The sequence below is a fragment of the Lactuca saligna genome, chromosome 9 (assembly GCF_052625555.1).
Source record: "Lactuca saligna cultivar CGN05327 chromosome 9, ASM5262555v1, whole genome shotgun sequence".
Taxonomy (NCBI): domain Eukaryota; kingdom Viridiplantae; phylum Streptophyta; class Magnoliopsida; order Asterales; family Asteraceae; genus Lactuca; species Lactuca saligna.
In genome coordinates, this window is record NC_136425.1 from 17616407 (window position 1) to 17687556 (window position 71150).

General features: G+C 33.4%; 5 protein-coding genes and 4 long non-coding RNA genes across 15 annotated transcripts in view; all 9 read left to right on the plus strand.

Moving 5' to 3' along the window:
• Positions 1–267: 267 nt before the first annotated feature.
• On the plus strand, positions 268–6505 carry LOC145013871 (uncharacterized). Of its 4 annotated transcripts, XM_078972215.1 has the most exons (12): positions 268–678; positions 765–853; positions 971–1063; positions 1161–1232; positions 2890–3116; positions 3368–3444; positions 3532–4640; positions 4773–4866; positions 4971–5041; positions 5160–5228; positions 5328–5437; positions 5523–6505. In XM_078972215.1, the coding sequence occupies exons 1-4, from the start codon at positions 358–360 to the stop codon at positions 1198–1200; spliced, it is 543 nt and encodes a 180-aa protein (XP_078828341.1). In that variant the 5' UTR covers positions 268–357; the 3' UTR covers positions 1201–1232; positions 2890–3116; positions 3368–3444; positions 3532–4640; positions 4773–4866; positions 4971–5041; positions 5160–5228; positions 5328–5437; positions 5523–6505. The 4 variants fall into 4 exon arrangements, with proteins under 4 accessions (XP_078828341.1, XP_078828342.1, XP_078828340.1 ...); XM_078972216.1 differs by having other exon boundaries at positions 1173–1232; positions 3532–4866; XM_078972214.1 differs by lacking the exons at positions 1161–1232; positions 2890–3116; positions 3368–3444; ... (4 more) ...; positions 5328–5437; positions 5523–6505 and having other exon boundaries at positions 971–1157.
• Positions 6506–10096: 3591 nt separating this feature from the next.
• On the plus strand, positions 10097–11217 carry LOC145015930 (SMR domain-containing protein At5g58720-like). Its single transcript, XM_078974399.1, has 5 exons — positions 10097–10176; positions 10259–10383; positions 10489–10595; positions 10669–10739; positions 10808–11217. The coding sequence occupies exons 1-5, from the start codon at positions 10114–10116 to the stop codon at positions 10946–10948; spliced, it is 507 nt and encodes a 168-aa protein (XP_078830525.1). The 5' UTR covers positions 10097–10113; the 3' UTR covers positions 10949–11217.
• Positions 11218–11237: 20 nt separating this feature from the next.
• Positions 11238–13276, plus strand: LOC145015932 (uncharacterized). Its single transcript, XR_013666092.1, has 4 exons — positions 11238–11432; positions 11549–11614; positions 11701–11759; positions 13082–13276. It is a non-coding gene; the product is annotated as an uncharacterized LOC145015932 (long non-coding RNA).
• A 25204-nt stretch (positions 13277–38480) lies between these two features.
• On the plus strand, positions 38481–41742 carry LOC145016036 (uncharacterized). Its single transcript, XM_078974472.1, has 7 exons — positions 38481–38801; positions 38888–38976; positions 39094–39186; positions 39284–39355; positions 41012–41238; positions 41490–41566; positions 41654–41742. The coding sequence occupies exons 1-4, from the start codon at positions 38481–38483 to the stop codon at positions 39321–39323; spliced, it is 543 nt and encodes a 180-aa protein (XP_078830598.1). The 3' UTR covers positions 39324–39355; positions 41012–41238; positions 41490–41566; positions 41654–41742.
• A 1350-nt stretch (positions 41743–43092) lies between these two features.
• LOC145018178 (uncharacterized) lies at positions 43093–44625 on the plus strand. Its single transcript, XR_013666863.1, has 3 exons — positions 43093–43163; positions 43282–43350; positions 43450–44625. It is a non-coding gene; the product is annotated as an uncharacterized LOC145018178 (long non-coding RNA).
• A 3589-nt stretch (positions 44626–48214) lies between these two features.
• LOC145017213 (SMR domain-containing protein At5g58720-like) lies at positions 48215–49099 on the plus strand. Its single transcript, XM_078975278.1, has 5 exons — positions 48215–48294; positions 48377–48501; positions 48607–48713; positions 48787–48857; positions 48926–49099. The coding sequence occupies exons 1-5, from the start codon at positions 48232–48234 to the stop codon at positions 49064–49066; spliced, it is 507 nt and encodes a 168-aa protein (XP_078831404.1). The 5' UTR covers positions 48215–48231; the 3' UTR covers positions 49067–49099.
• Positions 49100–49114: 15 nt separating this feature from the next.
• LOC145017214 (uncharacterized) lies at positions 49115–51791 on the plus strand. Its single transcript, XR_013666420.1, has 4 exons — positions 49115–49550; positions 49667–49732; positions 49823–49881; positions 51197–51791. It is a non-coding gene; the product is annotated as an uncharacterized LOC145017214 (long non-coding RNA).
• A 14558-nt stretch (positions 51792–66349) lies between these two features.
• LOC145016239 (uncharacterized) lies at positions 66350–70866 on the plus strand. Of its 4 annotated transcripts, none has more exons than XM_078974619.1 (8): positions 66350–66760; positions 66847–66935; positions 67053–67145; positions 67243–67314; positions 68970–69196; positions 69448–69524; positions 69612–69685; positions 70648–70866. In XM_078974619.1, the coding sequence occupies exons 1-4, from the start codon at positions 66440–66442 to the stop codon at positions 67280–67282; spliced, it is 543 nt and encodes a 180-aa protein (XP_078830745.1). In that variant the 5' UTR covers positions 66350–66439; the 3' UTR covers positions 67283–67314; positions 68970–69196; positions 69448–69524; positions 69612–69685; positions 70648–70866. The 4 variants fall into 4 exon arrangements, with proteins under 4 accessions (XP_078830745.1, XP_078830746.1, XP_078830744.1 ...); XM_078974620.1 differs by having other exon boundaries at positions 67255–67314; XM_078974618.1 differs by lacking the exons at positions 67243–67314; positions 68970–69196; positions 69448–69524; positions 69612–69685; positions 70648–70866 and having other exon boundaries at positions 67053–67239.
• A 184-nt stretch (positions 70867–71050) lies between these two features.
• The window catches only part of LOC145018385 (uncharacterized), a 1167-nt gene continuing 1067 nt past the window's right edge, over positions 71051–71150 (plus strand). Inside the window, exon 1 of the long non-coding RNA XR_013666981.1 lies at positions 71051–71121. This is a non-coding gene — a long non-coding RNA (uncharacterized LOC145018385). The remainder of the gene's footprint in view (positions 71122–71150) is intronic.

The following is a 71150-nucleotide window of genomic DNA, read 5'->3' on the forward strand; positions in this document are numbered from 1 at the left end:
ATATATATATATATATATATATATATATATATATATATATATATATATATATATATAATGGATTGTTTGTATTTAAAAATATAAAAAATTAAAAACCAAAAAAACATATTACATGAGGGGCCATAGCCCAAGTCAAATTTGTTTACATTGTGGTACGATTGTTTTAACTGTTTTACGTGCAATCATTGTAAAATAGGGTACGGTTAAAATCCCCTCCAACCGTCTTCGCCGCCTTATCAGCCAATAGGATTGGTGTTATCTCTTCTTCAAAAAAAAACTCATCGGTTATCTCTCCTTCTACTACGCCCCTCAATCTATCTACTCCGATTTCCAAAGAAACCTCTTCGGCAAAAGCAGATGACGTCTTCTTCCGATCAGAATCTACCACCTCCTCTATCGATTGCCGAGGTTCCACTGTTGTCGAAAGAAGACTGGCGGTTGGAAGTTTGGGGTTGGGCGGGATCGGAGATAGAAGGAAAGCAAATAGGACTGACAGCGGCGGTGGCTGTATGTCATTTTTTTCTATGCCGTCTGGTTTTAACTCAAAGAAACAGGAGAATGAGAACTCCGATGCCGAGAAAGTCAACGTTTCAATTGAGTGGGGGCGGCGATGGGTTGATCGGTTTGCCTGGTTTAGGATTAGGTAGTAAACAGAAGAGGCTTGCTGAAAATTTACTGGTAATTATTTATTTATTAATTTTTTTTACATCAATTTTTTAAGTTATAAGAGCTTTCCTATTGGCCATGGGAGATCAGAGTAATAGATCTTGTGTGCAGAAGTTCCATCTGAACCTACCCAAAGCTCTTACAAGATACCTGTCGATACCCATTCAGGGGCTCGGCTTCCAGAAAGGTCTGTAATTTTCATTCGCTTTTTATTTTGTTGTTTTAAATTAGCTTTTATACCATTTTTTAAGAAGAAATTTTATCAGAGAATCTAAACATACTTTCTTAATTATTTAAAAAACAGAGTAAAGTTAATGATTGAGGAGATGAAAGCGAAGAAACAGGTTTACGTGAAGATCTATTTTCTGCTGGCAGAAAGTTTGCAGAATTTTAGAATGTATGTAATAACTATTTCATTTGTAAATTGTAATCTTTCTATTTATTGGCTTCCTTGAATTCACGTTTGTTTCATTGAATTCACGTTTGTTTCATAGGTGTTGGAGCAGATACTTGGTGTGCTTATTAAGCTTGTGAAAGATTTGAAGTTACAACATCAACATAAATACGTGAGGAACCTCTTTCATGTTTTCTTAATAAGACATGATGATTTTTTTTTTATTCTTAATTTCTAATTTAGGCTAATTGCATAATAAACAAAATCTTGGTTTAAAAAAGCGCAATGCGCACTCATGCGATTAAGGTCCGGGAGGCTGATGCGCGAGGCTGATGCGCTGGCAACACGTAGGTGTGGCGCACAAGTAGTAACTACCAATATATGTTTACGGTATACTAAAAAGCAATAAAAATATAAAACGAAAACCAAATATAAAAGTCATGTAACCAAATGTAATGATAATTGGTTAAACATAATGCAAAAACCAAAATGCAAAATGCATGTTTACCATAGTCAATGCAAGATGAAACCAAAATCTAATGGTCATGAAAAATGAAAACAAATCTAATAGTTATGCAAACAGCAAAATGAAACCAAAAAATAAAGACCCTAAGTCATCCTTCATCAATCATCATCAAAGTCAAACCCAAGCTCCATATCCATATCTCCCTCCTCATCACCAGACATGCCAATATCTTCTTCTATCTCTTCATCAACCAACCCAAGTCCACTAGATCCAACTATTCCTTTTCCTCTATCATCTCATGATGCTTTGGTTGCATAAAAAGGCTCATTTACCCCTGAGGCTTTTTCCACAGCATCCCAAGTCAAATCTTCACCCTCAAACACTAAATTATCATCTTTATCCTCCTCTAATCTCCCTAACAACCACTCATTGCTCTCATCTATTTCATTCAGAAGGATAGGATCAACATTGTCCTTTCTGTTGGTTCTACGATTCAAGGAACGATTGAACTTCACATAAACCATATCATTTAGTCTACTCTGTGCCAATCTATTCTGTTTTTTTGTGTGAAGCTACAATGAAAGAGATAAAACACATTAGACATTTCATAGTGCATGTGTAATTAAAAAAAATAAACTAAATGTCACATAACATACATGTTGAAAGACTCCCCAGTTTCTTTCACAACTTGTTGCACTACATGTGAGGCTAAGCACACGTAAAGCAAAGTTTTGCAAGTTAGGGGTTGAAGATCCATATGATATCCACCACTCAGCTGTAGGAAACAATGTTTGAAAAAAATGTTAATCTAGCTTCATAATTATAAATCTATAATATTAATATAATATAATTAACATTTAATCTAACCTGGTGCTTTTGTCTTCCTTTGCCTGATTGCCATTTTATTACTAAATAAAGCTTCTGCATTTGATATGTAGCTAATTCGGTGGTTATCTTGTATTGGATACTAGAATCTGGAACCAATCTCTCAATGCAAGCATATAATCCAGTCATAACTTCTTCACAAGAAGCATTAATTTTGTTATCATAGGATTTAAGTAATGTCCAGCTGCATGCAAGGGTCGGTGAATATATTGTATTAAATAATGTTTTAAAAAATTTGGCAAAAAAATATAAGAATATATTATGATTTTTTTTTCATATTTATATAAACAACTTCAACGACTATTATTGTAATAAATTTTGATTTATAAATTTATCAAAAATATCATGTTTGTATCATCGAATGTTTTTTTTTTTAAGTTTTGTAATTTTTTTTCAAATTGTTTATCATTAATAAAGTTGCAAAAAATATAAATTAAAAAAAAACTTGAAAAAAATAAAGATGTATATGTTTTTTTAGGCTAGAAGATGTCAGAAGATGTTAAAAGACTCTGGTCCACATCTGCGCCAAGAAGAGGGCGCGCATACATTTTTAGGTCTGCAGTCTTTAAAAAAACAAACAGTCTGCGAAGGTTAATGTCTGCGCGTGGTCTGCACGGTGCAGACAGAAGAGGTCACGCAGATCTGCAGACAAAAAACATACACTACCTTATACACAAGAATCATCCCAGCACTGCATAAGATAAGGTAAGATTGTGTTTTCTTAAAAAAAAATTCTCTTTGTGATTTTAAAAGGGTATTTTTGTAATTTTATGGTAAATATCTTGTGGAAGCCACAGAAGAAGCTTCACTTGCATACAGCAAGGTTGTATGTTGTTTTTTTCCATCATTTTCATATGATCACTAGTGTAGGACAAACAGTGACTCATTCTTGAACTCTTGTATGTGCAAAAGACGATAATGCCCTCATGAATTGACACAATTATACGGATTTGTAGGTGACACGACTTCAAGAATATCAAGGTGTTGACCCCCATTTTGACACAATCGCAAGGCATATCAAGAAATAGTGAAGGTAAATTAACAATTCATTAATGAGAGTAGGACACGTCAATTTAATTAATAAAATGTTAAATTTGAGTTAAAACCTGTAATTTTTCAGAAGCTAAAGAATATGCAATGGATAATTCACCAAGTGGACATGGATCTCAACCGATTACCCTTGAAATAAATTGGGTGATTTGCTCAACCTCATCTTTTAGCTTCTTATCATTTTACAGAATTCTTCATAGCTGATTTTGCTATCCTGTCAGGGTCATAATAGCATCTCATACAACACTCTATTCAAACAGTATGATTCATTTATAATAACTTGCATAGTATAACTTACAACATTCGCATGAATTTCTGATATTATATCTTCAATGGTGGCCTCATCGCCCATTTTATTATCTTCCAACATTGATTTTAGATCATCTTTTGAAATACATCTGCCATAAATCCCCATCATGATCCAAAAGGACCAAAACTTAGAAACGATAAATATTTTCAATAAAAAATGTGGTTGTGATTAGGCACCAGGTGTCCTTAGGCTCGGTCCATTAAATATTACACCCTTCATTGTTTTTTGGTGTGTGTGTTTTGTTTTTATGTGGTATATGTGTGTTGTGTTTGAAAGGTCTCACTTGACTAAACATAACCACTTTCAGTCAACTTCACAAGCATCAATCTTTAGAGTTGATTGGACATGATTACATACATGATTACTTAAGAAAGTGTACAACACAAATGAATAAAACCATAAATAGCAATGCACTTTGGGTTTTTCTCAAAAAGTAAGAAAAAATGCATCAAACATATAAACAAATTAGGTAAATTACAAAATTGATTAAGTTTAATTTCGTAAATTGTTGAAAATCAGTGATTTTGTTTGTATACATTTAAAAAAACCGAATTTATTGCAAAAATCCTACTTAAAATATTTCGGTAGGAAAATTAGGTCGGGGGACTTATTTTTGTGTTATATAATAGGTCATAAAAGCTCCAATCAATCACTAAAAGAATTTTTGTGGAAAGAAATATGGCCTCTATATAACACCAAACACCTTTTAAATAGTATTATTTTAACTGTTTTTAGTTTTTTATTGTTATTCTTTATAATTTATAATATTAAATTATGTTTTAGTGTAATTTTTTAGTGTGGTTGGAGTTGAAAAGAGTTTTGGTGTTAGTTTTACACAAAAATAGTGTAAATGCTGGAAACCATGACAGGTATGTACTACCCTCAAGCCCTAAAAATAAAATCAATTATTTTAAATCCCCTTTTCCCTCTTTCTATTCAAAATATTCTCCAAAAACCCTAATTTTTCAACCGTCTATACCACCGCCCTCTTGTCCCATTAGTGAACCACCGCCAGCCTCCCTACACACGCGACAACCGGCGACCTCACCACAGTACGGAACCGCAACACTCACGCATATCTACAACTTGATTATTGTAAGAACACCTCTGTAATCTCTATGCTAGTTGTTGAGATTTTTTCATCTATCTGTCGTTGACATTCAATCAATGTAATCTTTGGTTCATCACTTGTGAATTAGGTGGGTCATCTCGAAACCCCTCACGTTGGAGCATTCACGTGGTACCACACTTGAAGTATTCACTATCCTAGGTGAGTTTTACTTTTCTTTCGAAAAAACCCTAGTTCTCAAGTTACTTTTATTGAATTTTGATCCATATGCATGCTTAAATGATTAGTTTTTCTTTTCTTGGATATCACTTGTACCCAGGAGCACCATTCACACACATAGATACACTAAGTGTGCCATTTGGTCATCAAGTGTAACCTTTACTTCTAGGTAAGCTTGGTTGTTCCTTATATAACCCTAATTAGTTGATGTTTTCATTGGTCTTTACATACGTGATCATTCTTATGTGGTTCTCTCTACATTGGATAGTTGTTGGGGTTCTCTCTTTACAATGGCTCTTAATGCCATAAGATATTGGGTGGATTTAAAAAATGCGTTAAAGTCCTCTGGAAAACTACATGGAGATGTAGATCCGTCAAGTAAGGGGTTCAAGGCTCTTCAAGTCATACTTTGAAGGGGAATTTTTAGAAAACCTAAAAGTATTTTTGTATTTTGATCTTGTAGGTGTTACAAAAAATGACACGTTTGACCGTATCAGGGAAGATTCAACGAGTATCCAGCAACGTCTCTTCAACCTTTCAGCTGAGGTAAACTGTTCTTCAATAACTATAACTATAAGCTTAAAAAAGGTTAGAATTAGGAAATGTTTAAGTTATGTACAATGTCCGATTATAATAAGTTAAGTTATGAAGTTAAAAGGATTCAAAAACAGTTGGTGTCAATTCCATCAAAACTTGCAATATAAAATCAATCAAGTTAGGTAATACTGCCTCAGACCTTCTACTGGATTAATTGCTTGAATCAACATGATTCATTTAGGATTAATTGCAAAAACAGAAAGTACATTGCTATTTCATGTAATCAAGTTTACTTTTTTGCAATTAACCCAAAAACATCAAAGAAAGTACGTTGCCCTCTGTTTATGTTTTTCCAATCTTGATCATTTTAAAATATTTAACAATAATTAAATTTTGTAAAATTGACAACACATGACCACATGGTTCAATAATAGATAGTACCACAAGGACCAAAAGTGCAAGTAATTTTCTTTTTACACCAAAAGAAAATGGTACTATTCTTTTCACAAATTTAAAGACTGGTATGTTGACTTTTGATGGCCCCGGGAGCAAAAAAACTTTAAAATAGTATTATATAAAAGAAAAAAAGAAAAAAAAATAATAAAATAAAAAAGACCAAACCGAGAGAGCTCTCTATAGCTTAGGGACTAAAAATGAAATTTACTGAAAATTAAAAAACGAATGTGTTTGAACTAAAACCTGCACAATGTGATGATCAATCCTTTTCAAGTGATATGTATTTTCTTGGTTGGAGTTAATTCACATGTACTTGCCTTGATTTGGTTAACTCAACTGGTTTGTTGTGATCAGGTTCTAACTCACTTGGTTTGAAACCATACTCGTCCATTGTACTCACATAGTCAAGTAACATATGAATCAAAAAAATAGTGGAAAAGATGTTTATGGAAAGCCAGGTGGTAATTTCAAGATTTGGAATAATGTAATATATATATATATATATATATATATATATATATATATATATATATATATATATATATATATATCCCATGTGCATAAAGGGACAAACTTATACTATGATCATAGAACAAATAAACATAGCTCACTAAAAAGGGAATCAAACAAAAAGGTATATTTCATCAACAAAAGTAGCTATCTACACAATTCTGGAATATGATTAATTGCCAATATTAACTTTAATAATAGATAAAGGAAATTTATTTATATATGCATTTTATATTTTGAGTGTAAATAATAAAGTAAATGCTAAAAGTGGGTAGAACTAAGAACTAAAAGAAGTGCAATCTTATTGCTTCCGTTTTTTGCCTTAAAGATGAGTTTATGTTTCAAAAAAAATTTATTTCTTTACCGTAAGTTCCTATCACACTTGCACAAATATTAACAAAATCACACATTATGATAGTCAAATAAGAATTCTAAAGCAAAAAAATTGTGTATACATACACTCCATCCTTTGTTTGTCTCCTACACTCCTTGGAAATTGATAAACCCCCACATTTCGGTTATCTTTTTGGCCAGGGGTAGAATGGTCTTTTATGGTATTATGGTTGCTATTGGCTGTTTTGTTAGTGGGAAGAGCACCTGAGTATGTTGGCTGTGATTCCCTTTTGTCTTGTCTCTTGTAATAGTATATATAGTCCTTTGTTTTAGAGTCAGTAGCTGAGAATTGATTTGTAAAGAACTTTGTTCTTTTGGAGAGCCCCTTTCCTCTCGAATGACTGGGAATTATCTTAATATTATCAAGTAATTTTGTTAGTATGTCGGGAGTATACGATAGATTCAACAGGGGTCTATCAGAAATGTATATGATTGTGTCAGATTATCATTAGTACTTATTAAGTGCCAATTTAATGTTCCATTCTCTCCACCCTTGAAAATATATGGTTGTTCACAAAACAATAAATATCAATATTTTAACTTCATAAAATAATTAAATGATGCAGATATGGGCACTACTTGTTCATGTCCTAAAATTGTAAAAGGCCAAGAAGTGCAATAATTTTGTTAAGTGCAAGTAGTTTGCTAAAGGAACTTGATCACTCCCTATGCCTCTATCCCTTTACATCCCACCACCAATGAAGGTTGATTCTTTCAAACCAAATTCCTTGACTTTTTACAAAAAAACTTTCCTCAATTATTTTTCCTTCTTTTTCCCTAATCGTGTTCTCATTTTCTTAAATATAAGCCCTGGCTTGACTTAACAGAGAGATTTACCTGTTTATCCGGTGTCGCAAAGATAATTCCATTTTTGAGGTGTATAGGAATGGATCAATGGAATCATCATTAACATTGAAAACACCATAATTGATAAATCAGATTCTAAGATCTAATTTCCATATTATTATTTAATATCAATTTGAAGAGGAATTTTATATAATAAAAAGATAGAGTAAAAGTTCACCTTTCATTTTGTACCCCGTCTTGTCTTGTCTTTCTAACAATGGGGATTGCACCATATATCTAAAGGCTTCATCTAGAACAAAATAAAATAATAGCTAAATAATTGTTAGTTTTCAATTTCCATCTATAAACATAAGAAATAAAATATCATAATGAACAAATAATATCTGCTTCCCATGGAAGTTGAAGGATTTTCCATTTTTATGTGGCTCATTTCTCTCATTTCCGTTAATACAATCATTAGTTATCATATGGGGTCGATCAATTTGGTTTATAGAGGTATTTTCTGTCATGAATAAATGCTAATATGAATTTCTTTTTAGTGTCTAGGACCTCCACTACCTGATCAATGTCCATAAATCCCTAACCTGCCTAAGAAGAATATGCAAGACAATCTAAAGAGCCATAAATTGAAAAGATTTACCTCATTGTATGGTGAACATAATCACCATTACAGAAAATAGCTCAAAACCCACTGTAACACCAAAAGTAAAAGGTGTAAGCATTATTGTTGACTCTAAAGTACAGGGAATGCACTAACATTAACGTTATAAATGGTGCTGTTTTGTTGTTTTTTTACAAATAAAAGCTATTAAAATGCAGTTTTTTATTAATATTGTTATTTTTATTTAAACATGTAGTTTTTTTTTTTTTTTTTTTTTTTTTTTTTTTTTTTTTTTTTTTTTTTTATGAAAAGTAAAGTTCTTTTGTTAAAAATTGCATTTTTTTTTTAACAAAAAGTGGATAGTTTTAACTTTTAAATGACGTTTGTTTGTAGGAAGAGATATTGAGACCAGCTCTAGAAAGGGATCTAGCAAGGAACAAAAAACTGGAGAGTTTTAAATTGATTGAATTAAGGTTAGTTTTAAGTTTATTTTTAATCTACTCTAAAAAAGGATGTTTTTTTTCGTCACATGTCACATTCTCATTCAATTTGCCAAATGTTATTTTGTGGTTATTTTAAATTAATTTTTTTTTCCACATGTCATTTTATGAGCTTTTCTATTTTATTAAATTTCACATAATATTTTAATGTAATAATTGCAATAATTATAGTAATAAATTGATATCAATTTTATTAATAAACTTACCTTTAAATTTTAAAATTCTCAAATTAAAGCTCTGTAGTTTTTTATGTTTATTTATTTAAATTATTTGTTTAAATTTAAAAAATAAAAAACATTTCAGTTATAATAATTCATTTTTTTTCTTATTTTCTTATAAATTCAAAGTTCTCAAATATTGACTTTTTATATTTAATTTTTTTCTTTTAAATTAACCAATGTAATGCATGGGTCTCCCAATTAGTTATACAAAAAAATAAAGTTATTAACAACTATGATGTTTATATTTCAGGCATAGAGATCGTCAGAACCCAATCAAAATCAATTTGAGTGACCAGTCAACACATAATGCAATTTGTCTTATAGATATTCATCTATGGATTGCATTTAACATGAGAAGTAATACATTAGTTTATTATTAGATACCTTGTTATATCTTTACTAATATGTAAGTTTTTATTTTTATAAACAGCCTTGCGTAGAATAACTATAATTTCGGGGACTACAAACCATAAAGGGGTACAATTTTGTTTTGTTTATTTTACAGTATTATTATATATTAATTAACTATCTATGTTTTTTTTTTGCAGATCGGTGATTACTTATTTGCAAAAGATGTCAAAATCGAAGAAAAACCGGGCGTTTTTGAAATCACATTTTTCTTGAAATATAAAGACTACAACTTTGATAATGAGATGGACTGGGTTGATGATCAGACAAATAGTTGGGAATCGGTTTTAGAGGTATTACTGCTATGTGGCCAACTTTACGTGGGTGTCAACCCACTAGGTTAGTATCCTTGACATTATTTTTGTTGTTTATTGTAAAATAGAAAGTAGGGATGTAAAATCCAATAAGCTCTTATTTGGGTTGGGGTATTTAGAACCAAATAAGGTGTTATTTGGATAACGTGGACCGAATAAACATAATATAGATACCCACAAACCAAATCGAATTGCTTATTCGGGCCTAATTCGGTTCGGTTTAGGATTTCGGGTCAAATTCTCATCCCTAATAGAAAGAATCAATAAAACTATTATTTTTATTGTAGATATCAGAAGAAATTTAGAAATGAGAGATCTTATTCAAGATTTAGAACAAATTGAACGTCGTGCCAATTCTTTGGTCGAAGAGGTAATAATTTTGATCTTAGCGATATTCAGTTTTTTCTGTCTCCTTTTTATGTACACCTTTTTTCTATCTTCTCTTAATGCAGGCCTCTAAATATTACAACGAAGGAAGTTTATTTCTTGGAAATCAAAAGATGGATGAAGCAGAGAACTTAAGAAAGGAGATCGAGGTCGAAGATGAGAAAAATTACTTCAAGCTACTACTATACAGGTTTTTATAAATTATGTTTCTGGTTTTTTATTTTTATTTTTATTTTTTATTTTTTAAATCTATGTTTCTAATTTAATGACCTCTTTAATGAATCCTTCAATTCAGGAATATGGAAATTACCAACAAAATCACGATTGATCTTCATGGACAATTTAGATATGAGGCAATGTGGTTTTTGAAGCTTCACTTGTGGCTGTTCAACAATTTACGTAGTATGATCATTAATATTAGTTTATTTAATATCTTTTCATGTCTTTTTGTTTAATTTTTTATTCTTTACAACAGCTGGAAAGGAAATTGTTGTGATAACGGGACATGCTGAAGATCGAGAAACGAAACCGGTTTTGAAACCAATGGTACAAGTATTTTTTATTCAATTTTATTTTTCAATACTTAGAATAAAAGATTTGCTTTTGTTTTGTAGGTCATTGGTTTACTAAAACGATATGGAATTGAGCCTAAAGAATTAAATAAAGGCACCTTTGTTATCACACTTCCTTCTGAAGCGAGAGATTTCAATTTTGCATTGGACATTTCCGACTGTACAGATGTGATTGAATTTTGATAACAAATATGCTACTGAATTTCTTTTCTCTGTTTTTCCTAGATTGATAGTAATTCACCAAAACCCTAAATCAATCGTCGTCACTGAAAAAAGACCATTTCTTGAATTGATGCTCACTCCTCCTTCTTCCAAACTACCATCACACCAGCAACATCTCTTCTATCCGTTACCACAACCCTCTTGAGGCCTCTGTTACTACCACCCTCCCGACGTTGCCGTTACCACCACCGGTGGCCGCAACCCCCTCTGCCGCCCTGCTTCTACCTTAAGCCGAGACAAAAAACACTACCCTTATATCTCTGCCACCATCAACGCCACCGATAGACATCATTCACTTGAATTTCAACTCTTTCTCTCACCACCCTTACGATCCCGCGTTCACTCCACCACCACCGACACTCAATCCTGCCATCATCACGCATGTCGAACCTTGGTAACTTCCATTGCCTCTGTTGGTTGGTTCATATCCAGACCGCGATTTCAAGTAAGCATCATTTATATCTCTTATTTTCGACATTTTGCTAAAAAGTTTAGATTTGTTATGTAGTGTAATGATTTTCACCATGGATTGTGTTGAATTTTTGTTTTGCTTTGTATAAGTTGCCACGATTCTAGAAGCAGTACCGATTTCAGGCCCTGATTTTCACTCTCGATTCCGATTCGAAGGTAAGAAACATTCATATAATTCTTTTAGACCTTTTGTTCGAGTTTCGTTGGTGATCATTTTAACTTTTTATTGATTTTTTTTATAGGATCAATAAACTCTTGCTCCAAAGTGAACCCCTTTGTAGAGGAGCAATCTGATGACAAGGTAACACCTGAATGCTTCGTTCCCTCTCTTCTGCACTCCTTCTTTTCAGTTTATTTTTTTGATTTTCAAGCCTTCATATCTCTTTTCACATAAATCAAATTCAAAATTCAAATCCTCTCTGTTTAATAGTCATTATTGAAATTGCTATTAGGTTTCTCTCCATCACCAAGCTTGACACAACAAATCTGAACTTTTTTATACTCATTGATGTTTCTAAGTAACTACTTGACAACCACTCACCATCACCCTTTGTAAATGCTTTGGTATGTCTTTTTTTAGGGTTTAAAAGATGTTTTCATCTTAATCTTTTGTGTGAGGAAAGTGTTGTAGTCGTGTATTTTGTCTAATCTTTTTTTTTTTTTTTTTTTTGTTATTTATAGAACCTTCAGTTATTTTCCTATGCTTTAAAATTTACTGTCTTTGCTCGCTTAAGCAATGGGTGATTGTGAAAGAAGTGGACCTGAGTATCTAACTCGGGTTTGTTAGTGGTTTAGGGTTCATAAAAATATAATATTGAATTCAGCCTCTGCCCTAATATCTCTTTTTAATTTAATATGAATAAAGATAGGTTTTCTTCTGCAACTATTGTACATTCCTTTTCACTTCATATTAGAAAGTTTCTTTTCGTCTTTTCTGCAAGGTCATTTTCATTATATTCGCAAGTTTCAATTTCTGAGTTTTTAAACTTGTTATCCTACATGGATTGCTGATTATGTTTGTTGTTGTTGGTTAGGATGAATTGTTTATGTTCTTATAGATTGTAGATGAGGGAGGGGGTGAAAGGGAATGGCTGCAAGGTGGGCGGGTGAGTTGTGGAGTAGAGTAGAGCCTACATGTTAATAATAATATAATTATTTTAATACTAATAAAAGTTAATAAGAATGTAGGACGTAATGGTAAAATGACTCAGGTACATTTTTGTTTTAACCATAGAAATAAAATAATGCTTTAAATTTGTTTTTATAAAAAACAAAGAAATAAATAAAAAGTAGGACACTGAAACCAAATATAAGTTATGTTTTGTGACCATTACATTGGTCTTTATTCTTATTATCATTTTCTTATGTTGTTTGTAGTTGTAATCTGATATAACTAACATTGTTGTTTGCTCTGTTACAACTTCCTGATTGAATGAGTGGGAGTCCATTTGGTAAACCTGTGACCACAAAGTCTAAATGTCTAATGTTGGAACAAACATGAATCAAGACTTATTGTTGTTTATAATTCTTATTGGGCAGTTTAAATTAGTAAATCATACATCATTATGATTTTTTTAGATCCCGCTTTTGGACTCATGGTTTCACATGTCATGCTTTTTATAGGTAGGTTAGACAACATCATCAAAAGTGGCTCTGGTACGAGGGAAAACTATCTTTTGATCTCCCGTTCTCTTTTTGAAGATGGTTACAATTTGTCAAGGTAGTAGACAAATTTGTTAGATATAAAAATTTGGTGCCCGAAATAACTACCCAAAGGAGTTGCTACTGCTCACCGTGGGGTACAACATTCACACAACCAAATGTCGTCACTGTCTCCAAAGAAGGGTTAGTATTTGACGATAATGCAATCCATGATAGCTTAAGTCTGTCGCTAAACATACATGATGCAGAGTCCGAGCTTCCTATTAGACATGAGAAGATGCATAGTGTGGCTGCACTTTTGTTGTGGACAGATGTTAAAAATGAAACAAGGGCTAGCTTTGAAGAGTAAAAACAATAGTCTATCTTTTTCATGTATTCTTAAAAAGGCATGAGAATGCTTATTAAAAATACAATTTTAGTTTTCGTCCACTTTACAAAAAAGCAATAACGTAACTTGTAGTTTTATCTATTAATTGTGATTTCTGCATTTTGAACTTCTACATTATATAATAATTTGATGATAATAATTTAATAGCAATGCGCTTTCATTTCAATATGAATCATATCATTCAGACTTTCACTTTAGCTAAATGCAAGAAAATAACTTTGTTTCAACTTATATCAAAAACTAAACTGTGTTCGCATCTGTAATGAAAATTTTGTGGTTTGCATTTGATTAATTAGGTTAAAATGCGAAGGTGATTAATGCGAAGGGATGCGAAGGGTGTAAGAATGAAGATGCGAAGTATTTCACAGTAGAATGCGAATTGGGGAAGAAAACAGAAATTTTCAAATATTGTCCCTGGAGTTTCGCATTTTCGGAAATAAATACTCAACTTCGCAAATGGGGGTCATAAAATGATGAAATTGCAGAATTTTTAAAGAGATACACACACACATAGACAACCACACATATATTTAGAAAATTAAACTAAAAGATGATAAATTACAGATTATAGCATTGTCCTTGATTGAGTCAATTTCCTTTATAGGAGTAATATGTTCCATTGTACCTTGCAAGTTAAAAAAAAAAAAAAAAAAATTACATTAGATTAGACAATTATAATCAGCACACAGAAAAAAACAATCAAACAGTGAAGAAGAAAGTACATTGGTAGGCTGTTACGATTAAATTAGACAATTATAATATGCGTTTTTCCAGGTGAGTATTCATATAAAATATTTATTTCCTTAATTAAAACAACAAAAGATATATTTTTATTTATTTTTCCAATTTGCATAACTTTTTTTATTGATTTAATAAAGTTGCATACCAAATTGTTAGGCTGTTACGATTTCACCACCTAAAATATGTATATTTGTATTATAATATATTATCTTGTTAGTATTTCATGAATGCAATCAATAACACTTGTGTGCTTTGAATGCGAAGTTGGATTTAGCTTTGCTATAAGTTTCAATCGATTTTGAAATTGAGTATTGTTCGCATTTGTATGAGTGTAGTCGATGAATCGATAAAGCAAGAACATATGAGTTTTGATTCGCAATTGGATTGATGATTGAGGGATGATTCGTGAAGAAAAACGCGAAGTCAAGGACTGTGAAATTGTTGTTTGCAAGAATTTAAAAACTCGATTGTGGAGTTGTTGATGCTCATTTTGCGAAAGTAAAACAATCGAGTGTTTGCATCTGTGAATCAATTTGAAGTCAATTGGGTTAATATTCGCATATGGGTTCAACATATGAATTTTTGATTTCGCAAGTTTAGAGTTCAAGAACTAAACTGTGTTCGCATCTGTAATGAAAATTTTGTGGTTTGCATTTGATTAATTAGGTTAAAATGCGAAGGTGATTAATGCGAAGGGATGCGAAGGGTGTAAGAATGAAGATGCGAAGTATTTCACAGTAGAATGCGAATTGGGGAAGAAAACAGAAATTTTCAAATATTGTCCCTGGAGTTTCACATTTTCGGAAATAAATACTCAACTTCGCAAATGGGGGTCATAAAATGATGAAATTGCAGAATTTTTAAAGAGATACACACACACATAGACAACCACACATATATTTAGAAAATTAAACTAAAAGATGATAAATTACAGATTATAGCATTGTCCTTGATTGAGTCAATTTCCTTTATAGGAGTAATATGTTCCATTGTACCTTGCAAGTTAAAAAAAAAAAAAAATTACATTAGATTAGACAATTATAATCAGCACACAGAAAAAAACAATCAAACAGTGAAGAAGAAAGTACATTGGTAGGCTGTTACGATTAAATTAGACAATTATAATATGCGTTTTTCCAGGTGAGTATTCATATAAAATATTTATTTCCTTAATTAAAACAACAAAAGATATATTTTTATTTATTTTTCCAATTTGCATAACTTTTTTTATTGATTTAATAAAGTTGCATACCAAATTGTTAGGCTGTTACGATTTCACCACCTAAAATATGTATATTTGTATTATAATATATTATCTTGTTAGTATTTCATGAATGCAATCAATAACACTTGTGTGCTTTGAATGCGAAGTTGGATTTAGCTTTGCTATAAGTTTCAATCGATTTTGAAATTGAGTATTGTTCGCATTTGTATGAGTGTAGTCGATGAATCGATAAAGCAAGAACATATGAGTTTTGATTCGCAATTGGATTGATGATTGAGGGATGATTCGTGAAGAAAAACGCGAAGTCAAGGACTGTGAAATTGTTGTTTGCAAGAATTTAAAAACTCGATTGTGGAGTTGTTGATGCTCATTTTGCGAAAGTAAAACAATCGAGTGTTTGCATCTGTGAATCAATTTGAAGTCAATTGGGTTAATATTCGCATATGGGTTCAACATATGAATTTTTGATTTCGCAACTTTAGAGTTCAAGAACTAAACTGTGTTCGCATCTGTAATGAAAATTTTGTGGTTTGCATTTGATTAATTAGGTTAAAATGCGAAGGTGATTAATGCGAAGGGTGTAAGAATGAAGATGCGAAGTATTTCACAGTAGAATGCGAATTGGGGAAGAAAACAGAAAATTTCAAATATTGTCCCTGGAGTTTCGCATTTTTGGAAATAAATACTCAACTTTGCAAATGGGGGTCATAAAATGATGAAATTGCAGAATTTTTAAAGAGATACACACACACATAGACAACCACACATATATTTAGAAAATTAAACTAAAAGATGATAAATTACAGATTATAGCATTGTCCTTGATTGAGTCAATTTCCTTTATAGGAGTAATATGTTCCATTGTACCTTGCAAGTTAAAAAAAAAAAAATTTACATTAAATTAGACAATTATAATCAGCACACAGAAAAAAACAATCAAACAGTGAAGAAGAAAGTACATTGGTAGGCTGTTACGATTAAATTAGACAATTATAATATGCGTTTTTCCAGGTGGGTATTCATATAAAATATTTATTTCCTTAATTAAAACAACAAAAGATATATTTTTATTTATTTTTCCAATTTGCATAACTTTTTTTTATTGATTTAATAAAGTTGCATTCCAAAGTCAATACAAGGAGATTTGGGATTGTTATTGCTACATAACAATCAAGGTAACACTATAAACTTATTCTAATGTTAATATGATTATATGTATGCTAGAATTAGGGTTTGTAGTCTTGGATTCAAAGCATGTACAATAGAGAAACCTAGATCCAAGCATTAGGGTTTGTATGAGCACATAGGATGTCTTATGACCAAAACCCATCAGTGGTATCAGAGCCTTGATTGGTTTCAATTGTATTGATGCTTGACATAACTGAAAAATTCGATTTTTTGATGTTGTGGAGGGCTGGACTCGCCGAGTCCATGGCTGAACTCGCCGAGTCCATGCAGACTCGACGAGTCCATGCCTGACTCGACGAGTCAACTCGTCAGATAATGCTTATCTCGGGATTTCTTGCTGTTTTTGCATATGGATAATTACCTTATCATGTTAGATCAATATAAATCTGATTTTATGATATATATGACTATATTCTTGATCTAATTAAAGATAATTATCAATTAATAAAATATTTGTTTCCTTATATGATAATTGATTGATTATTTTGATTAAATTGATTAATTATTTTGCAAGAAATCATTAAATAAATCAAATATGGATAATTATGTGATTAAATGTTAATTTAAAATTATTTGTTATTTGATCCTTGTTGTTATGAAAGGTTTCATATTTCCCCCTTTAGGTTTTATAGTTTAAATTTGAACCCAAAAGTCTTGGAGTTTTGAAATTTAAATAATTAAAACCCTAATGTTTTGAAAAAAGGTTTCAAAACTTGCCCTCAAGTTTTGGAATTTAAAAGTTGATTAAAGGTTTAATTAGAAATGTTAAATTCTAAAACTCTAGTAATGTTTTGAAAAGTTCAAATCACACCCTTATGGTTTTATTAATTAGTTAAGGAGTATAATTAAAAGAGGTTTAATAAATCCATAAAAGTTTTGGTTAACCATTTAATTGGATTAAAAGTGTAATTGTTAAAGTTAACCATATAGTATTTTAAAAGTATAAAATACACCCTATACTATATATAACATTAAAGGTATAACATTATATATATGTATGAGTAAAAGTCAGTCTTACCGTTAGTAGGCCTCATTCGAAGTTGGTCTATAAGGGGTGTTTAAGGAAATTGCCTATAAAATGGCGATTGAATGGGTATCCACTCTTACCCACCGCACTCTTGACTAGTGGAGGGTCGTTAGCCGAACGGGTAGGATAGGACGAAACCTTCCATTATAAGTATAATGAAATACAGAGTAACTAAATGTTTCGCAAATTCCCAATCTTAGTTACTTAGGCAAAAGTGAATTGATGCAATTCCATGAAATTACACTTTGTGCCCTTGCGAAGACGTTAGTGGAGCGTGTGTGGTTTACCGGCACACTAAATGGTTCTAAGCAAAGGTAGCAAAGGGTGACTCAATGTTTGTCATAGTTCGGTGGAGCGTGTGTGGTTTACCGGCACATCGAATAGGTGATTGTAACATGTGAGGGCACCATGTAGTTTGCATGGTTATTCACACCCGCTTTGTGATCCTCGGCATCCCAGTCACAAACTAGAGGGGCATATCGAGATTTAAACATGCCATTGAAATGTTCAATGAATCTCAAAGGATCTAGGAGTTTTCATAGATTTAAAACTTAAATTTCTTTTTCGTTTTTCATGGTGGAAATTAGTGAATCGTCATTCACTTACCTTCAAATGTTCTGCAATTTGGGTTACGGCATCCCTCTCCCAAGTTGTAGAATATTGTGTTGGGTTCTAGCCTTGGAATTTCATTTGGGTGATTTACCAAGGACTCAATCAATCAACTAACTTGAATTCGTTTTCTCCCGATGTCAAAGTTCGACAACTATGGTCTTCTCAAGTCCCGTGGAACAAGCATTCCACATGAAGATGATATTCCACGATTCGATCGAGGAACAAGAAATCATGCTTCACTTCCTCCTCCTCCTCCAATTATTCTCCCTAACCCACAAGATTGTAAAATTGAAAAGTTCAATATCACTCAAGCCCTTTTGGCAAGTAAACATAAAGAAGGAAAGTCGGTGTGTGCACACGTCCTAGGGATGAAGTCGCACATTGATAGACTAAGAATGATAGGATTTGTTGTCGGTGAGGAGATGGCTGTTGATTGGGTTCTTCAGTCACTTCCCAACTCATATAGTGAGTTCGTAAGAGAGTACTATATGATGAACCACGACGTGACCCCATAGATCTCACCTATATGCTTATTGATGCTGAATCAGCAATGGTTTGGCGCAATAGAAAAACAAAGTTGATTGGTGAATCTGCCTTCGAGACCTCTATGGATATAGACAATGGCAATGAAAGACATGCAATGATCGAAAAGTTTGATCATAAGAGAAAGGCGATGTCTGAAGTAGTTCCATGTGTTGTTCCAAAAAGAGTCAATTTGCTTTTATTGCCAAGAGAAGGGGCATTGGAGATGAAGCTGCCCTATTTAGCTAAGAGATCTAAGAGATGGGAGAGTCGAAACGTATGGCTCTAATTTAGGTAAAATCCATTGACTAACTCTTTTAAGCTTCATTCTAGATTCTGAATACATAATGTGATAAGATCACAATTGATGTTTAGAAGGATCGAAGAAAAGAAAAGAAGCTTAAGGGAAGAAGTGAGCAGAATCTAACCGTGAAGGAATGGATTTCGATTGCGTTTCTCGAAGATTAGATTCTTGAGCTACTACTTAGGGTTAGAATTAGATTGCTAAGAAAGATGTATTCGCATAATTTTTTCAATGAGTTGCATTGTGAAGGACAAATTTTTCCGTAATAAAATAAATTTTGATATTAAATTTTATTTATTTATCCTTACAATGGCATGTATGAAAAAATTGATGTTAAAATTATTAGCAATAATGGATGTGTTTCTTATTGTGTTATGGAAAGTCAAGAGTTTACCAAATAGGGAGAGTTTCTCATCGCCCAAGTTTCAATTGGACAGAAACTTGGAATCATGCAACTTGGTTGCATGATGAATGAGAAATCTCATATTTGGTAATTAGACTAATTCGTTGACAAAGTGTCAAGTGAAGGACTAGGAGATCTAGTACACAAAGTTGTGTGTTGATCAAGTTCATGTGACAACCGTCATATTCTGGTCAATTCAAAGTCAAATAAAGTCAACAAGTCAAACCGGTCAGCTCCATTAACCCGTGTGTGCTTGGACTTACGTTCAGTATTTACTAAACAAGTCGCTACTCTAATAAGAAAACATGAATCGAAAAGTACGTACAACTAGATCTCTTTAACCTAAAAACTGTACTACGTGGCGAGCCAAACTGATAAAACAATGATGCATACTCATCGGGAGTGTGTAAGACCCTTAAACAAGGCTTAACAGGGTTTACGAACCATGCATTGCGATGCCGGACACTCACAATTGTCACACATGGATCCTCTCTCAATCGTTTTCACTCTATCTCTGTCTATGTCAAATCTCTCCCAAATCTCTCTAAGTAGGTGAAATCTCTCTCAAATATCTCTCTATATGAGAAATCTCTCCAAGAATGTTAAATCTCTCCCAAATCCCTCCAAGTATGTGAAAACTCTCGCAAATATCTCTTTGTATGAGAAATCTCTCCAAGAATGTCAAATCTCTCCCAAATCTCTCCAAGTGTGAGAAATCTCTCCCAAATCTCTCTCAAAAGTTTCCCGTAACTTTTTGGAATCATTCGGGTCATTCCGGCCCTTAACCGGGTCAAAAACGGCTTAAAACGGGGCGAAAACGAGAAAAATAGGCTTTAGGAACCGAAACCGGAATGAGAGGCTTCTTAGGACCAGAGACCGAGCCTCTGGTGGCTAAGAGAACAGAGGCCGAGCCTCTGGTGGCTAAGAGAACAGAGGCCGAGCCTCTGGTGGCTAAGAGAACAGAGGCCGAACTCGCCCAGGAGGAACCGAAACCGAGAGCAAGAAGCAGGAACCGAAGGAACTGTTCACAACCGAGCGGTCGGTCCCTCTCGGTCCCTCTCGGTCCGTCCCACTCTCTGTTCGCGCCGCACTCTCGGTCCGCCTCCGCCTCTCTGCTCACTCTCTGCTCACTCTCTGCTCCGCCTCTCACTCTCTGCTCCGCCTCTCACTCTCTGCCTCGCGCGCCCCTCTGTCCCCTCCCACCTCTCGGTTTCTTCCCTCCTTCTCCTCTCCTCTCGGCTCCTTCCCTTCTCTCTTCTTCTTCTCTCGGTTCCGCCTCCCTCTCTCTCGGTTCAGCATAAGAGGGCCGAACCTCGGCCAGGCTTCGCATTTTTGTCATTTTCAGCCCATTTTTGATATTTTTAACATTTTAAGCCCGTTTTTCATGATTTTAAAGCGGGATTTTCTCCAGAAATTATATTTTAACATAATAAACTCTAAATATTCATAATTTAAACATATTTTGATGAAAATCATTATTTAAATAATAAAAATCAAATGGATGAATTATTAAAGGTGGAGTGTTGACTTTGCCTTATCCAAAGCCACAAGCAACCACCCCACACCCACTCTTTGACTAACCACACCTCTCCACCTTACCTAGGTCACATCAATGTCTTTTCCACTCAATTATCCCTCCTCCCCACGTTTTTGAGGGCTGATTATTCATCCTCTCTCCTCACTTCTCTCATTTGCTCTCATTTCACAAGAAGATCAAACTCTTTCCTCTCTCACTTTCTCTCTCTAGAAATTCGAGATTCAAGGGCTGATCTTGAGTTTTTCCTCCACATTTGGTAAGCATAATCCATTCTCTTTATGATTATCTCATTTATTTCCACTCAAATCATGGATATCTTAGACAAACTCTCTCATAATTGTGTTAGATCTTCGAATCTTCAAGTGATTCTTCAAGTGTTCTTGGGTTGAACACTTTCCTTCTTCAACACTTACCTACTGGAATCACTTAAGGTGAGTTCATACCCCTACATTTTCATGTTTTCTCAAGTTTTCAGGGGGGGAATACAAGTTAAAACACTAAGAACATAACTAAATTTCTCTAACAGCCTTCATCAGAAAAGTTCAACTCCATTCACGGACTGTTTTGGGCATCTTAAATATTTTTGTTTTCAAAACTGTACAAGGTGCAAATAGTTCAAGTTTTTAGCTTTAAAATGGCTACTTGCACATCTCCATACGATTTTTCTACAATTTATGGCGATTTTTACAAAACTACCTATCACTTCAAACAACAATCCGGACCAGTCTGTGATTATGGACTTTTTCACCCAAGTTAGAGGTCATTATAAATTGTGATAAAAATTATGAGCAAACTAGACACATTTTGTGAACTCTCAGAATTTACGGATCTAGTTTTTGACTTCGTATGATTTTTCTATGATTTTTCCAAAACAGGGCAGAATTGCTAAATTTTACCAACAGCATGTAAATATCATAACACTTTGTATTATGTTGAGCAAAGTGTATAATCATAAGTTTTAGTATTTGAATGTGTTTCCTTGTTAGTTTATCATTATGAACTGAAACTAAGACATTCATAGTAAATATTATTCATTCATTTTGGAACACGTATTATTAAACTATAAAAAGTATAGTTTGATAAAATTCACAACACTAATACATTTCCATAAAAGAATTCATACATATTACATACATTTTAGATAAACTATAATAGGTATAGTTTATGATACATCACTCTACGCACTCGTACAAGAAGGGTACATTCATACAAGAAATATTTATATTCACACACATTTCACGTAAACTTGTTATCCCATATTGTGAGTTTCTCTATTTTTCTTTCTCTCTCTCTCTCTCCCCGTACGTCCGAGTGCGGGATATAATTCCTGGTAGTTATAATCAGAATCTCCTTGAGGGAGAACGTGATACTTGTATATAGATCTATATTGGGATTGACACCCCACACCTTGCTGCTAGCTACAGTTGGACCTGCAGGTCTACGGGTGACAAATGTCATTTTATTTTTCGCGACACTGAGAACGTCGTGGCAGGTTCACATAGTCATAGTATGATTATAACGGCTCACATAGGGAACAATCCATAAGTTTACGGGATTTTATTTTTAAAACCTAAATGAGTTTTATGTCGATTTAAAATCACCTTTTATCTCTATGGGTACAAATACAAAGTGTCGGGTCTCTATACAAAGTTATTATGATATTAAAACTATATTTCCTCTAGAATTGTTAGACTTCAACTATAGTCGCTGAGCGTATATGTTTGAGTCATATAAGAATTTAGTCTTGATTGGCCTAGAATTGGTGGTGCCCGCCTCATCTCCTGTTCCTCGTTGGGTTGTGGACCTGGGGCAGACCCACTATATTCAACGTTTTATCTAAGTTAAACCTTATATAACTTTTATATGTTGGACGATTATAGAGGAACTCTACGGATTACTCTAGGGTTCATTAATGCATCATGTAGGATTATTTCTATTCATACTTAACTAAGAAAATATTGGATTTTCTGGAAATCAAACTATATCGATTTTACAAGGAAAAACGGTTTCTACTTCAAACAAAACTCTTATGAACTCACCAACCTTTGTGTTGACACTCTTTAAAACTACTTGTATTCTCAGGAAATCAGTGAAACAGGAAAACTTCATCGCTTTGAGGATGGGACGTTAAACCGTCAACAATTTATTTTGTCATCATAATGTAATTGCTTTTGAAACATATAAACATATACTTTGGTGTAACTTTTGCAATTATATATATGGTGGTTGTTTTTACTTTGAGCACTATTATACACGTTGTTGTGATACTGTACATGAAGTCCTCCACCCCCAGACGTTTCCGCCATCCTTGGTTTGGGGGTGTGACAGATTGGTATCAGAGCATTGTTTATAGTGAACTAAGTATATCGAACCACATAAGATATACAAGCTATAAATACATTGGGACTAAGGTCTCTGATTTTAAGATTTCAAAACCACTATACCTTTAAGAATAAATAACTCTTGTTAAAAGTATACATGCATGCATACATACTAAGGTCAGCATTATTTTAGGACAAAACAAAAGTAATGATTGTTGGATATCACAGGTAAGCCTGGGGATGTATGATCAGTCTTGGGAATAGCATAGCCTGATCAACTATGCTGGTCCGAGGAGTGATTAGCATATGCCCAAGAATGGTTGTGATGTGGCAACAAGTCTAAAAACTTACCAACACTACCACAATGAAATACCATAAGGGTATTTTGGCATTATTAAAATTACATCTGCGAGAACTAAATGGATCTTCATCAATAGGTCAATATTTGCTTAGTGGATACATTAAAATTTTATGTATCCAGGACGTCATAGACTTAGAATCTGTGGATCTTTGCTCTACTTCCTGTTCTCGTTGGATTGGGGATTTAGAGTTAGGGTCGCTTATTCGAAGGTCTATCCTGTCCCGAATACATATAATTAGTATGCACTAAACAATTTGTTGAAGTACCTGATAAAGATCATCGTATAATTAGCCAATTAGTACTTTTGCTTAATTATTTCTTATATCCCCATTTCTCGCGAAGATATCATGGCTGGATTTCCATCCACACGACGACCCGTACTACCCTAACCACGATAATACCAAATGGCTCGGAGAGGAGCCAGAGAATGATTACCCAACCCCTGTAGATGGTCACCAAGCTGAAGGCTATGCTGATGGTTCTGACCCCGACCCTGAAGTGGAGAACTTAACCCCGATGACTCTTGTTCCGAATCCCAACCCTTGACCGGCTTTCAAGGCCCGACGCCTCCTTGGGTAGAGTGCTTGGAAACCTGGAGCAAAGAACAAGACCAACATATGTCGTTTAATAGAGAACGAAGCTTCTACAACATAAACAAAGGAAACTCAACAGATAATTTTTTTTTTCCAATCCTAGTCTATAGAATTGCCCGAAACGAGATTCAGGGTAGAACAACTCTCCATAGTATCACAGAGGTTGATGCAAATACAAGAATACATACGATCCGCACCAATCGCCTTGAGCACACTCGCGAAAAATCTAAGAGAGACCACAAAACCCACTAACTCGTGAAGTTTATTAATATGGACTTCCTTTATGAATTATATATAAGGAATTCTTAAATCGAAGAATAACGCAGGAAAAATCAAATTCTATAACAACTGACTTGTCTTTACTAGTAGGAACTTACCATCTGATCAGTTTTCCTTTTTGCAAACTCATGACAGAACGATGCCACCAAGGAAAAGACCCAGACCTTCGGGCAGCACAACGCCACCACCTCCGACGCCACCTCCCCAGTTTGATCCTGAAATGTTCCAAGCTGCAGTGACAGCAGCCGTGGTAGCTGCAATGTCACAAATTGGCACAAATAGCAATGGTGGTGCTGGATCTGGAGCCACAAACCCTAACCACGGGGATAGTGCAGGACGCACAAGGGAATGCACTTACAAGGACTTCACAAATGGCAAACCCGATTCCTTTGATGGAAGAGGGGGTGTCCTCGCACTAATTCAATGGTTCGAAAGGACCGAAGCAATCTTTGAGATTTGTGCTTGCCCCGAAGCGAGCAAAGTCAAGTACGCGACATTCACCTTCATCGGAAGAGCTCTCACTTGGTGGAACGGCAAAGTTAAGTCGCTTACGCTTGCAGTGGCTAACTCGTTAAGTTGGGAGGACTTAAAGAAGATGATGTTGAAGGAATATTGCCCAAGAGGTGAAGTGCAAAAGCTGGAGCAAGAACTATGGAATCTCCGAATGGCAGGCTCCGACCTTACAACTTACACCAACCGATTTTGTGATCTAGCACTCCTTTGTCCCGCTATGGTCACCCCAGAAGACAAAAAGTTGGAGCGTTACCTCTGGGGATTGTCCCCCGAAATTCAAGATAGCGTGCTCGCCTCAAGACCAACTACCTTCGACAGCGCCAAGGAGTTAGCACAACAACTCATTGACCATCATGCCCACCATGACACTATGACAACCACCCTTACCCAAGCAAGAGGAGGGAACAACGAAAGAAAGTTTTGGGACAACAAGAAGGACCAATCAACCCAAGGCCTCGCTAGGAAGAAACAGATCCTTGCTGTTCATGCTGCCACAACCCTCACCACACCAACTCCCATGAAACCATACGCTGGAACACTTCCAAAATGCAACAAGTGTAACTTCCATCACACTGGGGCTTGCCGAAAGTTGCATTGCGAAAAATGCGACAGAGAGGGGCACACTGCTCGTTTCTGTAAGGCACCAGCACGACCTATCAACCAGGTACCCGGATCTAGAGTAAGCCCAACCTGTTACGAGTGTGGAGAAACAGGACACTTTAAAAGGGAATGCCCAAGGACAAGAGATGCTGGTGGTGGTGGGAGGGTGTTTGCAATCACCGAGGGAGAAACCACTCTAGAACCACCCGCAAATATCAGTACGTGTTTCTAACATCGACATTTAAATCCCGAATTTCTTTATATGATAAATCTAGCATCGATTAAAGCATGCATTGTAGTAATCATGTGACACCGGGCGAGTTATTCCTCACCATAATCAAATTCTTGTACTACGAAAAGTCATCCCCATCTTTCCTCTAAATTCCTGGATCCCCATTCGAAGTGCAAATTTCGGGACGAGATTCCCTTTAACGGGGGGATGATGTGACAACCGTCATATTCTGGTCAATTCAAAGTCAAATAAAGTCAACAAGTCAAACCGGTCAGCTCCACTAACCCGTGTGTGCTTGGACTTACGTTCAGTATTTACTAAACAAGTCGCTACTCTAATAAGAAAACATGAATCGAAAAGTACGTACAACTAGATCTCTTTAACCTAAAAACTGTACTACGTGGCGAGCCAAACTGATAAAACAATGATGCATACTCATCGGGAGTGTGTAAGACCCTTAAACAAGGCTTAACAGGGTTTACGAACCATGCATTGCGATGCCGGACACTCACAATTGTCACACATGGATCCTCTCTCAATCGTTTTCACTCTATCTCTGTCTATGTCAAATCTCTCCCAAATCTCTCTAAGTAGGTGAAATCTCTCTCAAATATCTCTCTATATGAGAAATCTCTCCAAGAATGTTAAATCTCTCCCAAATCCCTCCAAGTATGTGAAAACTCTCGCAAATATCTCTTTGTATGAGAAATCTCTCCAAGAATGTCAAATCTCTCCCAAATCTCTCCAAGTGTGAGAAATCTCTCCCAAATCTCTCTCAAAAGTTTCCCGTAACTTTTTGGAATCATTCGGGTCATTCCGGCCCTTAACCGGGTCAAAAACGGCTTAAAACGGGGCGAAAACGAGAAAAATAGGCTTTAGGAACCGAAACCGGAATGAGAGGCTTCTTAGGACCAGAGACCGAGCCTCTGGTGGCTAAGAGAACAGAGGCCGAGCCTCTGGTGGCTAAGAGAACAGAGGCCGAGCCTCTGGTGGCTAAGAGAACAGAGGCCGAACTCGCCCAGGAGGAACCGAAACCGAGAGCAAGAAGCAGGAACCGAAGGAACTGTTCACAACCGAGCGGTCGGTCCCTCTCGGTCCCTCTCGGTCCGTCCCACTCTCTGTTCGCGCCGCACTCTCGGTCCGCCTCCGCCTCTCTGCTCACTCTCTGCTCACTCTCTGCTCCGCTTCTCACTCTCTGCTCCGCCTCTCACTCTCTGCCTCGCGCGTCCCTCTGTCCCCTCCCACCTCTCGGTTTCTTCCCTCCTTCTCCTCTCCTCTCGGCTCCTTCCCTTCTCTCTTCTTCTTCTCTCGGTTCCGCCTCCCTCTCTCTCGGTTCAGCATAAGAGGGCCGAACCTCGGCCAGGCTTCGCATTTTTGTCATTTTCAGCCCATTTTTGATATTTTTAACATTTTAAGCCCGTTTTTCATGATTTTAAAGCGGGATTTTCTCCAGAAATTATATTTTAACATAATAAACTCTAAATATTCATAATTTAAACATATTTTGATGAAAATCATTATTTAAATAATAAAAATCAAATGGATGAATTATTAAAGGTGGAGTGTTGACTTTGCCTTATCCAAAGCCACAAGCAACCACCCCACACCCACTCTTTGACTAACCACACCTCTCCACCTTACCTAGGTCACATCAATGTCTTTTCCACTCAATTATCCCTCCTCCCCACGTTTTTGAGGGCTGATTATTCATCCTCTCTCCTCACTTCTCTCATTTGCTCTCATTTCACAAGAAGATCAAACTCTTTCCTCTCTCACTTTCTCTCTCTAGAAATTCGAGATTCAAGGGCTGATCTTGAGTTTTTCCTCCACATTTGGTAAGCATAATCCATTCTCTTTATGATTATCTCATTTATTTCCACTCAAATCATGGATATCTTAGACAAACTCTCTCATAATTGTGTTAGATCTTCGAATCTTCAAGTGATTCTTCAAGTGTTCTTGGGTTGAACACTTTCCTTCTTCAACACTTACCTACTGGAATCACTTAAGGTGAGTTCATACCCCTACATTTTCATGTTTTCTCAAGTTTTCAGGGGGGGAATACAAGTTAAAACACTAAGAACATAACTAAATTTCTCTAACAGCCTTCATCAGAAAAGTTCAACTCCATTCACGGACTGTTTTGGGCATCTTAAATATTTTTGTTTTCAAAACTGTACAAGGTGAAAATAGTTCAAGTTTTTAGCTTTAAAATGGCTACTTGCACATCTCCATACGATTTTTCTACAATTTATGGCGATTTTTACAAAACTACCTATCACTTCAAACAACAATCCGGACCAGTCTGTGATTATGGACTTTTTCACCCAAGTTAGAGGTCATTATAAATTGTGATAAAAATTATGAGCAAACTAGACACATTTTGTGAACTCTCAGAATTTACGGATCTAGTTTTCGACTTCGTATGATTTTTCTATGATTTTTCCAAAACAGGGCAGAATTGCTAAATTTTACCAACAGCATGTAAATATCATAACACTTTGTATTATGTTGAGCAAAGTGTATAATCATAAGTTTTAGTATTTGAATGTGTTTCCTTGTTAGTTTATCATTATGAACTGAAACTAAGACATTCATAGTAAATATTATTCATTCATTTTGGAACACGTATTATTAAACTATAAAAAGTATAGTTTGATAAAATTCACAACACTAATACATTTCCATAAAAGAATTCATACATATTACATACATTTTAGATAAACTATAATAGGTATAGTTTATGATACATCACTCTACGCACTCGTACAAGAAGGGTACATTCATACAAGAAATATTTATATTCACACACATTTCACGTAAACTTGTTATCCCATATTGTGAGTTTCTCTATTTTTCTTTCTCTCTCTCTCTCTCCCCGTACGTCCGAGTGCGGGATATAATTCCTGGTAGTTATAATCAGAATCTCCTTGAGGGAGAACGTGATACTTGTATATAGATCTATATTGGGATTGACACCCCACACCTTGCTGCTAGCTACAGTTGGACCTGCAGGTCTACGGGTGACAAATGTCATTTTATTTTTCGCGACACTGAGAACGTCGTGGCAGGTTCACATAGTCATAGTATGATTATAACGGCTCACATAGGGAACAATCCATAAGTTTACGGGATTTTATTTTTAAAACCTAAATGAGTTTTATGTCGATTTAAAATCACCTTTTATCTCTATGGGTACAAATACAAAGTGTCGGGTCTCTATACAAAGTTATTATGATATTAAAACTATATTTCCTCTAGAATTGTTAGACTTCAACTATAGTCGCTGAGCGTATATGTTTGAGTCATATAAGAATTTAGTCTTGATTGGCCTAGAATTGGTGGTGCCCGCCTCATCTCCTGTTCCTCGTTGGGTTGTGGACCTGGGGCAGACCCACTATATTCAACGTTTTATCTAAGTTAAACCTTATATAACTTTTATATGTTGGACGATTATAGAGGAACTCTACGGATTACTCTAGGGTTCATTAATGCATCATGTAGGATTATTTCTATTCATACTTAACTAAGAAAATATTGGATTTTCTGGAAATCAAACTATATCGATTTTACAAGGAAAAACGGTTTCTACTTCAAACAAAACTCTTATGAACTCACCAACCTTTGTGTTGACACTCTTTAAAACTACTTGTATTCTCAGGAAATCAGTGAAACAGGAAAACTTCATCGCTTTGAGGATGGGACGTTAAACCGTCAACAATTTATTTTGTCATCATAATGTAATTGCTTTTGAAACATATAAACATATACTTTGGTGTAACTTTTGCAATTATATATATGGTGGTTGTTTTTACTTTGAGCACTATTATACACGTTGTTGTGATACTGTACATGAAGTCCTCCACCCCCAGACGTTTCCGCCATCCTTGGTTTGGGGGTGTGACAGTTCACCATAAGAGTAACAAAGATATTCGTCATCATTTACTAAAGGTTTAGTAAATATGATTATACTTACAAGATTAAGTGTAATTTTGAATTGATTAAAGGGTTTAGATCAATAGCAAAACGAATAAGAAGAATCAAATAGGCAGAAAGATAAGAGTTTCTCCATTCTAAGAAGAAGGTAGAGTGGCTTTTATGCTTTATGATAGGTCTTAATGATTAAGAACCATATCTCAATTGATCCTCTAAGTGAGTCTTGGTACAATTGTATGTCCAAGAAGAGGAATCAAAGATTGAAGAAACGGTCAAATCAAGAAGTCAATCATACTTCGTTCCAATAACAAGTCTTAAAGTTAAGATTGTGACAATGAGTGAAAAGTATTAAAGGTTTATAACATTCATCAAATGTGGAAAGTTGTGATGTCGTGGATAAGACAGAGACCAAATAGGACCAATTTGTGAAGTGTTTTGATAAAAACTACACTAACTCTTGAATATTTGTTTGTCAAGAAATGTTTATTGACAAAAGAATCTTATATGTCAAGGAGTCAGTGGGAGTCTTAATGGTCTCGAAAAGTTTCAAGAACAAATCAAATAAACCTTATCGATCATCACTAGCACACGAGTTGAGGTTTACAACCTATCGTGAAGACATTATTTTGTTTCTGTGCCAATCCAATCGAGTTAATTATGCATGTGAGTCCTATGAGTTCTCATTTGAATGCGTAAAAGGCAAGGACCTTGATCAATGAAAGGTACATTGATAGGAAAAAGGTAAGATGCTTAACTATTTGGAAGACGTGGTGGGCAGCTGTGCTACCATAAGGCAAGAAATCAAGATTAGGAAAGTTCGATCCATATGAGTTTGAATTTGTCGTAAACTTTGGTTTTTAACAAATTCGCATGGATAGGAACACATACAACGTTTAAATCTAAGTGTCATAAGATTTCCTCCTTCATGAAAATGATTATGAGAAAATGCTTTCACTAAGAAAGATTTTAAAAGATAGTGATTATAAAATTGCATTCTCAAATTCGATCATGGTTACGGCATCCCTTTCCATAATTTGAATTGTGAGGTTTGGCAATTAGTCTTAAGACACACATATGAACTATCTAAGGCAAAAGTGTATAAGTTCAAGAAGCCTTGATAAAATATTATCAAAGCACTAAGTATTAAAAACATGAACTTAAGAAATTCAATAAGTATTGTCTTTCTGGAAGTTAAGATGTTTATGAATACATGTCGAAGCTAGTGGGAGCATAAGTGTTATGTTTTATAATAATCATCATGATAGTGGGAGCATAAATGTTATGATTGTTTGATTATTAAGGCACGTATTGCGTAGTTGGCAATATTAATTATAGAAAACAAGAGTCATACTTTGCGAAATTGTAAGAGTTGAAAGGTTGTTTTGCTATAATTAAGGGAGAGAATATTATGCTTCATTTCAAATCTAAAGGATTAGGTTGCGAAATGTTGATAAATTTAGTCAAAGGTACATAGTGTGTTTTTTAAAATTTCGATTGTGATTACGGTATTCCTCTTCGCAATTCGAATTTTGAGAACATAGCAAATAAAACATTATGCGTCGTGTCCCATACGCTTCGGGTATAGGATCGAATGCAAATGCTTTAATGTTCGACCATTCTAAAATTTTCCAAATGTATAGTGCATTTAGAGGGAAAAGGGACTAGAATTGGTTTTGACTAAAATAATTAAACAACTATCAAAGGACAATCCAAAGTTCGACGAGGATTGGTCGCTTGTGAGTAGTTGGAAGTATAGTATTGGAAATTATGGAAGTGTTTCCATATTGGATGGACAATATCGACATCATTACGAATAGATAAGATTCTATTAAGAATGAGTTGTCATATGGAAAATATGGAAGTGTGTCCATGTTGGGAAGTAAATATTGAAAATCTATGATTAGAAACTTTTATGCAAAAGGATGTTCAAAGGAATGTACTTTGAGTGAGAGACATCATATCTAAGGAATTGTCTTGTAACAATCTCCGATAGAGGAATTTGTAATATCATTGGCAATAGTCTTTGAGACTTTGGTGCAGTGACATTACAAAAGGATCGTTGCATAAAGTGTTAGAATCTAGTATATTCTATAAGTAACAACAATTTGATATTCTTACACTTAAGAAAATGGATTTGGAGTTGTAAAATGAGAATGATTGGAAATGTGTTCAATTTGTCTATTTCACAAAAGTAAGAACCATAGGTAAACATTGTGTGCATGCTAGGAGCATGGGACAAGTGTTGTAATTCAAATGCGAAGCTGATTACCCGAAACGACAAATAATAATGAGTAATCGATATGGTGATAAATAAAACGTGTTTTGTTTATACTCAAAGGTTTGAGGCCATATGGGATTAGTATTATTCTTGTGTTTCACCTTGCATGTTTTGACTTCCAGAATAATTGAGTTTATTAAGAATAATCGAATTATTCAAACGGGCCACAGTCGTTCATATGTTGGAAGTAGGTATGAATGAAGACTGTTGTGAATTGGTGTGTGGATTGTCTAAAAGAGTATTAGACATAAGCAAATGTTTGCTGCAACGTTCATGAGTGCTTATGAATATGATTTGAGCATTGGATTAAACCCACGCTCACTTGGATCACTCCATGAATTGTATCACGAGTGATTGGTGAGACGATAACATCTTATATTCTTGAAACCGAGATGTGTGAGTTGTATCTTGCGAATCGGTTGCACATTGATAATATGTAAACGCACCAGTAACTTGGTGTTATAAAACATATTGTTGTGTGTAATTCGGTGAGTGAGTGCAAGCAAGCATTGTATCAAAGTTTATCCGTTCCTTTTATCCATAGAAGGATAAAAGCGATATCTTTGGGCCCCTCGATGGTTTAGTGATGACATACGTAAATGCTCGGCCGGGCTAGGGCTAATTTGATTTGTTTAGTTAGTCTGTCGTCATAAATCAGAAATCGAGATAGAGTACAAAGAGAATGATTTGAAATCATATCTCATACGATATCTAGAATGGAGGAATATATGATCCCTTATCTAAGGACACGCGTATCTGATATGATCAGAGTTGACAGCGGCTTTGGAAAGCTACGATTGCAGATCAGGATCTGAAGTCATACGCAGAATAGTTGTTAGACTTATCCAAGTGGGATATTGTTGGATTAGTGTCTAAGTCCATAACTATTTTGGTATGTACTTGACCCGATGGTGCATGGTCCTTTTGGGTTGCCTTCACCAAAGCAACTTGATTGGAGAAATGAATAAAGAGAGAGAGGATAATATGATTTATTAATATGTTATAAGAATAATATATTAAAGGAGAAATCATATTTGTTTAATTAATATTGGTCAATAATTAATTAAGAATTAGTTTTGTGATCAAATGTAATTAATTAAACTAGAGGGGCTGATTTGTAATTATGTGATAGTTACAAAATAAGGTAATGATTATCTTATTTATATGGTGGACGAATTTAAGGTTGAAAAGCCTTAGAATTCGAGTATGATAAGGATTCAAGGATTATCTTATTGGTTGCTTAATGGATAATCAACTAGATAAGGATAATGACTGAAACCCTATCTCTACACCTATATAAACACCCCTAGGGCCATGAATTCGTGTATTCCTTCCCAAGAGGTCCTAGATACGAATTCTAACCTCTCACCTCTCTCTTTATACCTTCTCCATTTGCTTATGGTGTTTGTAAGCCATTAGAGGAGTGACACTTGTGACTCTAAGCATTCCAAAGTCAATACAAGGAGATTTGGGATTGTTATTGCTACATAACAATCAAGGTAACACTATAAACTTATTCTCATGTTAATATGATTATATGTATGCTAGAATTAGGGTTTGTAGTCTTGGATTCAAAGCATGTACAATAGAGAAACCTAGATCCAAGCATTAGGGTTTGTATGAGCACATAGGATGTCTTATGACCAAAACCCATCAGTTAAGATGTTTATGAATACATGTCGAAGCTAGTGGGAGCATAAGTGTTATGTTTTATAATAATCATCATGATAGTGGGAGCATAAATGTTATGATTGTATGATTATTAAGGCACGTATTGCATAGTTGGCAATATTAATTATAGAAAACAAGAGTCATACTTTGCGAAGTTGTAAGAGTTGAAAGGTTGTTTTGCTATAATTAAGGGAGAGAATATTATGCTTCATTTCAAATCTAAAGGATTAGGTTGCGAAATGTTGATAAATTTAGTCAAAGGTACATAGTGTGTTCTTAAAATTTCGATTGTGATTACGGCATTCCTCTTCGCAATTCGAATTTTGAGAACATAGCAAATAAAACATTATGCGTCGTGTCCCATATGCTTCGGGTATAGGATCGATTGCAAATGCTTTAATGTTTGATCATTCTAAAATTTTACAAATGTCTAGTGCATTTAGAGGGAAAAGGGACTAGAATTGGTTTTGACTAAAATAATTAAACAACTATCAAAGGACAATCCAAAGTTCGACGAGGATTGGTCGCTTGTGAGTAGTTGGAAGTATAGTATTGGAAATTATGGAAGTGTTTCCATATTGGATGGACAATATCGACATCATTACGAATAGATAAGATTCTATTAAGAATGAGTTGTCATATGGAAAATATGGAAGTGTGTCCATGTTGGGAAGTAAATATTGAAAATCTATGTCTAGATTAGAAACTTTTATGCAAAAGGATGTTCAAAGGAATGTACTTTGAGTGAGAGACATCATATATAAGGAATTGTCTTGTAACAATCTTCGATAGAGGAATTTGTAATATCATTGGCAATAGTCTTTGAGACTTTGGTGCAGTGACATTACAAAAGGATCGTTGCATAAAGTGTTAGAATCTAGTATATTCTATAAGTAACAAGAATTTGATATTCTTACACTTAAGAAAATGGATTTGGAGTTGTAAAATGAGAATGATTGGAAATGTGTTCAATTTGTCTATTTCACAAAAGTAAGAACCATAGGTAAACATTGTGTGCATGCTAGGAGCATGGGACAAGTGTTGTAATTCAAATGCGAAGCTGATTACCCGAAACGACAAATAATGAGTAATCGATATGGTGATAAATAAAACGTGTTTTGTTTATACTCAAAGGTTTGAGGCCATATGGGATTAGTATTATTCTTGTGTTTCACCTTGCATGTTTTGACTTCCAGAATAATTGAGTTTATTAAGAATAATCGAATTATTCAAACGGGCCACAGTCGTTCATATGTTGGAAGTAGGTATGAATGAAGACTATCGTGAATTGGTGTGTGGATTGTCTAAAAGAGTATTAGACATAAGCAAATGTTTGCTGCAACGTTCATGAGTGCTTATGAATATGATTTGAGCATTGGATTAAACCCACGCTCACTTGGATCACTCCATGAATTGTATCACGAGTGATTGGTGAGACGATAACATCTTATATTCTTGAAACCGAGATGTGTGAGTTGTATCTTGCGAATCGGTTGCACATTGATAATATGTAAACGCACCAGTAACTTGGTGTTATAAAACATATTGTTGTGTGTAATTCGGTGAGTGAGTGCAAGCAAGCATTGTATCAAAGTTTATCCGTTCCTTTTATCCAAAGTAGGATAAAAGCGATATCTTTGGGCCCCTCGATGGTTTAGTGATGACATACGTAAATGCTCGGCCGGGCTAGGGCTAATTTGATTTGTTCAATTAGTCTGTCGTCATAAATCGGAAATCGAGATATAGTACAAAGAGAATGATTAGAAATCATATCTCATACGATATCTAGAATGGAGAAATATATGATCCCTTATCTAAGGACACGCGTATCTGATATGATCAGAGTTGACAGCGGCTTTGGAAAGCTACGATTGCAGATCGGGATCTGAAGTCATACGCATAATAGTTGTTAGACTTATCCAAGTGGGAGACTGTTGGATTAGTGTCTAAGTCCATAACTATTTTGGTATGTACTTGACCCGATGGTGCATGGTCCTTTTGGGTTGCCTTCACCAAAGCAACTTGATTGGAGAAATGAATAAAGAGAGAGAGGATAATATGATTTATTAATATAAGAATAATATATTAAAGGAGAAATCATATTTGTTTAATTAATATTGGTCAATAATTAATTAAGAATTAGTTTTGTGATCAAATGTAATTAATTAAACTAGAGGGGCTGATTTGTAATTATGTGATAGTTACAAAATAAGGTAAGGATTGTCTTATTTATATGGTGGATGAATTTAAGGTTGGAAAGCCTTAGAATTCGAGTATGATAAGGATTCAAGGATTATCTTATTGGTTGCTTAATGGATAATCAACTAGATAAGGATAATGACTGAAACCCTATCTCTACACCTATATAAACACCCCTAGGGTCATGAATTCGTGTATCCCTTCCTAAGAGGTCCTAGATACGAATTCTAACCTCTCACTTCTCTCTTTATACCTTCTCCATTTGCTTATGGTGTTTGTAAGCCATTAGAGGAGTGACACTTGTGACTCTAAGCATTCCAAAGTCAATACAAGGAGATTTGGGATTGTTATTGCTACATAACAATCAAGGTAACACTATAAACTTATTCTCATGTTAATATGATTATATGTATGCTAGAATTAGGGTTTGTAGTCTTGGATTCAAAGCATGTACAATAGAGAAACCTAGATCCAAGCATTAGGGTTTGTATGAGCACATAGGATGTCTTATGACCAAAACCCATCACTTTACTCATTAAAATTAGCTAATAAGGGAAGAAGATAAGTTGTGCACATAAGGTGCTCGATGAAATGCCTCAATTCAGAAAAATGGAACTTGAATGCTTGCAGTTGTAATCTTATACGAATATAATGTCAGATGTCTCATTTTTACAGTTAATCATCAATGAATACTCCATGAGGCTAGTCCGAGAGGAGCAAGGCAAGCAACCACAACAATTCAGGTGAGGGGAAAAAGCCAAGAGGCTGCTGCCTCTTTTGATTTAACCGGAAAATACAACCCCATCCTGGTGGTTATTCTTTGTAGGGAACGGAGAAGAAGAAAGGGAAAGAAGGAGCAAAAATCAGTTCATCAATTTCAACAACAAAAAGTGGGTTCAATGGAGGTTTCTTGGGTCTTGATTTATTCAAAATTCAACAACTAACGATGACTAGAAAGGTAATTTTTTGTAGTTGTTCTTGGTCTTTGATTTCACAAGCAAATTAAGCATTAAAATGGTACTTTTGGTGTGGTAATACTTGACAAAAAGGAATGAGAAAAGAGATGAATTGAGGGTTGAAACAAAACGGCAACAACTATTTTCTTATATTGATTTGTGAATATCAGTATATTTATGTGTGAATTTATGTTTGAATGACTATATTTATTTATGAATAACAGGATATTCATTTGTGAATATCAATGTATTTATGTGTGAATTTATGTTTGAATGACTATATTTATTTATGAATAACAGGATATTCATTTGTGAATATCAATGTATTTATGTGTGAATGACTATATAATTATACATAATTGTTTCTTTAACATTTTTGCAGATACAATGAATAAACATACATATAGTGGGATGTGGGAGATTTACCAAAGAAACATGTACACCAATACCTCTTTCGAAAGGAGCACGAATGTGTTTTATTCATTTATAATTGTAATTGTAGTATTAGTTTCCGTGTCAAAAAAAAAATATATATTCTAACTTAATCATTTACTATTATAATTATATTCTTATATGAATAGAAATGTGTTTTATTTATTAATATATGAGTACCATTTTAGTTGATTTTATAATCTTTTTTTCGGGTTTTATTCATTTATGATTTTACAAGTGTATTCATAAATACAATTGAGTTAATTCATTTATAATTTACAATTTTATTCATTTTTAAATGAAATGTATAAATCATTATTTATGAAGATACTTTTTTTTAAAAAATAAATGAGGTAAACCGATAAATTATTCATTATTTTGATATTTGATTTCTAAAAATAAAAACATAAAAATGAAAAATGAAATGAAAAAAACGTTTTCTTAGATAGATATTAAATCATGATTTTATTAATTATTGGTTCATTAAAGAAAAGAATCTAAAAATGAGATATTTTGGGTAATTGTCATCATAATCACTAAAATTTAGAATATCATAATTTAATTAAATGGTAAAATTCCATTTATGCCCTCATAAAATGATTGGTTTACAATTGTTTTCGCGTTCTCAACCTTTTAAGTGTTCTCATTTGATCCTCTCCCTATATATATATATATATATATATATATATATATATATATATATATATATATATATATATATATATATATATATATATATATAATGGATTGTTTGTATTTAAAAATATAAAAAATTAAAAACCAAAAAAACATATTACATGAGGGGCCATAGCCCAAGTCAAATTTGTTTACATTATGGTACGATTGTTTTAACTGTTTTACGTGCAATCATTGTAAAATAGGGTACGGTTAAAATCCCCTCCAACCGTCTTCGCCGCCTTATCAGCCAATAGGATTGGTGTTATCTCTTCTTCAAAAAAAAACTCATCGGTTATCTCTCCTTCTACTACGCCCCTCAATCTATCTACTCCGATTTCCAAAGAAACCTCTTCGGCAAAAGCAGATGACGTCTTCTTCCGATCAGAATCTACCACCTCCTCTATTGATTGCCGAGGTTCCACTGTTGTCGAAAGAAGACTGGCGGTTGGAAGTTTGGGGTTGGGCGGGATCGGAGATAGAAGGAAAGCAAATAGGACTGACAGCGGCGGTGGCTGTATGTCATTTTTTTCTATGCCGTCTGGTTTTAACTCAAAGAAACAGGAGAATGAGAACTCCGATGCCGAGAAAGTCAACGTTTCAATTGAGTGGGGGCGGCGATGGGTTGATCGGTTTGCCTGGTTTAGGATTAGGTAGTAAACAGAAGAGGCTTGCTGAAAATTTACTGGTAATTATTTATTTATTAATTTTTTTTACATCAATTTTTTAAGTTATAAGAGCTTTCCTATTGGCCATGGGAGATCAGAGTAATAGATCTTGTGTGCAGAAGTTCCATCTGAACCTACCCAAAGCTCTTACAAGATACCTGTCGATACCCATTCAGGGGCTCGGCTTCCAGAAAGGTCTGTAATTTTCATTCGCTTTTTATTTTGTTGTTTTAAATTACCTTTTATACCATTTTTTAAGAAGAAATTTTATCAGAGAATCTAAACATACTTTCTTAATTATTTAAAAAACAGAGTAAAGTTAATGATTGAGGAGATGAAAGCGAAGAAACAGGTTTACGTGAAGATCTATTTTCTGCTGGCAGAAAGTTTGCAGAATTTTAGAATGTATGTAATAACTATTTCATTTGTAAATTGTAATCTTTCTATTTATTGGCTTCCTTGAATTCACGTTTGTTTCATTGAATTCACGTTTGTTTCATAGGTGTTGGAGCAGATACTTGGTGTGCTTATTAAGCTTGTGAAAGATTTGAAGTTACAACATCAACATAAATACGTGAGGAACCTCTTTCATGTTTTCTTAATAAGACATGATGATTTTTTTTTATTCTTAATTTCTAATTTAGGCTAATTGCATAATAAACAAAATCTTGGTTTAAAAAAGCGCAATGCGCACTCATGCGATTAAGGTCCGGGAGGCCGATGCGCGAGGCTGATGCGCTGGCAACACGTAGGTGTGGCGCACAAGTAGTAACTACCAATATATGTTTACGGTATACTAAAAAGCAATAAAAATATAAAACGAAAACCAAATATAAAAGTCATGTAACCAAATGTAATGATAATTGGTTAAACATAATGCAAAAACCAAAATGCAAAATGCATGTTTACCATAGTCAATGCAAGATGAAACCAAAATCTAATGGTCATGCAAAATGAAAACAAATCTAATAGTTATGCAAACAGCAAAATGAAACCAAAAAATAAAGACCCTAAGTCATCCTTCATCAATCATCATCAAAGTCAAACCCAAGCTCCATATCCATATCTCCCTCCTCATCACCAGACATGCCAATATCTTCTTCTATCTCTTCATCAACCAACCCAAGTCCACTAGATCCAACTATTCCTTTTCCTCTATCATCTCATGATGCTTTGGTTGCATAAAAAGGCTCATTTACCCCTGAGGCTTTTTCCACAGCATCCCAAGTCAAATCTTCACCCTCAAACACTAAATTATCATCTTTATCCTCCTCTAATCTCCCTAACAACCACTCATTGCTCTCATCTATTTCATTCAGAAGGATAGGATCAACATTGTCCTTTCTGTTGGTTCTACGATTCAAGGAACGATTGAACTTCACATAAACCATATCATTTAGTCTACTCTGTGCCAATCTATTCTGTTTTTTTGTGTGAAGCTACAATGAAAGAGATAAAACACATTAGACATTTCATAGTGCATGTGTAATTAAAAAAAATAAACTAAATGTCACATAACATACATGTTGAAAGACTCCCCAGTTTCTTTCACAACTTGTTGCACTACATGTGAGGCTAAGCACACGTAAAGCAAAGTTTTGCAAGTTAGGGGTTGAAGATCCATATGATATCCACCACTCAGCTGTAGGAAACAATGTTTGAAAAAAATGTTAATCTAGCTTCATAATTATAAATCTATAATATTAATATAATATAATTAACATTTAATCTAACCTGGTGCTTTTGTCTTCCTTTGCCTGATTGCCATTTTATTACTAAATAAAGCTTCTGCATTTGATATGTAGCTAATTCGGTGGTTATCTTGTATTGGATACTAGAATCTGGAACCAATCTCTCAATGCAAGCATATAATCCAGTCATAACTTCTTCACAAGAAGCATTAATTTTGTTATCATAGGATTTAAGTAATGTCCAGCTGCATGCAAGGGTCGGTGAATATATTGTATTAAATAATGTTTTAAAAAATTTGGCAAAAAAATATAAGAATATATTATGATTTTTTTTTCATATTTATATAAACAACTTCAACGACTATTATTGTAATAAATTTTGATTTATAAATTTATCAAAAATATCATGTTTGTATCATCGAATGTTTTTTTTTTTAAGTTTTGTAACTTTTTTTCAAATTGTTTATCATTAATAAAGTTGCAAAAAATATAAACTAAAAAAAAACTTGAAAAAAATAAAGATGTATATGTTTTTTTAGGCTAGAAGATGTCAGAAGATGTTAAAAGACTCTGGTCCACATCTGCGCCAAGAAGAGGGCGCGCATACATTTTTAGGTCTGCAGTCTTTAAAAAAACAAACAGTCTGCGAAGGTTAATGTCTGCGCGTGGTCTGCACGGTGCAGACAGAAGAGGTCACGCAGATCTGCAGACAAAAAACATACACTACCTTATACACAAGAATCATCCCAGCACTGCATAAGATAAGGTAAGATTGTGTTTTCTTAAAAAAAAATTCTCTTTGTGATTTTAAAAGGGTATTTTTGTAATTTTATGGTAAATATCTTGTGGAAGCCACAGAAGAAGCTTCACTTGCATACAGCAAGGTTGTATGTTGTTTTTTTCCATCATTTTCATATGATCACTAGTGTAGGACAAACAGTGGCTCATTCTTGAACTCTTGTATGTGCAAAAGACGATAATGCCCTCATGAATTGACACAATTATACGGATTTGTAGGTGACACGACTTCAAGAATATCAAGGTGTTGACCCCCATTTTGACACAATCGCAAGGCATATCAAGAAATAGTGAAGGTAAATTAACAATTCATTAATGAGAGTAAGACACGTCAATTTAATTAATAAAATGTTAAATTTGAGTTAAAACCTGTAATTTTTCAGAAGCTAAAGAATATGCAATGGATAATTCACCAAGTGGACATGGATCTCAACCGATTACCCTTGAAATAAATTGGGTGATTTGCTCAACCTCATATTTTAGCTTCTTATCATTTTACAGAATTCTTCATAGCTGATTTTGCTATCCTGTCAGGGTCATAATAGCATCTCATACAACACTCTATTCAAACAGTATGATTCATTTATAATAACTTGCATAGTATAACTTACAACATTCGCATGAATTTCTGATATTATATCTTCAATGGTGGCCTCATCGCCCATTTTATTATCTTCCAACATTGATTTTAGATCATCTTTTGAAATACATCTGCCATAAATCCCCATCATGATCCAAAAGGACCAAAACTTAGAAACGATAAATATTTTCAATAAAAAATGTGGCTGTGATTAGGCACCAGGTGTCCTTAGGCTCGGTCCATTAAATATTACACCCTTCATTGTTTTTTGGTGTGTGTGTTTTGTTTTTATGTGGTATATGTGTGTTGTGTTTGAAAGGTCTCACTTGACTAAACATAACCACTTTCAGTCAACTTCACAAGCATCAATCTTTAGAGTTGATTGGACATGATTACATACATGATTACTTAAGAAAGTGTACAACACAAATGAATAAAACCATAAATAGCAATGCACTTTGGGTTTTTCTCAAAAAGTAAGAAAAAATGCATCAAACATATAAACAAATTAGGTAAATTACAAAATTGATTAAGTTTAATTTCGTAAATTGTTGAAAATCAGTGATTTTGTTTGTATACATTTAAAAAAACCGAATTTATTGCAAAAATCCTACTTAAAATATTTCGGTAGGAAAATTAGGTCGGGGGACTTATTTTTGTGTTATATAATAGGTCATAAAAGCTCCAATCAATCACTAAAAGAATTTTTGTGGAAAGAAATATGGCCTCTATATAACACCAAACACCTTTTAAATAGTATTATTTTAACTGTTTTTAGTTTTTTATTGTTATTCTTTATAATTTATAATATTAAATTATGTTTTAGTGTAATTTTTTAGTGTGGTTGGAGTTGAAAAGAGTTTTGGTGTTAGTTTTACACAAAAATAGTGTAAATGCTGGAAACCATGACAGGTATGTACTACCCTCAAGCCCTAAAAATAAAATCAATTATTTTAAATCCCCTTTTCCCTCTTTCTATTCAAAATATTCTCCAGAAACCCTAATTTTTCAACCGTCTATACCACCGCCCTCTTGTCCCATTAGTGAACCACCGCCAGCCTCCCTACACACGTGACAACCGGCGACCTCACCACAGTACGGAACCGCAACACTCACGCATATCTACAACTTGATTATTGTAAGAACACCTCTGTAATCTCTATGCTAGTTGTTGAGATTTTTTCATCTATCTGTCGTTGACATTCAATCAATGTAATCTTTGGTTCATCACTTGTGAATTAGGTGGGTCATCTCGAAACCCCTCACGTTGGAGCATTCACGTGGTACCACACTTGAAGTATTCACTATCCTAGGTGAGTTTTACTTTTCTTTCGAAAAAACCCTAGTTCTCAAGTTACTTTTATTGAATTTTGATCCATATGCATGCTTAAATGATTAGTTTTTCTTTTCTTGGATATCACTTGTACCCAGGAGCACCATTCACACACATAGATACACTAAGTGTGCCATTTGGTCATCAAGTGTAACCTTTACTTCTAGGTAAGCTTGGTTGTTCCTTATATAACCCTAATTAGTTGATGTTTTCATTGGTCTTTACATACGTGATCATTCTTATGTGGTTCTCTCTACATTGGATAGTTGTTGGGGTTCTCTCTTTACAATGGCTCTTAATGCCATAAGATATTGGGTGGATTTAAAAAATGCGTTAAAGTCCTCTGGAAAACTACATGGAGATGTAGATCCGTCAAGTAAGGGGTTCAAGGCTCTTCAAGTCATACTTTGAAGGGGAATTTTTAGAAAACCTAAAAGTATTTTTGTATTTTGATCTTGTAGGTGTTACAAAAAATGACACGTTTGACCGTATCAGGGAAGATTCAACGAGTATCCAGCAACGTCTCTTCAACCTTTCAGCTGAGGTAAACTGTTCTTCAATAACTATAACTATAAGCTTAAAAAAGGTTAGAATTAGGAAATGTTTAAGTTATGTACAATGTCCGATTATAATAAGTTAAGTTATGAAGTTAAAAGGATTCAAAAACAGTTGGTGTCAATTCCATCAAAACTTGCAATATAAAATCAATCAAGTTAGGTAATACTGCCTCAGACCTTCTACTGGATTAATTGCTTGAATCAACATGATTCATTTAGGATTAATTGCAAAAACAGAAAGTACATTGCTATTTCATGTAATCAAGTTTACTTTTTTGCAATTAACCCAAAAACATCAAAGAAAGTACGTTGCCCTCTGTTTATGTTTTTCCAATCTTGATCATTTTAAAATATTTAACAATAATTAAATTTTGTAAAATTGACAACACATGACCACATGGTTCAATAATAGATAGTACCACAAGGACCAAAAGTGCAAGTAATTTTCTTTTTACACCAAAAGAAAATGGTACTATTCTTTTCACAAATTTAAAGACTGGTATGTTGACTTTTGATGGCCCCGGGAGCAAAAAAACTTTAAAATAGTATTATATAAAAGAAAAAAAGAAAAAAAAAATAATAAAATAAAAAAGACCAAACCGAGAGAGCTCTCTATAGCTTAGGGACTACAAATGAAATTTACTGAAAATTAAAAAACGAATGTGTTTGAACTAAAACCTGCACAATGTGATGATCAATCCTTTTCAAGTGATATGTATTTTCTTGGTTGGAGTTAATTCACATGTACTTGCCTTGATTTGGTTAACTCAACTGGTTTGTTGTGATCAGGTTCTAACTCACTTGGTTTGAAACCATACTCGTCCATTGTACTCACATAGTCAAGTAACATATGAATCAAAAAAATAGTGGAAAAGATGTTTATGGAAAGCCAGGTGGTAATTTCAAGATTTGGAATAATGTAATATATATATATATATATATATATATATATATATATATATATATATATATATATATATATCCCATGTGCATAAAGGGACAAACTTATACTATGATCATAGAACAAATAAACATAGCTCACTAAAAAGGGAATCAAACAAAAAGGTATATTTCATCAACAAAAGTAGCTATCTACACAATTCTGGAATATGATTAATTGCCAATATTAACTTTAATAATAGATAAAGGAAATTTATTTATATATGCATTTTATATTTTGAGTGTAAATAATAAAGTAAATGCTAAAAGTGGGTAGAACTAAGAACTAAAAGAAGTGCAATCTTATTGCTTCCGTTTTTTGCCTTAAAGATGAGTTTATGTTTCAAAAAAAATTTATTTCTTTACCGTAAGTTCCTATCACACTTGCACAAATATTAACAAAATCACACATTATGATAGTCAAATAAGAATTCTAAAGCAAAAAAATTGTGTATACATACACTCCATCCTTTGTTTGTCTCCTACACTCCTTGGAAATTGATAAACCCCCACATTTCGGTTATCTTTTTGGCCAGGGGTAGAATGGTCTTTTATGGTATTATGGTTGCTATTGGCTGTTTTGTTAGTGGGAAGAGCACCTGAGTATGTTGGCTGTGATTCCCTTTTGTCTTGTCTCTTGTAATAGTATATATAGTCCTTTGTTTTAGAGTCAGTAGCTGAGAATTGATTTGTAAAGAACTTTGTTCTTTTGGAGAGCCCCTTTCCTCTCGAATGACTGGGAATTATCTTAATATTATCAAGTAATTTTGTTAGTATGTCGGGAGTATACGATAGATTCAACAGGGGTCTATCAGAAATGTATATGATTGTGTCAGATTATCATTAGTACTTATTAAGTGCCAATTTAATGTTCCATTCTCTCCACCCTTGAAAATATATGGTTGTTCACAAAACAATAAATATCAATATTTTAACTTCATAAAATAATTAAATGATGCAGATATGGGCACTACTTGTTCATGTCCTAAAATTGTAAAAGGCCAAGAAGTGCAATAATTTTGTTAAGTGCAAGTAGTTTGCTAAAGGAACTTGATCACTCCCTATGCCTCTGTCCCTTTACATCCCACCACCAATGAAGGTTGATTCTTTCAAACCAAATTCCTTGACTTTTTACAAAAAAACTTTCCTCAATTATTTTTCCTTCTTTTTCCCTAATCGTGTTCTCATTTTCTTAAATATAAGCCCTGGCTTGACTTAACAGAGAGATTTACCTGTTTATCCGGTGTCGCAAAGATAATTCCATTTTTGAGGTGTATAGGAATGGATCAATGGAATCATCATTAACATTGAAAACACCATAATTGATAAATCAGATTCTAAGATCTAATTTCCATATTATTATTTAATATCAATTTGAAGAGGAATTTTATATAATAAAAAGATAGAGTAAAAGTTCACCTTTCATTTTGTACCCCGTCTTGTCTTGTCTTTCTAACAATGGGGATTGCACCATATATCTAAAGGCTTCATCTAGAACAAAATAAAATAATAGCTAAATAATTGTTAGTTTTCAATTTCCATCTATAAACATAAGAAATAAAATATCATAATGAACAAATAATATCTGCTTCCCATGGAAGTTGAAGGATTTTCCATTTTTATGTGGCTCATTTCTCTCATTTCCGTTAATACAATCATTAGTTATCATATGGGGTCGATCAATTTGGTTTATAGAGGTATTTTCTGTCATGAATAAATGCTAATATGAATTTCTTTTTAGTGTCTAGGACCTCCACTACCTGATCAATGTCCATAAATCCCTAACCTGCCTAAGAAGAATATGCAAGACAATCTAAAGAGCCATAAATTGAAAAGATTTACCTCATTGTATGGTGAACATAATCACCATTACAGAAAATAGCTCAAAACCCACTGTAACACCAAAAGTAAAAGGTGTAAGCATTATTGTTGACTCTAAAGTACAGGGAATGCACTAACATTAACGTTATAAATGGTGCTGTTTTGTTGTTTTTTTACAAATAAAAGCTATTAAAATGCAGTTTTTTATTAATATTGTTATTTTTATTTAAACATGTAGTTTTTTTTTTTTTTTTTTTTTTTTTTTTTTTTTTTTTTTTTTTTTTTTTATGAAAAGTAAAGTTCTTTTGTTAAAAATTGCATTTTTTTTTAACAAAAAGTGGATAGTTTTAACTTTTACATGACGTTTGTTTGTAGGAAGAGATATTGAGACCAGCTCTAGAAAGGGATCTAGCAAGGAACAAAAAACTGGAGAGTTTTAAATTGATTGAATTAAGGTTAGTTTTAAGTTTATTTTTAATCTACTCTAAAAAAGGATGTTTTTTTTTCGCCACATGTCACATTCTCATTCAATTTGCCAAATGTTATTTTGTGGTTATTTTAAATTAATTTTTTTTTCCACATGTCATTTTATGAGCTTTTCTATTTTATTAAATTTCACATAATATTTTAATGTAATAATTGCAATAATTATAGTAATAAATTGATATCAATTTTATTAATAAACTTACATTTAAATTTTAAAATTCTCAAATTAAAGCTCTGTAGTTTTTTATGTTTATTTATTTAAATTATTTGTTTAAATTTAAAAAATAAAAAACATTTCAGTTATAATAATTCATTTTTTTTCTTATTTTCTTATAAATTCAAAGTTCTCAAATATTGACTTTTTATATTTAATTTTTTTCTTTTAAATTAACCAATGTAATGCATGGGTCTCCCAATTAGTTATACAAAAAAATAAAGTTATTAACAACTATGATGTTTATATTTCAGGCATAGAGATCGTCAGAACGCAATCAAAATCAATTTGAGTGACCAGTCAACACATAATGCAATTTGTCTTATAGATATTCGTCTATGGATTGCATTTAACATGAGAAGTAATACATTAGTTTATTATTAGATACCTTGTTATATCTTTACTAATATGTAAGTTTTTATTTTTATAAACAGCCTTGCGTAGAATAACTATAATTTCGGGGACTACAAACCATAAAGGGGTACAATTTTGTTTTGTTTATTTTACAGTATTATTATATATTAATTAACTATCTATGTTTTTTTTGCAGATCGGTGATTACTTATTTGCAAAAGATGTCAAAATCGAAGAAAAACCGGGCGTTTTTGAAATCACATTTTTCTTGAAATATAAAGACTACAACTTTGATAATGAGATGGACTGGGTTGATGATCAGACAAATAGTTGGGAATCGGTTTTAGAGGCATTACTGCGATGTGGCCAACTTTACGTGTGTGTCAACCCACTAGGTTAGTATCCTTGACATTATTTTTGTTGTTTATTGTAAAATAGAAAGTAGGGATGTAAAATCCAATAAGCTCTTATTTGGGTTGGGGTATTTAGAACCAAATAAGGTGTTATTTGGATAACGTGGACCGAATAAACATAATATAGATACCCACAAACCAAATCGAATTGCTTATTCGGGCCTAATTCGGTTCGGTTTAGGATTTCGGGTCAAATTCTCATCCCTAATAGAAAGAATCAATAAAACTATTATTTTTATTGTAGATATCAGAAGAAATTTAGAAATGAGAGATCTTATTCAAGATTTAGAACAAATTGAACGTCGTGCCAATTCTTTGGTCGAAGAGGTAATAATTTTGATCTTAGCGATATTCAGTTTTTTCTGTCTCCTTTTTATGTACACCTTTTTTCTATCTTCTCTTAATGCAGGCCTCTAAATATTACAACGAAGGAAGTTTATTTCTTGGAAATCAAAAGATGGATGAAGCAGAGAACTTAAGAAAGGAGATCGAGGTCGAAGATGAGAAAAATTACTTCAAGCTACTACTATACAGGTTTTTATAAATTATGTTTCTGGTTTTTTATTTTTATTTTTATTTTTTATTTTTTAAATCTATGTTTCTAATTTAATGACCTCTTTAATGAATCCTTCAATTCAGGAATATGGAAATTACCAACAAAATCACGATTGATCTTCATGGACAATTTAGATATGAGGCAATGTGGTTTTTGAAGCTTCACTTGTGGCTGTTCAACAATTTACGTAGTATGATCATTAATATTAGTTTATTTAATATCTTTTCATGTCTTTTTGTTTAATTTTTTATTCTTTACAACAGCTGGAAAGGAAATTGTTGTGATAACGGGACATGCTGAAGATCGAGAAACGAAACCGGTTTTGAAACCAATGGTACAAGTATTTTTTATTCAATTTTATTTTTCAATACTTAGAATAAAAGATTTGCTTTTGTTTTGTAGGTCATTGGTTTACTAAAACGATATGGAATTGAGCCTAAAGAATTAAATAAAGGCACCTTTGTTATCACACTTCCTTCTGAAGCGAGAGATTTCAATTTTGCATTGGACATTTCCGACTGTACAGATGTGATTGAATTTTGATAACAAATATGCTACTGAATTTCTTTTCTCTGTTTTTCCTGGATTGATAGTAATTCACCAAAACCCTAAATCAATCGTCGTCACTGAAAAAAGACCATTTCTTGAATTGATGCTCACTCCTCCTTCTTCCAAACTACCATCACACCAGCAACATCTCTTCTATCCGTTACCACAACCCTCTTGAGGCCTCTGTTACTACCACCCTCCCGACGTTGCCGTTACCACCACCGGTGGCCGCAACCCCCTCTGCCGCCCTGCTTCTACCTTAAGCCGAGACAAGAAACACTACCCTTATATCTCTGCCACCATCAACGCCACCGATAGACATCATTCACTTGAATTTCAACTCTTTCTCTCACCACCCTTACGATCCCGCGTTCACTCCACCACCACCGACACTCAATCCTGCCATCATCACGCATGTCGAACCTTGGTAACTTCCATTGCCTCTGTTGGTTGGTTCATATCCAGACCGCGATTTCAAGTAAGCATCATTTATATCTCTTATTTTCGACATTTTGCTAAAAAGTTTTGATTTGTTAAGTAGTGTAATGATTTTCACCATGGATTGTGTTGAATTTTTGTTTTGCTTTGTATAAGTTGCCACGATTCTAGAAGCAGTACCGATTTCAGGCCCTGATTTTCACTCTCGATTCCGATTCGAAGGTAAGAAACATTCATATAATTCTTTTAGACCTTTTGTTCGAGTTTCGTTGGTGATCATTTTAACTTTGTATTGATTATTTTTTTTTATAGGATCAATAAACTCTTGCTCCAAAGTGAACCCCTTTGTAGAGGAGCAATCTGATGACAAGGTAACACCTGAATGCTTCGTTCCCTCTCTTCTGCACTCCTTCTTTTCAGTTTATTTTTTTGATTTTCAAGCCTTCATATCTCTTTTCACATAAATCAAATTCAAAATTCAAATCCTCTCTGTTTAATAGTCATTATTGAAATTGCTATTAGGTTTCTCTCCATCACCAAGCTTGACACAACAAATCTGAACTTTTTTATACTCATTGATGTTTCTAAGTAACTACTTGACAACCACTCACCATCACCCTTTGTAAATGCTTTGGTATGTCTTTTTTTAGGGTTTAAAAGATGTTTTCATCTTAATCTTTTGTGTGAGGAAAGTGTTGTAGTCGTGTATTTTGTCTAATCTTTTTTTTTTTTTGTTATTTATAGAACCTTCAGTTATTTTCCTATGCTTTAAAATTTACTGTCTTTGCTCGCTTAAGCAATGGGTGATTGTGAAAGAAGTGGACCTGAGTATCTAACTCGGGTTTGTTAGTGGTTTAGGGTTCATAAAAATATAATATTGAATTCAGCCTCTGCCCTAATATCTCTTTTTAATTTAATATGAATAAAGATAGGTTTTCTTCTGCAACTATTGTACATTCCTTTTCACTTCATATTAGAAAGTTTCTTTTCGTCTTTTCTGCAAGGTCATTTTCATTATATTCGCAAGTTTCAATTTCTGAGTTTTTAAACTTGTTATCCTACATGGATTGCTGATTATGTTTGTTGTTGTTGGTTAGGATGAATTGTTTATGTTCTTATAGATTGTAGATGAGGGAGGGGGTGAAAGGGAATGGCTGCAAGGTGGGCGGGTGAGTTGTGGAGTAGAGTAGAGCCTACATGTTAATAATAATATAATTATTTTAATACTAATAAAAGTTAATAAGAATGTAGGACGTAATGGTAAAATGACTCAGGTACATTTTTGTTTTAACCATAGAAATAAAATAATGCTTTAAATTTGTTTTTATAAAAAACAAAGAAATAAATAAAAAGTAGGACACTGAAACCAAATATAAGTTATGTTTTGTGACCATTACATTGGTCTTTATTCTTATTATCATTTTCTTATGTTGTTTGTAGTTGTAATCTGATATAACTAACATTGTTGTTTGCTCTATTACAACTTCCTGATTGAATGAGTGGGAGTCCATTTGGTAAACCTGTGACCACAAAGTCTAAATGTCTAATGTTGGAACAAACATGAATCAAGACTTATTGTTGTTTATAATTCTTATTGGGCAGTTTAAATTAGTAAATCATACATCATTATGATTTTTTTAGATCCCGCTTTTGGACTCATGGTTTCACATGTCATGCTTTTTATAGGTAGGTTAGACAACATCATCAAAAGTGGCTCTGGTACGAGGGAAAACTATCTTTTGATCTCCCGTTCTCTTTTTGAAGATGGTTACAATTTGTCAAGGTAGTAGACAAATTTGTTAGATATAAAAATTTGGTGCCCGAAATAACTACCCAAAGGAGTTGCTACTGCTCACCGTGGGGTACAACATTCACACAACCAAATGTTGTCACTGTCTCCAAAGAAGGGTTAGTATTTGACGATAATGCAATCCATGATAGCTTAAGTCTGTCGCTAAACATACATGATGCAGAGTCCGAGCTTCCTATTAGACATGAGAAGATGCATAGTGTGGCTGCACTTTTGTTGTGGACAGATGTTAAAAATGAAACAAGGGCTAGCTTTGAAGAGTAAAAACAATAGTCTATCTTTTTCATGTATTCTTAAAAAGGCATGAGAATGCTTATTAAAAATACAATTTTAGTTTTCGTCCACTTTACAAAAAAGCAATAACGTAACTTGTAGTTTTATCTATTAATTGTGATTTCTGCATTTTGAACTTCTACATTATATAATAATTTGATGATAATAATTTAATAGCAATGCGCTTTCATTTCAATATGAATCATATCATTCAGACTTTCACTTTAGCTAAATGCAAGAAAATAACTTTGTTTCAACTTATATCAAAAACTAAACTGTGTTCGCATCTGTAATGAAAATTTTGTGGTTTGCATTTGATTAATTAGGTTAAAATGCGAAGGTGATTAATGCGAAGGGATGCGAAGGGTGTAAGAATGAAGATGCGAAGTATTTCACAGTAGAATGCGAATTCGGGAAGAAAACAGAAATTTTCAAATATTGTCCCTGGAGTTTCGCATTTTCGGAAATAAATACTCAACTTCGCAAATGGGGGTCATAAAATGATGAAATTGCAGAATTTTTAAAGAGATACACACACACATAGACAACCACACATATATTTAGAAAATTAAACTAAAAGATGATAAATTACAGATTATAGCATTGTCCTTGATTGAGTCAATTTCCTTTATAGGAGTAATATGTTCCATTGTACCTTGCAAGTTAAAAAAAAAAAAAAAAAATTACATTAGATTAGACAATTATAATCAGCACACAGAAAAAAACAATCAAACAGTGAAGAAGAAAGTACATTGGTAGGCTGTTACGATTAAATTAGACAATTATAATATGCGTTTTTCCAGGTGAGTATTCATATAAAATATTTATTTCCTTAATTAAAACAACAAAAGATATATTTTTATTTATTTTTCCAATTTGCATAACTTTTTTTATTGATTTAATAAAGTTGCATACCAAATTGTTAGGCTGTTACGATTTCACCACCTAAAATATGTATATTTGTATTATAATATATTATCTTGTTAGTATTTCATGAATGCAATCAATAACACTTGTGTGCTTTGAATGCGAAGTTGGATTTAGCTTTGCTATAAGTTTCAATCGATTTTGAAATTGAGTATTGTTCGCATTTGTATGAGTGTAGTCGATGAATCGATAAAGCAAGAACATATGAGTTTTGATTCGCAATTGGATTGATGATTGAGGGATGATTCGTGAAGAAAAACGCGAAGTCAAGGACTGTGAAATTGTTGTTTGCAAGAATTTAAAAACTCGATTGTGGAGTTGTTGATGCTCATTTTGCGAAAGTAAAACAATCGAGTGTTTGCATCTGTGAATCAATTTGAAGTCAATTGGGTTAATATTCGCATATGGGTTCAACATATGAATTTTTGATTTCGCAAGTTTAGAGTTCAAGAACTAAACTGTGTTCGCATCTGTAATGAAAATTTTGTGGTTTGCATTTGATTAATTAGGTTAAAATGCGAAGGTGATTAATGCGAAGGGATGCGAAGGGTGTAAGAATGAAGATGCGAAGTATTTCACAGTAGAATGCGAATTGGGGAAGAAAACAGAAATTTTCAAATATTGTCCCTGGAGTTTCACATTTTCGGAAATAAATACTCAACTTCGCAAATGGGGGTCATAAAATGATGAAATTGCAGAATTTTTAAAGAGATACACACACACATAGACAACCACACATATATTTAGAAAATTAAACTAAAAGATGATAAATTACAGATTATAGCATTGTCCTTGATTGAGTCAATTTCCTTTATAGGAGTAATATGTTCCATTGTACCTTGCAAGTTAAAAAAAAAAAAAAAATTACATTAGATTAGACAATTATAATCAGCACACAGAAAAAAACAATCAAACAGTGAAGAAGAAAGTACATTGGTAGGCTGTTACGATTAAATTAGACAATTATAATATGCGTTTTTCCAGGTGAGTATTCATATAAAATATTTATTTCCTTAATTAAAACAACAAAAGATATATTTTTATTTATTTTTCCAATTTGCATAACTTTTTTTATTGATTTAATAAAGTTGCATACCAAATTGTTAGGCTGTTACGATTTCACCACCTAAAATATGTATATTTGTATTATAATATATTATCTTGTTAGTATTTCATGAATGCAATCAATAACACTTGTGTGCTTTGAATGCGAAGTTGGATTTAGCTTTGCTATAAGTTTCAATCGATTTTGAAATTGAGTATTGTTCGCATTTGTATGAGTGTAGTCGATGAATCGATAAAGCAAGAACATATGAGTTTTGATTCGCAATTGGATTGATGATTGAGGGATGATTCGTGAAGAAAAACGCGAAGTCAAGGACTGTGAAATTGTTGTTTGCAAGAATTTAAAAACTCGATTGTGGAGTTGTTGATGCTCATTTTGCGAAAGTAAAACAATCGAGTGTTTGCATCTGTGAATCAATTTGAAGTCAATTGGGTTAATATTCGCATATGGGTTCAACATATGAATTTTTGATTTCGCAACTTTAGAGTTCAAGAACTAAACTGTGTTCGCATCTGTAATGAAAATTTTGTGGTTTGCATTTGATTAATTAGGTTAAAATGCGAAGGTGATTAATGCGAAGGGTGTAAGAATGAAGATGCGAAGTATTTCACAGTAGAATGCGAATTGGGGAAGAAAACAGAAAATTTCAAATATTGTCCCTGGAGTTTCGCATTTTTGGAAATAAATACTCAACTTCGCAAATGGGGGTCATAAAATGATGAAATTGCAGAATTTTTAAAGAGATACACACACACATAGACAACCACACATATATTTAGAAAATTAAACTAAAAGATGATAAATTACAGATTATAGCATTGTCCTTGATTGAGTCAATTTCCTTTATAGGAGTAATATGTTCCATTGTACCTTGCAAGTTAAAAAAAAAAAAAATTTACATTAAATTAGACAATTATAATCAGCACACAGAAAAAAACAATCAAACAGTGAAGAAGAAAGTACATTGGTAGGCTGTTACGATTAAATTAGACAATTATAATATGCGTTTTTCCAGGTGGGTATTCATATAAAATATTTATTTCCTTAATTAAAACAACAAAAGATATATTTTTATTTATTTTTCCAATTTGCATAACTTTTTTTATTGATTTAATAAAGTTGCATTCCAAAGTCAATACAAGGAGATTTGGGATTGTTATTGCTACATAACAATCAAGGTAACACTATAAACTTATTCTAATGTTAATATGATTATATGTATGCTAGAATTAGGGTTTGTAGTCTTGGATTCAAAGCATGTACAATAGAGAAACCTAGATCCAAGCATTAGGGTTTGTATGAGCACATAGGATGTCTTATGACCAAAACCCATCAGTGGTATCAGAGCGTTGATTGGTTTCAATTGTATTGATGCTTGACATAACTGAAAAATTCGATTTTTTGATGTTGTGGAGGGCTGGACTCGCCGAGTCCATGGCTGAACTCGCCGAGTCCATGCAGACTCGACGAGTCCATGCCTGACTCGACGAGTCAACTCGTCAGATAATGCTTATCTCGGGATTTCTTGCTGTTTTTGCATATGGATAATTACCTTATCATGTTAGATCAATATAAATCTGATTTTATGATATATATGACTATATTCTTGATCTAATTAAAGATAATTATCAATTAATAAAATATTTGTTTCCTTATATGATAATTGATTGATTATTTTGATTAAATTGATTAATTATTTTGCAAGAAATCATTAAATAAATCAAATATGGATAATTATGTGATTAAATGTTAATTTAAAATTATTTGTTATTTGATCCTTGTTGTTATGAAAGGTTTCATATTTCCCCCTTTAGGTTTTATAGTTTAAATTTGAACCCAAAAGTCTTGGAGTTTTGAAATTTAAATAATTAAAACCCTAATGTTTTGAAAAAAGGTTTCAAAACTTGCCCTCAAGTTTTGGAATTTAAAAGTTGATTAAAGGTTTAATTAGAAATGTTAAATTCTAAAACTCTAGTAATGTTTTGAAAAGTTCAAATCACACCCTTATGGTTTTATTAATTAGTTAAGGAGTATAATTAAAAGAGGTTTAATAAATCCATAAAAGTTTTGGTTAACCATTTAATTGGATTAAAAGTGTAATTGTTAAAGTTAACCATATAGTATTTTAAAAGTATAAAATACACCCTATACTATATATAACATTAAAGGTATAACATTATATATATGTATGAGTAAAAGTCAGTCTTACCGTTAGTAGGCCTCATTCGAAGTTGGTCTATAAGGGGTGTTTAAGGAAATTGCCTATAAAATGGCGATTGAATGGGTATCCACTCTTACCCACCGCACTCTTGACTAGTGGAGGGTCGTTAGCCGAATGGGTAGGATAGGACGAAACCTTCCATTATAAGTATAATGAAATACAGAGTAACTAAATGTTTCGCAAATTCCCAATCTTAGTTACTTAGGCAAAAGTGAATTGATGCAATTCCATGAAATTACACTTTGTGCCCTTGCGAAGACGTTAGTGGAGCGTGTGTGGTTTACCGGCACACTAAATGGTTCTAAGCAAAGGTAGCAAAGGGTGACTCAATGTTTGTCATAGTTCGGTGGAGCGTGTGTGGTTTACCGGCACATCGAATAGGTGATTGTAACATGTGAGGGCACCATGTAGTTTGCATGGTTATTCACACCCGCTTTGTGATCCTCGGCATCCCAGTCACAAACTAGAGGGGCATATCGAGATTTAAACATGCCATTGAAATGTTCAATGAATCTCAAAGGATCTAGGAGTTTTCATAGATTTAAAACTTAAATTTCTTTTTCGTTTTTCATGGTGGAAATTAGTGAATCGTCATTCACTTACCTTCAAATGTTCTGCAATTTGGGTTACGGCATCCCTCTCCCAAGTTGTAGAATATTGTGTTGGGTTCTAGCCTTGGAATTTCATTTGGGTGATTTACCAAGGACTCAATCAATCAACTAACTTGAATTCGTTTTCTTCCGATGTCAAAGTTCGACAACTATGGTCTTCTCAAGTCCCGTGGAACAAGCATTCCACATGAAGATGATATTCCACGATTCGATCGAGGAACAAGAAATCATGCTTCACTTCCTCCTCCTCCTCCAATTATTCTCCCTAACCCACAAGATTGTAAAATTGAAAAGTTCAATATCACTCAAGCCCTTTTGGCAAGTAAACATAAAGAAGGAAAGTCGGTGTGTGCACACGTCCTAGGGATGAAGTCGCACATTGATAGACTAAGAATGATAGGATTTGTTGTCGGTGAGGAGATGGCTGTTGATTGGGTTCTTCAGTCACTTCCCAACTCATATAGTGAGTTCGTAAGAGAGTACTATATGATGAACCACGACGTGACCCCATAGATCTCACCTATATGCTTATTGATGCTGAATCAGCAATGGTTTGGCGCAATAGAAAAACAAAGTTGATTGGTGAATCTGCCTTCGAGACCTCTATGGATATAGACAATGGCAATGAAAGACATGCAATGATCGAAAAGTTTGATCATAAGAGAAAGGCGATGTCTGAAGTAGTTCCATGTGTTGTTCCAAAAAGAGTCAATTTGCTTTTATTGCCAAGAGAAGGGGCATTGGAGATGAAGCTGCCCTATTTAGCTAAGAGATCTAAGAGATGGGAGAGTCGAAACGTATGGCTCTAATTTAGGTAAAATCCATTGACTAACTCTTTTAAGCTTCATTCTAGATTCTGAATACATAATGTGATAAGATCACAATTGATGTTTAGAAGGATCGAAGAAAAGAAAAGAAGCTTAAGGGAAGAAGTGAGCAGAATCTAACCGTGAAGGAATGGATTTCGATTGCGTTTCTCAAAGATTAGATTCTTGAGCTACTACTTAGGGTTAGAATTAGATTGCTAAGAAAGATGTATTCGCATAAGTTTTTCAATGAGTTGCATTGTGAAGGACAAATTTTTCCGCAATAAAATAAATTTTGATATTAAATTTTATTTATTTATCCTTACAATGGCGTGTATGAAAAAATTGATGTTAAAATTATTAGCAATAATGGATGTGTTTCTTATTGTGTTATGGAAAGTCAAGAGTTTACCAAATAGGGAGAGTTTCTCATCGCCCAAGTTTCAATTGGACAGAAACTTGGAATCATGCAACTTGGTTGCATGATGAATGAGAAATCTCATATTTGGTAATTAGACTAATTCGTTGACAAAGTGTCAAGTGAAGGACTAGGAGATCTAGTACACAAAGTTGTGTGTTGATCAAGTTCACCATAAGAGTAACAAAGATATTCGTCATCATTTACTAAAGGTTTAGTAAATATGATTATACTTACAAGATTAAGTGTAATTTTGAATTGATTAAAGGGTTTAGATCAATAGCAAAACGAATAAGAAGAATCAAATAGGCAGAAAGATAAGAGTTTCTCCATTCTAAGAAGAAGGGAGAGTGGCTTTTATGCTTTATGATAGGTCTTAATGATTAAGAACCATATCTCAATTGATCCTCTAAGTGAGTCTTGGTACAATTGTATGTCCAAGAAGAGGAATCAAAGATTGAAGAAACGGTCAAATCAAGAAGTCAATCATACTTCATTCCAATAACAAGTCTTAAAGTTAAGATTGTGACAATGAGTGAAAAGTATTAAAGGTTTATAACATTCATCAAATGTGGAAAGTTGTGATGTCGTGGATAAGACAGAGACCAAATAGGACCAATTTGTGAAGTGTTTTGATAAAAACTACACTAACTCTTGAATATTTGTTTGTCAAGAAATGTTTATTGACAAAAGAATCTTATATGTCAAGGAGTCAGTGGGAGTCTTAATGGTCTCGAAAAGTTTCAAGAACAAATCAAATAAACCTTATCGATCATCACTAGCACACGAGTTGAGGTTTACAACCTATCGTGAAGACATTATTTTGTTTCTGTGCCAATCCAATCGAGTTAATTATGCATGTGAGTCATATGAGTTCTCATTTGAATGCGTAAAAGGCAAGGACCTTGATCAATGAAAGGTACATTGATAGGAAAAAGGTAAGATGCTTAACTATTTGGAAGACGTGGTGGGCAGCTGTGCTACCATAAGGCAAGAAATCAAGATTAGGAAAGTTCGATCCATATGAGTTTGAATTTGTCGTAAACTTTGGTTTTTAACAAATTCGCATGGATAGGAACACATACAACGTTTAAATCTAAGTGTCATAAGATTTCCTCCTTCATGAAAATGATTATGAGAAAATGCTTTCACTAAGAAAGATTTTAAAAGATAGTGATTATAAAATTGCATTCTCAAATTCGATCATGGTTACGGCATCCCTTTCCATAATTTGAATTGTGAGGTTTGGCAATTAGTCTTAAGACACACATATGAACTATCTAAGGCAAAAGTGTATAAGTTCAAGAAGCCTTGATAAAAGATTATCAAAGCACTAAGTATTAAAAACATGAACTTAAGAAATTCAATAAGTATTGTCTTTCTGGAAGTTAAGATGTTTATGAATACATGTCGAAGCTAGTGGGAGCATAAGTGTTATGTTTTATAATAATCATCATGATAGTGGGAGCATAAATGTTATGATTGTTTGATTATTAAGGCACGTATTGCGTAGTTGGCAATATTAATTATAGAAAACAAGAGTCATACTTTGCGAAATTGTAAGAGTTGAAAGGTTGTTTTGCTATAATTAAGGGAGAGAATATTATGCTTCATTTCAAATCTAAAGGATTAGGTTGCGAAATGTTGATAAATTTAGTCAAAGGTACATAGTGTGTTTTTTAAAATTTCGATTGTGATTACGGTATTCCTCTTCGCAATTCGAATTTTGAGAACATAGCAAATAAAACATTATGCGTCGTGTCCCATACGCTTCGGGTATAGGATCGAATGCAAATGCTTTAATGTTCGACCATTCTAAAATTTTCCAAATGTATAGTGCATTTAGAGGGAAAAGGGACTAGAATTGGTTTTGACTAAAATAATTAAACAACTATCAAAGGACAATCCAAAGTTCGACGAGGATTGGTCGCTTGTGAGTAGTTGGAAGTATAGTATTGGAAATTATGGAAGTGTTTCCATATTGGATGGACAATATCGACATCATTACGAATAGATAAGATTCTATTAAGAATGAGTTGTCATATGGAAAATATGGAAGTGTGTCCATGTTGGGAAGTAAATATTGAAAATCTATGATTAGAAACTTTTATGCAAAAGGATGTTCAAAGGAATGTACTTTGAGTGAGAGACATCATATCTAAGGAATTGTCTTGTAACAATCTCCGATAGAGGAATTTGTAATATCATTGGCAATAGTCTTTGAGACTTTGGTGCAGTGACATTACAAAAGGATCGTTGCATAAAGTGTTAGAATCTAGTATATTCTATAAGTAACAACAATTTGATATTCTTACACTTAAGAAAATGGATTTGGAGTTGTAAAATGAGAATGATTGGAAATGTGTTCAATTTGTCTATTTCACAAAAGTAAGAACCATAGGTAAACATTGTGTGCATGCTAGGAGCATGGGACAAGTGTTGTAATTCAAATGCGAAGCTGATTACCCGAAACGACAAATAATAATGAGTAATCGATATGGTGATAAATAAAACGTGTTTTGTTTATACTCAAAGGTTTGAGGCCATATGGGATTAGTATTATTCTTGTGTTTCACCTTGCATGTTTTGACTTCCAGAATAATTGAGTTTATTAAGAATAATCGAATTATTCAAACGGGCCACAGTCGTTCATATGTTGGAAGTAGGTATGAATGAAGACTGTTGTGAATTGGTGTGTGGATTGTCTAAAAGAGTATTAGACATAAGCAAATGTTTGCTGCAACGTTCATGAGTGCTTATGAATATGATTTGAGCATTGGATTAAACCCACGCTCACTTGGATCACTCCATGAATTGTATCACGAGTGATTGGTGAGACGATAACATCTTATATTCTTGAAACCGAGATGTGTGAGTTGTATCTTGCGAATCGGTTGCACATTGATAATATGTAAACGCACCAGTAACTTGGTGTTATAAAACATATTGTTGTGTGTAATTCGGTGAGTGAGTGCAAGCAAGCATTGTATCAAAGTTTATCCGTTCCTTTTATCCATAGAAGGATAAAAGCGATATCTTTGGGCCCCTCGATGGTTTAGTGATGACATACGTAAATGCTCGGCCGGGCTAGGGCTAATTTGATTTGTTCAGTTAGTCTGTCGTCATAAATCAGAAATCGAGATAGAGTACAAAGAGAATGATTTGAAATCATATCTCATACGATATCTAGAATGGAGGAATATATGATCCCTTATCTAAGGACACGCGTATCTGATATGATCAGAGTTGACAGCGGCTTTGGAAAGCTACGATTGCAGATCAGGATCTGAAGTCATACGCAGAATAGTTGTTAGACTTATCCAAGTGGGAGATTGTTGGATTAGTGTCTAAGTCCATAACTATTTTGGTATGTACTTGACCCGATGGTGCATGGTCCTTTTGGGTTGCCTTCACCAAAGCAACTTGATTGGAGAAATGAATAAAGAGAGAGAGGATAATATGATTTATTAATATGTTATAAGAATAATATATTAAAGGAGAAATCATATTTGTTTAATTAATATTGGTCAATAATTAATTAAGAATTAGTTTTGTGATCAAATGTAATTAATTAAACTAGAGGGGCTGATTTGTAATTATGTGATAGTTACAAAATAAGGTAATGATTATCTTATTTATATGGTGGACGAATTTAAGGTTGAAAAGCCTTAGAATTCGAGTATGATAAGGATTCAAGGATTATCTTATTGGTTGCTTAATGGATAATCAACTAGATAAGGATAATGACTGAAACCCTATCTCTACATCTATATAAACACCCCTAGGGCTATGAATTCGTGTATTCCTTCCCAAGAGGTCCTAGATACGAATTCTAACCTCTCACCTCTCTCTTTATACCTTCTCCATTTGCTTATGGTGTTTGTAAGCCATTAGAGGAGTGACACTTGTGACTCTAAGCATTCCAAAGTCAATACAAGGAGATTTGGGATTGTTATTGCTACATAACAATCAAGGTAACACTATAAACTTATTCTCATGTTAATATGATTATATGTATGCTAGAATTAGGGTTTGTAGTCTTGGATTCAAAGCATGTACAATAGAGAAACCTAGATCCAAGCATTAGGGTTTGTATGAGCACATAGGATGTCTTATGACCAAAACCCATCAGTTAAGATGTTTATGAATACATGTCGAAGCTAGTGGGAGCATAAGTGTTATGTTTTATAATAATCATCATGATAGTGGGAGCATAAATGTTATGATTGTATGATTATTAAGGCACGTATTGCATAGTTGGCAATATTAATTATAGAAAACAAGAGTCATACTTTGCGAAGTTGTAAGAGTTGAAAGGTTGTTTTGCTATAATTAAGGGAGAGAATATTATGCTTCATTTCAAATCTAAAGGATTAGGTTGCGAAATGTTGATAAATTTAGTCAAAGGTACATAGTGTGTTCTTAAAATTTCGATTGTGATTACGGCATTCCTCTTCGCAATTCGAATTTTGAGAACATAGCAAATAAAACATTATGCGTCGTGTCCCATATGCTTCGGGTATAGGATCGATTGCAAATGCTTTAATGTTTGACCATTCTAAAATTTTACAAATGTCTAGTGCATTTAGAGGGAAAAGGAACTAGAATTGGTTTTGACTAAAATAATTAAACAACTATCAAAGGACAATCCAAAGTTCGACGAGGATTGGTCGCTTGTGAGTAGTTGGAAGTATAGTATTGGAAATTATGGAAGTGTTTCCATATTGGATGGACAATATCGACATCATTACGAATAGATAAGATTCTATTAAGAATGAGTTGTCATATGGAAAATATGGAAGTGTGTCCATGTTGGGAAGTAAATATTGAAAATCTATGTCTAGATTAGAAACTTTTATGCAAAAGGATGTTCAAAGGAATGTACTTTGAGTGAGAGACATCATATATAAGGAATTGTCTTGTAACAATCTTCGATAGAGGAATTTGTAATATCATTGGCAATAGTCTTTGAGACTTTGGTGCAGTGACATTACAAAAGGATCGTTGCATAAAGTGTTAGAATCTAGTATATTCTATAAGTAACAACAATTTGATATTCTTACACTTAAGAAAATGGATTTGGAGTTGTAAAATGAGAATGATTGGAAATGTGTTCAATTTGTCTATTTCACAAAAGTAAGAACCATAGGTAAACATTGTGTGCATGCTAGGAGCATGGGACAAGTGTTGTAATTCAAATGCGAAGCTGATTACCCGAAACGACAAATAATGAGTAATCGATATGGTGATAAATAAAACGTGTTTTGTTTATACTCAAAGGTTTGAGGCCATATGGGATTAGTATTATTCTTGTGTTTCACCTTGCATGTTTTGACTTCCAGAATAATTGAGTTTATTAAGAATAATCGAATTATTCAAACGGGCCACAGTCGTTCATATGTTGGAAGTAGGTATGAATGAAGACTATCGTGAATTGGTGTGTGGATTGTCTAAAAGAGTATTAGACATAAGCAAATGTTTGCGGCAACGTTCATGAGTGCTTATGAATATGATTTGAGCATTGGATTAAACCCACGCTCACTTGGATCACTCCATGAATTGTATCACGAGTGATTGGTGAGACGATAACATCTTATATTCTTGAAACCGAGATGTGTGAGTTGTATCTTGCGAATCGGTTGCACATTGATAATATGTAAACGCACCAGTAACTTGGTGTTATAAAACATATTGTTGTGTGTAATTCGGTGAGTGAGTGCAAGCAAGCATTGTATCAAAGTTTATCCGTTCCTTTTATCCAAAGTAGGATAAAAGCGATATCTTTGGGCCCCTCGATGGTTTAGTGATGACATACGTAAATGCTCGGCCGGGCTAGGGCTAATTTGATTTGTTCAATTAGTCTGTCGTCATAAATCGGAAATCGAGATATAGTACAAAGAGAATGATTAGAAATCATATCTCATACGATATCTAGAATGGAGAAATATATGATCCCTTATCTAAGGACACGCGTATCTGATATGATCAGAGTTGACAGCGGCTTTGGAAAGCTACGATTGCAGATCGGGATCTGAAGTCATACGCATAATAGTTGTTAGACTTATCCAAGTGGGAGACTGTTGGATTAGTGTCTAAGTCCATAACTATTTTGGTATGTACTTGACCCGATGGTGCATGGTCCTTTTGGGTTGCCTTCACCAAAGCAACTTGATTGGAGAAATGAATAAAGAGAGAGAGGATAATATGATTTATTAATATAAGAATAATATATTAAAGGAGAAATCATATTTGTTTAATTAATATTGGTCAATAATTAATTAAGAATTAGTTTTGTGATCAAATGTAATTAATTAAACTAGAGGGGCTGATTTGTAATTATGTGATAGTTACAAAATAAGGTAAGGATTGTCTTATTTATATGGTGGATGAATTTAAGGTTGGAAAGCCTTAGAATTCGAGTATGATAAGGATTCAAGGATTATCTTATTGGTTGCTTAATGGATAATCAACTAGATAAGGATAATGACTGAAACCCTATCTCTACACCTATATAAACACCCCTAGGGTCATGAATTCGTGTATCCCTTCCTAAGAGGTCCTAGATACGAATTCTAACCTCTCACTTCTCTCTTTATACCTTCTCCATTTGCTTATGGTGTTTGTAAGCCATTAGAGGAGTGACACTTGTGACTCTAAGCATTCCAAAGTCAATACAAGGAGATTTGGGATTGTTATTGCTACATAACAATCAAGGTAACACTATAAACTTATTCTCATGTTAATATGATTATATGTATGCTAGAATTAGGGTTTGTAGTCTTGGATTCAAAGCATGTACAATAGAGAAACCTAGATCCAAGCATTAGGGTTTGTATGAGCACATAGGATGTCTTATGACCAAAACCCATCACTTTACTCATTAAAATTAGCTAATAAGGGAAGAAGATAAGTTGTGCACATAAGGTGCTCGATGAAATGCCTCAATTCAGAAAAATGGAACTTGAATGCTTGCAGTTGTAATCTTATACGAATATAATGTCAGATGTCTCATTTTTACAGTTAATCATCAATGAATACTCCATGAGGCTAGTCCGAGAGGAGCAAGGCAAGCAACCACAACAATTCAGGTGAGGGGAAAAAGCCAAGAGGCTGCTGCCTCTTTTGATTTAACCGGAAAATACAACCCCATCCTGGTGGTTATTCTTTGTAGGGAACGGAGAAGAAGAAAGGGAAAGAAGGAGCAAAAATCAGTTCATCAATTTCAACAACAAAAAGTGGGTTCAATGGAGGTTTCTTGGGTCTTGATTTATTCAAAATTCAACAACTAACGATGACTAGAAAGGTAATTTTTTGTAGTTGTTCTTGGTCTTTGATTTCACAAGCAAATTAAGCATTAAAATGGTACTTTTGGTGTGGTAATACTTGACAAAAAGGAATGAGAAAAGAGATGAATTGAGGGTTGAAACAAAACGGCAACAACTATTTTCTTATATTGATTTGTGAATATCAGTATATTTATGTGTGAATTTATGTTTGAATGACTATATTTATTTATGAATAACAGGATATTCATTTGTGAATATCAATGTATTTATGTGTGAATTTATGTTTGAATGACTATATTTATTTATGAATAACAGGATATTCATTTGTGAATATCAATGTATTTATGTGTGAATGACTATATAATTATACATAATTGTTTCTTTAACATTTTTGCAGATACAATGAATAAACATACATATAGTGGGATGTGGGAGATTTACCAAAGAAACATGTACACCAATACCACTTTCGAAAGGAGCACGAATGTGTTTTATTCATTTATAATTGTAATTGTAGTATTAGTTTCCGTGTCAAAAAAAAAAAATATATTCTAACTTAATCATTTACTATTATAATTATATTCTTATATGAATAGAAATGTGTTTTATTTATTAATATATGAGTACCATTTTAGTTGATTTTATAATCTTTTTTTCGGGTTTTATTCATTTATGATTTTACAAGTGTATTCATAAATACAATTGAGTTAATTCATTTATAATTTACAATTTTATTCATTTTTAAATGAAATGTATAAATCATTATTTATGAAGATACTTTTTTTTAAAAAATAAATGAGGTAAACCGATAAATTATTCATTATTTTGATATTTGATTTCTAAAAATAAAAACATAAAAATGAAAAATGAAATGAAAAAAACGTTTTCTTAGATAGATATTAAATCATGATTTTATTAATTATTGGTTCATTAAAGAAAAGAATCTAAAAATGAGATATTTTGGGTAATTGTCATCATAATCACTAAAATTTAGAATATCATAATTTAATTAAATGGTAAAATTCCATTTATGCCCTCATAAAATGATTGGTTTACAATTGTTTTCGCGTTCTCAACCTTTTAAGTGTTCTCATTTGATCCTCTCCCTATATATATATATATATATATATATATATATATATATATATATATATATATATATATATATATATATATATATATATATATATATATATATATATATATATATAATGGATTGTTTGTATTTAAAAATATAAAAAATTAAAAACCAAAAAAACATATTACATGAGGGGCCATAGCCCAAGTCAAATTTGTTTACATTGTGGTACGATTGTTTTAACTGTTTTACGTGCAATCATTGTAAAATAGGGTACGGTTAAAATCCCCTCCAACCGTCTTCGCCGCCTTATCAGCCAATAGGATTGGTGTTATCTCTTCTTCAAAAAAAAACTCATCGGTTATCTCTCCTTCTACTACGCCCCTCAATCTATCTACTCCGATTTCCAAAGAAACCTCTTCGGCAAAAGCAGATGACGTCTTCTTCCGATCAGAATCTACCACCTCCTCTATCGATTGCCGAGGTTCCACTGTTGTCGAAAGAAGACTGGCGGTTGGAAGTTTGGGGTTGGGCGGGATCGGAGATAGAAGGAAAGCAAATAGGACTGACAGCGGCGGTGGCTGTATGTCATTTTTTTCTATGCCGTCTGGTTTTAACTCAAAGAAACAGGAGAATGAGAACTCCGATGCCGAGAAAGTCAACGTTTCAATTGAGTGGGGGCGGCGATGGGTTGATCGGTTTGCCTGGTTTAGGATTAGGTAGTAAACAGAAGAGGCTTGCTGAAAATTTACTGGTAATTATTTATTTATTAATTTTTTTTACATCAATTTTTTAAGTTATAAGAGCTTTCCTATTGGCCATGGGAGATCAGAGTAATAGATCTTGTGTGCAGAAGTTCCATCTGAACCTACCCAAAGCTCTTACAAGATACCTGTCGATACCCATTCAGGGGCTCGGCTTCCAGAAAGGTCTGTAATTTTCATTCGCTTTTTATTTTGTTGTTTTAAATTACCTTTTATACCATTTTTTAAGAAGAAATTTTATCAGAGAATCTAAACATACTTTCTTAATTATTTAAAAAACAGAGTAAAGTTAATGATTGAGGAGATGAAAGCGAAGAAACAGGTTTACGTGAAGATCTATTTTCTGCTGGCAGAAAGTTTGCAGAATTTTAGAATGTATGTAATAACTATTTCATTTGTAAATTGTAATCTTTCTATTTATTGGCTTCCTTGAATTCACGTTTGTTTCATTGAATTCACGTTTGTTTCATAGGTGTTGGAGCAGATACTTGGTGTGCTTATTAAGCTTGTGAAAGATTTGAAGTTACAACATCAACATAAATACGTGAGGAACCTCTTTCATGTTTTCTTAATAAGACATGATGATTTTTTTTTATTCTTAATTTCTAATTTAGGCTAATTGCATAATAAACAAAATCTTGGTTTAAAAAAGCGCAATGCGCACTCATGCGATTAAGGTCCGGGAGGCCGATGCGCGAGGCTGATGCGCTGGCAACACGTAGGTGTGGCGCACAAGTAGTAACTACCAATATATGTTTACGGTATACTAAAAAGCAATAAAAATATAAAACGAAAACCAAATATAAAAGTCATGTAACCAAATGTAATGATAATTGGTTAAACATAATGCAAAAACCAAAATGCAAAATGCATGTTTACCATAGTCAATGCAAGATGAAACCAAAATCTAATGGTCATGCAAAATGAAAACAAATCTAATAGTTATGCAAACAGCAAAATGAAACCAAAAAATAAAGACCCTAAGTCATCCTTCATCAATCATCATCAAAGTCAAACCCAAGCTCCATATCCATATCTCCCTCCTCATCACCAGACATGCCAATATCTTCTTCTATCTCTTCATCAACCAACCCAAGTCCACTAGATCCAACTATTCCTTTTCCTCTATCATCTCATGATGCTTTGGTTGCATAAAAAGGCTCATTTACCCCTGAGGCTTTTTCCACAGCATCCCAAGTCAAATCTTCACCCTCAAACACTAAATTATCATCTTTATCCTCCTCTAATCTCCCTAACAACCACTCATTGCTCTCATCTATTTCATTCAGAAGGATAGGATCAACATTGTCCTTTCTGTTGGTTCTACGATTCAAGGAACGATTGAACTTCACATAAACCATATCATTTAGTCTACTTTGTGCCAATCTATTCTGTTTTTTTGTGTGAAGCTACAATGAAAGAGATAAAACACATTAGACATTTCATAGTGCATGTGTAATTAAAAAAAATAAACTAAATGTCACATAACATACATGTTGAAAGACTCCCCAGTTTCTTTCACAACTTGTTGCACTACATGTGAGGCTAAGCACACGTAAAGCAAAGTTTTGCAAGTTAGGGGTTGAAGATCCATATGATATCCACCACTCAGCTGTAGGAAACAATGTTTGAAAAAAATGTTAATCTAGCTTCATAATTATAAATCTATAATATTAATATAATATAATTAACATTTAATCTAACCTGGTGCTTTTGTCTTCCTTTGCCTGATTGCCATTTTATTACTAAATAAAGCTTCTGCATTTGATATGTAGCTAATTCGGTGGTTATCTTGTATTGGATACTAGAATCTGGAACCAATCTCTCAATGCAAGCATATAATCCAGTCATAACTTCTTCACAAGAAGCATTAATTTTGTTATCATAGGATTTAAGTAATGTCCAGCTGCATGCAAGGGTCGGTGAATATATTGTATTAAATAATGTTTTAAAAAATTTGGCAAAAAAATATAAGAATATATTATGATTTTTTTTTCATATTTATATAAACAACTTCAACGACTATTATTGTAATAAATTTTGATTTATAAATTTATCAAAAATATCATGTTTGTATCATCGAATGTTTTTTTTTTAAGTTTTGTAACTTTTTTTCAAATTGTTTATCATTAATAAAGTTGCAAAAAATATAAATTAAAAAAAAACTTGAAAAAAATAAAGATGTATATGTTTTTTTAGGCTAGAAGATGTCAGAAGATGTTAAAAGACTCTGGTCCACATCTGCGCCAAGAAGAGGGCGCGCATACATTTTTAGGTCTGCAGTCTTTAAAAAAACAAACAGTCTGCGAAGGTTAATGTCTGCGCGTGGTCTGCACGGTGCAGACAGAAGAGGTCACGCAGATCTGCAGACAAAAAACATACACTACCTTATACACAAGAATCATCCCAGCACTGCATAAGATAAGGTAAGATTGTGTTTTCTTAAAAAAAAATTCTCTTTGTGATTTTAAAAGGGTATTTTTGTAATTTTATGGTAAATATCTTGTGGAAGCCACAGAAGAAGCTTCACTTGCATACAGCAAGGTTGTATGTTGTTTTTTTCCATCATTTTCATATGATCACTAGTGTAGGACAAACAGTGGCTCATTCTTGAACTCTTGTATGTGCAAAAGACGATAATGCCCTCATGAATTGACACAATTATACGGATTTGTAGGTGACACGACTTCAAGAATATCAAGGTGTTGACCCCCATTTTGACACAATCGCAAGGCATATCAAGAAATAGTGAAGGTAAATTAACAATTCATTAATGAGAGTAAGACACGTCAATTTAATTAATAAAATGTTAAATTTGAGTTAAAACCTGTAATTTTTCAGAAGCTAAAGAATATGCAATGGATAATTCACCAAGTGGACATGGATCTCAACCGATTACCCTTGAAATAAATTGGGTGATTTGCTCAACCTCATATTTTAGCTTCTTATCATTTTACAGAATTCTTCATAGCTGATTTTGCTATCCTGTCAGGGTCATAATAGCATCTCATACAACACTCTATTCAAACAGTATGATTCATTTATAATAACTTGCATAGTATAACTTACAACATTCGCATGAATTTCTGATATTATATCTTCAATGGTGGCCTCATCGCCCATTTTATTATCTTCCAACATTGATTTTAGATCATCTTTTGAAATACATCTGCCATAAATCCCCATCATGATCCAAAAGGACCAAAACTTAGAAACGATAAATATTTTCAATAAAAAATGTGGTTGTGATTAGGCGCCAGGTGTCCTTAGGCTCGGTCCATTAAATATTACACCCTTCATTGTTTTTTGGTGTGTGTGTTTTGTTTTTATGTGGTATATGTGTGTTGTGTTTGAAAGGTCTCACTTGACTAAACATAACCACTTTCAGTCAACTTCACAAGCATCAATCTTTAGAGTTGATTGGACATGATTACATACATGATTACTTAAGAAAGTGTACAACACAAATGAATAAAACCATAAATAGCAATGCACTTTGGGTTTTTCTCAAAAAGTAAGAAAAAATGCATCAAACATATAAACAAATTAGGTAAATTACAAAATTGATTAAGTTTAATTTCGTAAATTGTTGAAAATCAGTGATTTTGTTTGTATACATTTAAAAAAACCGAATTTATTGCAAAAATCCTACTTAAAATATTTCGGTAGGAAAATTAGGTCGGGGGACTTATTTTTGTGTTATATAATAGGTCATAAAAGCTCCAATCAATCACTAAAAGAATTTTTGTGGAAAGAAATATGGCCTCTATATAACACCAAACACCTTTTAAATAGTATTATTTTAACTGTTTTTAGTTTTTTATTGTTATTCTTTATAATTTATAATATTAAATTATGTTTTAGTGTAATTTTTTAGTGTGGTTGGAGTTGAAAAGAGTTTTGGTGTTAGTTTTACACAAAAATAGTGTAAATGCTGGAAACCATGACAGGTATGTACTACCCTCAAGCCCTAAAAATAAAATCAATTATTTTAAATCCCCTTTTCCCTCTTTCTATTCAAAATATTCTCCAAAAACCCTAATTTTTCAACCGTCTATACCACCGCCCTCTTGTCCCATTAGTGAACCACCGCCAGCCTCCCTACACACGTGACAACCGGCGACCTCACCACAGTACGGAACCGCAACACTCACGCATATCTACAACTTGATTATTGTAAGAACACCTCTGTAATCTCTATGCTAGTTGTTGAGATTTTTTCATCTATCTGTCGTTGACATTCAATCAATGTAATCTTTGGTTCATCACTTGTGAATTAGGTGGGTCATCTCGAAACCCCTCACGTTGGAGCATTCACGTGGTACCACACTTGAAGTATTCACTATCCTAGGTGAGTTTTACTTTTCTTTCGAAAAAACC

Coding starts and splice junctions, on each gene's coding strand:
- LOC145017213 (XM_078975278.1), top strand. CDS start 48,232: ATGAGAGATCTTATTCAAGATTTAGAACAAATTGAACGTCGTGCCAAT. Junction 48,502..48,606: donor TTCAAGCTACTACTATACAG/GTTTTTATAAAT, acceptor CCTTCAATTCAG/GAATATGGAAATTACCAACA. Junction 48,714..48,786: donor GCTGTTCAACAATTTACGTA/GTATGATCATTA, acceptor TCTTTACAACAG/CTGGAAAGGAAATTGTTGTG.
- LOC145016036 (XM_078974472.1), top strand. CDS start 38,481: ATGACGTCTTCTTCCGATCAGAATCTACCACCTCCTCTATTGATTGCC. Junction 38,977..39,093: donor GGGGCTCGGCTTCCAGAAAG/GTCTGTAATTTT, acceptor TTTAAAAAACAG/AGTAAAGTTAATGATTGAGG. Junction 39,187..39,283: donor AGTTTGCAGAATTTTAGAAT/GTATGTAATAAC, acceptor TTTGTTTCATAG/GTGTTGGAGCAGATACTTGG.
- LOC145016239 (XM_078974618.1), top strand. CDS start 66,440: ATGACGTCTTCTTCCGATCAGAATCTACCACCTCCTCTATCGATTGCC. Junction 66,761..66,846: donor GGCTTGCTGAAAATTTACTG/GTAATTATTTAT, acceptor TCAGAGTAATAG/ATCTTGTGTGCAGAAGTTCC. Junction 66,936..67,052: donor GGGGCTCGGCTTCCAGAAAG/GTCTGTAATTTT, acceptor TTTAAAAAACAG/AGTAAAGTTAATGATTGAGG.
- LOC145015930 (XM_078974399.1), top strand. CDS start 10,114: ATGAGAGATCTTATTCAAGATTTAGAACAAATTGAACGTCGTGCCAAT. Junction 10,384..10,488: donor TTCAAGCTACTACTATACAG/GTTTTTATAAAT, acceptor CCTTCAATTCAG/GAATATGGAAATTACCAACA. Junction 10,596..10,668: donor GCTGTTCAACAATTTACGTA/GTATGATCATTA, acceptor TCTTTACAACAG/CTGGAAAGGAAATTGTTGTG.
- LOC145013871 (XM_078972214.1), top strand. CDS start 358: ATGACGTCTTCTTCCGATCAGAATCTACCACCTCCTCTATCGATTGCC. Junction 679..764: donor GGCTTGCTGAAAATTTACTG/GTAATTATTTAT, acceptor TCAGAGTAATAG/ATCTTGTGTGCAGAAGTTCC. Junction 854..970: donor GGGGCTCGGCTTCCAGAAAG/GTCTGTAATTTT, acceptor TTTAAAAAACAG/AGTAAAGTTAATGATTGAGG.